Below are 72089 nucleotides of genomic sequence, written 5' to 3'. Positions count from 1 at the left end.
CCTTGGGAACAGGTTTACCTGTCGGGGCCCCTGTTGGCTTCGGGGGTGGGGGAGGCTGAGAACCTTTCTGCTGGTTCCCTTGGGTATTACTTTGGGGGCCTTTTGGAAACCCTTTCTGTTTTCCCCTGCCCCCCCCACTCTTCTGCTGGGGACCCTGCCCACCCTTGGCGGAGTCTCCCACTTGACCCTTGTGGACCCTGGTGCTGACCCAGCGGTCCGCCTCTTCAGCAAGCTTCCTAGGGTTAGTCAGCTTGCTATCTATCAGGTGTTGGTGTAGCTCAGGAAAACAATTAAGCGACAAGTGCTCCCATGCAATTAAATGAAAGAGACCTTGGTAATCATCTACTTTGCTACCCTTCACCCAGCCATCCAGTGCTCTGCAGAAAAAGGTTACATACTCCACATACGTACTCCCCGCAATCTTGGTACACCCCCTGAACCTCTGTCTATATAGCTCAGGAGTGAGCCCATATCTATTCATTAAAGCTTCCTTCATGTGGGGGTAAGAATTGTAGACATCAGAGGGCAAATCTAAAAGTGTGTCCCGCCCCTCACTGAGGAACCGCCCCCACAACCCCGCTCCCCAATCTCTCTCAGGGACCCGGTGGGGAGACATGGCTACCTCATAGGCCTTGAACCATTGCCCTATGTCGTCATTCTTAAAGTTTTCCTTAACTACATCTTTTGGCATGTACACCCTTGACTCTACCTGCACCGGCGTTGCGCTGCCACCAGAGGGAGGGTTTTACAAACTTTTCTCCTTTATCGCCAACTCCCTCATTCTCACGTCGTGCTCCATCTGAATCTTTCTTTCTTCAAGAGCCATTTTCTTTTCTTCTAGAGCTAGCTTTTTGCTCTCTAGCTCCAATTGGCTTTTTACTTTAAGCTCTGCCAATGTTATCTCATGATCCCTGGTGACCTGTCTGTCTGCCAGATCCTCTGGTGACAGGCCTCTGGCAAAATTGTGAACACTCTCTGCTGGTTCTGGTAGTAGGACGTCCTCAGCCGCACACCTTGATTCCATCCAGGCTAAAACCGCCTTGTAGAGATCTGGTTTGTTCTTGCATCCTGCATGTGGAACCTTTAGGTTTTTGCAGAAGTACTTGAGTTGGTCTCTCGTATAGCTATCCAGTTTTGACTCATCCCTTATCAATTCTCCTCTTTCAGAGGTTTCAGAGATTGATTTCTCAATGCTGTTTGTGCCCGGCATGACTCCAAACACAAGGGATCTTCTTTCTTGGCAAGCAAAATAAAAATGTTAAAGTTCTGTGGCTCAAGCTACTGGACTGTCCTCACTGTGCAATGGCTAGTAATCACTGGACAGACACCAAGAATGCAAATCCGTAAATCCTCACCGCTGCCACCAATGTTAGAATCCGGGGTCTCTGGTTGGCGCAGGAATGCACTTGCGACAAGCAGGGACCCTTTCCTCTAAGTCAGGGCGAAGGATTACTCTTAGAAAATAACCCCGGCTCACCCTCTAGGTAACGTGGCGCGAGCAGTCAGGCTAGATTCCAGAGGGCATTAGGTTAAGCATTCAAGATGTCCCACACAACAACCACCAACCCACAACACAGAGACACAAGACTGTATTTTTGTAAAAATAGACTCTTTATATAAAAAGGTTTCTTCAAGCAGGCTTTAAAAATACAGTTCTTCACTTCAAAGTAGGTTCCAGTTACTTGTAATACTTTTCAGCAGTCCACAGTTCTTTAAATGGCAATATTTGGCTCAAAATATACTTATTTGAGGTCTGTACGTTTCGTAGTGCCTTGCGTACGCTCCGTACGAGTTTTTAGACACGTTGTGCCGTTTCTCACGCTTCTCGCGTGAGCACGCGTACTAGGACTTAAGCCGTACGGACCGTACCCTCGTAGGTACGCATCGTACAAGTCCGGTACGCCTCTTGCCAATCCTCACGCTTCCCGCGTGAGCAACGTCTATATATTTCCAACGGTAGGGGCCGTACCTTTGCTGGGACACTTCGATCAGCTGGTGCGACGTGTACAAAAGCTCACGCTTCACGCGGGAATAGCGTAGCGCAACGCCAGTGTTGGTACGGACCGTACAAAGGCAAGTACGGTTCGTACGGGGGCGCTTTCAATGCACAGTACCTTGAATCTTGGTAGGAAGTTCGTGGCGGCCTCAGCAGACCCGCAAAGGGCGTCCCACGTCGCGTTGCAGTCCCGGCTCTTCAGTGGACGGCGATGCTTCGTGGGGCGCTCGGGGACGTCTCAGCACATCACGGAGGTCAGGAGGAGGAGGGGCAGCCCCGGGGGTGATTCTCAGCACGTGGCGCTGTTGGTTGACACCAGGATTGGCAAACAGTGCACCTTGGGTCCTTACAGTGGTCTCGGTGGCGCAGGGTCGCAGAGGCTCGGCGCTTGGACGCAGGTCGTCTCCCTTCACGTTGCGAGCTACGGCTCGAGGGGGCAGTTGCTTGCTTTGGTCAGACCAGGCGTGCTGGTTTTCACGGTGCTCACAGCAGCCCGAGCAGCCAGAAGTCGCAGTGCTCAGTGAGATGGGGGCACACAGGTTCTCTGGGGTCAGCGTTGCAGGGTCACCCACAGCAGCTTCCTCTTCTTCCAGGGGAAAGGTAGCGCCCACTGTTCCTGGGGCGCAGTTCAGGGGGCAAGTTCACAAGCAAGCCCTTGGAGATTGTTTGTAAAGCACAAGTTGAATAAAAGTCTTTTCTTCAGTCTTTTCCTCTCCTTCCAGCAGCAAGGCACCCACCACAGGCCAGTCTCTCAGGCTTAGAGACAGTACTCCTCCATGCAGCTTTTCCAGGTCCTTCTCTTCAGGCAGAGTTTCTTCTTGGCGCAAACAGGATCTGATTTCTTAGGAGCAGGGCTCCTTCTTTTATACAGCAATTCTTTTGTTCTTTGTCGCCAGGGGGCCTGGGCCTGGCTCAGTCCGGTTTTGGAGCACTTTGTTGTGGTGACTCTGCTCTTTCCTTTCAGCAGCAGGGCAGAGACATCAGCCGCTCCACAGGGGGCGGAGCCGGCATTGTGGTGGCAGAGCACAGGTCTGTTCAGAGTCCAGGTGTACCCCTCCCACCCATCCTGGTGTAATCTCTCTACCCACCACCTGGCAGCCAGCCTGTCTCCTGGAATTCCCCAGCCCTGCTCCCCACTGAAACTAGGCAGCACACACACACACACAGCAGAGGCGGACTGAAATGGCCAGGTCAGTAAATACTAACTTTCTAAAAGTAGTATTTACAAACACAGGATATTAAAATAAACTTTACTAAAAGAAGTATTTTATTATTCTGAGTTCAGGCATACTAAACTTTACTTTCTACCAAGCTCTCTGAGTCCACTGGGATTACAGCGTGTATTAATTCCAGCAGCCCATTCTGGCCTATGGAGAGCAGGTAGCCTTCAATAGTGAAAAAAGAAAATGGCTGTAATTCACTATTAAGACATGCCACACACATCTGGGCATGTCCTACCTTATGCCTACAATGCACCCTGCCCTTGGGCCTACCAGAGGGGTACCAAATATGTAGTTATGGGAAGGTTTAGGGACTGGCAAGTGGGGGCACTTGCGCAGTCAGCGCGACAGTACCAGACTGCACGCAGGTTCTGCAGTGGCAGACCTTAGACACATTTTACTAGACTGCTTCTGTGGGTGGCACAACCAGTGCTGCAAGCCCACCAGCAGCATTTGTATTTACAAGCCCTGGCACTCCTGGTGCACTTTACTAGGGGCTGATAGTAAACCAAATAAGCCAAACATGGACACCAATCAATGTATACATTTTTCATACGGGAGCACTTGCACTGTGGCACTGATTGGCAGGGGCACAGTGCTCTGCGCAGCCAACACCAACAAAACACATGAGGCACATCAGAAAAAAGTGGAAGGGAAACTCACGCCAAGGTGCCAGGTCTAACACCCCTGCACTGCCGGAAACAACACTGCACTGCCTTAAACACCCTAAAACTCCACCCTCAGCATGACCCTCTACACTGCCCGAACACCACTGCACTGCCCTAAACCCTAAAACACCACCCCCAGCACAACCACTCACACTGCCCGAACACCACTCCAGTGCCCTAAACCCAAAATCACCAGCCCCAGCACGACCACCTACACTGCCCGAAACGACTGCACTGCCCTAAACCCTGCACCAGCACGACCCCTTTCACTGCCCGAACACCACTGCACTGCCTTAAACCCTGAAACACCACCCCCAGCAAGACCCCCAGCACTACCCGAACACCACTGCCCTAAACCCTGAAACACCACCCCAGCAAGACCCCCTACACTGCTCGAACACTACTACACTGCCCTTAAGCATGAAACAACAGCCCCAGCACAACCCCTACACTGCCCGGACACCACTGCACTGCCCTAAACCCTGAAACACCAGCCCCAGCATGACCCCCTACACTCCCCGAACACCACTGCACTGCCCTAAACCCTGAAACACCAGCCCCAGCACGACCCCCTATTCTGCCCAAACACCACTACACTGCCCTAAACCATGAACCACCAGCCCTAGCATGACCTCCTACACTCCCCGAACACCACTGCACTGCCCTAAACCCCGAAACACCAGCCCCAGCAAAACCCATACACTTCCCGGAGACCACTGCACTGCCCTAAACCCTGAAACACCAGCCCCAGCATGACCCCCTACACTCCCCGAAAACCACTGCACTGCCCTAAACCCTGAAACACCAGCCCCAGCACGACTCCCTACAGTGCCTCAACACCACTGCACTGCCGTAAACTCTGAAACACCACCCCCTGAGCGAACCCCTACACTGCCCGAACACCGCTGCACTGCCCTAAACCCAGAAATACTACGGCCTGAATGATCCCCTACACTGCCGGAACACCACTGCTCTGACCTAAACCCTGAAACACCACCCCCAGCACGACTCCCTATACTGCCCGAATACCACTGCACTGCCCTAAACCCTGAGACACCAGCCCCAGCACGACCTCCTACACTCCCCGAACAACACTGCACTGCCCTAAACCCCGAAACACCAGCCCCAGCACGACCCCTACACTCCCCGAACACCACTGCACTGCCCTAAACCCTGAAACACCAGCCCCAGCACGACCCCCTATTCTGCCCGAACACCACTACACTGCCCTAAACCATGAACCACCAGCCCCAGCATGACCTCCTACACTCCCCGAACACCACTGCACTGCCCTAAACCCTGAAACACCAGCCCCAGCACAACCCCTACACTTCCCAGAGACCACTGCACTGCCCTACACCCTGAAACACCAGCCCCAGCATGACCCCCTTTACTCCCCGAACACCACTGCACTGCCCTAAACCCTGAAACACCAGCCCAGCACGACTCCCTACAGTGCCTCAACACCACTGCACTGCCGTAAACTCTGAAACACCACCCCCTGAGCGAACACCTACACTGCCCGAACACCACTGCACTGCCCTAAACCCTGAAATACTACGGCCTGAATGATCCCCTACACTGCTGGAACACCACTGCACTGCCCTAAACCCTGAAACACCAGCCCAGCACGACCCCCTACACTGCCTGAACACCACTGCACTGTCCTAAACCCTGAAACACCACCCCCAGCAAGACTCCCTACACTGCCCGAACATCACTACCCTAAACCCTGAAACACCACCCTCAGCAAGACCCCCTACACTGCCCGAAGACCTCTGCCCTAAACCCTGAAACACCACCCCCAGCAACACCCCCTACATTGCCAGACGACAGCTGCACTACCCTAAACACTGAAACACCACCACAGTACGAACCCTTACACTGCCCGAACACCACTGCACTGCCCTAAACCCTGAAACAGCACCCCCAGCATGACCCCCTACACTACCCGAACACCACTGCACTGTCCTAAACCCTAAAACACCAGCCCCTGCAAGACCCCCACACTGCCCGAACACCACTGCACTGCCTTAAACCATAAAACACCAGCCCCTGCATGACCCCCTACACTGCCCGAACACCACTGCACTGCCCTAAACCCTGAAACACCAGCCCCAGCACGACCCCCTACACTGCCAAAACACTACTGCACTGCCCTAAACCCTGAAACACTACCCCCAGCAAGACCCCCTACACTGCCGGAACAACACTGCACTGTCCTAAACCGTGAAACACCATCCCCTGCAAGAACCCCTACACTGCCTGAACACCACTGCACTGACTTAAACCCTAAACCACCAGCCGCAGCATAACCCCTACACTGGCCAAGCACCACTGCACTGCCCTAAACCCTCAAACACCAGCCTCAGTACGACCCCCTACACTTCCCAAACACCACTGCCCTAAACCCTGAAACTCAACCCCAGGATGACCCTCTACACTGTATGAACACCAATGCACTGCCCTAAACCCTGAAACACCAGCCCCAGCATGACCCCCTACACTGCCCGAACACCACTGCACTGCCCTAAACCCTGAAACACCACCACCTAACTGACCCCCTACACTGCCCGAACACCACTGCACTGCCCTAAACCCTGAAACACCATTCCCAGCACGACCCTCTAAACTTCCCGAACACCACTGCACTGCCCTAAACCCTGAAACACCAGCCCCAGCACAACCCCCTACACTCACCGCAAACCACTGCACTAATCCCTGAAAAACCACCCCCTACAAGACCCCCTACAATGCCCGAACACCACTGCACTGACCTAAACCCTCAAACACCAACCCCAGCACGAATCCCTACACTGCCCGAACACCACTGCACTGCCCTAAACCCTGAAACACCAGCCACCACACAACCCCCTACACTGCCTGAACACCTCTGCACTGCCCTAAACCCTGAAACACCAGCCCCCACACAACCCCCTACACTGCCCGAACACCACTGCACTGCCCTAAACCCTAAAACAACAGCCCCAGCATGACCATCTACACTGCCCGAACACTACTGCACTGCCCTAAACCCTAAAAATGCAGCACCAGCATGACCCTTCACACTTTCCGAACACCACTGCACTGCCCTAAACCCTGAAAAACCACCCCCAGCAAGACCCACTACACTGCCTGAACACCACTGCACTGCTGTAAAACCAGAAACACCAGCAACTCGCAAGACCCCGTACACTGCCCGAACACCACTGCACTGCCCTAAACCCTGAAACACCAGCCCCAGCACGACCACCTACACTGCCGGAACACCACTGCACTGTCCTAAACCGTTGAAACACCACCCCCTGCAAGCCCCCCTACACTGCCTGAACACCACTGCACTGCCTTAAACCCTAATCCACCAGCCCCAGCATAACCCCTACACTGCCAAAGCACCACTGCACTGCCCTAAACCCTCAAACACCAGCCTCAGTACGACCCCCTACACTGCCCAAACACCACTGCACTGCCCTAAACCCTCAATCACCATCCCCATCACGACTCCCTACACTGCCCGAACACCACTGCACTGCCCTAAACCCTAAAACACCACCCCCTGCAAGACCCCCTACACTGCCCGAACACCACTGCACTGCCTTAAACCCTAAAACACCAGCCCCAGCACGACTCCCTACACTGCCCGAACACCACTGAACTGCCCTAAACCCTGAAACACCAGGCCCCACACGACCCTTGATACTGCCCCAGCTAGACTACCAGTACTGCCCGAACACCACTGCACTGCCCTATACCCTGAAACACTAGCACCAGCACGACCCCCTACACTGTCCTAATACCACTGCACTGCCCTAAACCCGGAAACACTAGCCCCAGCATGACCCCCTACACTGCCCGAACACCACTGCACTGCCCTAAACCCTGAAACACCAGACCCAGCATGACCCCCTACACTGCCCGAACACCACTGCACTGCCCTAAACCCTGAAACAGTACCCCCAGCAAGACCCCTACACTGCCCGAACACCACTGCCCTAAACCCTGAAACACCACCCCCACCAAGACCCCCTACAATGCCCGAATACCACTGCACTGCCTTAAACCCTGAAACAACCGCCAACGCACGACCCTTTACACTGCCCGAACACCACTGCACTGCCCTAAACCCTGAAACACCAGCCCCCGCACGACCCCCTACACTGCCCAAACATGACTGCACTGCCCTAGACCCTGAAACACCAGCCCCCGCACGACAAACTACACTGCCCGAACACCACTGCACTGTCCTAAATCCTGAAGCACCACCCCCAGCAAGACCCCTTACACTGCCCGAATACCACTGCACTGCCTTAAACCCTAAAACACCAGCCCCTGCATGACCCCCTACACTGCCCAAACACCACTGCACTGCACTGCCCTTAACCCTGAAATACCAGCCCCCGCACGACCCTCTACACTGCCCGAACACCACTGCACAGCACTAAACCCTGAAACACCAGCCCCAGCATGTCCCCCTGCACTGCCCGAACACCACTGCACTGCCGTAAACCCCGAAACACCACCCCCAGCATGACCCCCTACACTGCTCGAACCACACTGCACTGCCCTAAACCCTAAAACACCACCCTCAGCATGACCCTCTACACTGCCCGAACACCACTGCACTGACCTAAACCCTAAAACACCACCCCCAGCACGACCACTCACACTGCCCGAACATCACTCCAGTGCCCTAAACAAAAAATCACCAGCCCCAGCACGACCAACTACACTGCCCGAAACGACTGCATTGCCCTAAACCCTGCACCAGCAGGACCCTTCACACTGCCCGAACACCACTGCACTGCCTTAAACCCTGAAACACCACCCCCAGCAAGACCCCCAACACTGCCCGAACACCACTGCCCTAAACCCTGAAACACCAGCCCCTACACGACCCCCTACACTGCCCAAACATGACTGCACTGCCCTAGACCCTGAAACACCAGCCCCCGCACGACAAACTACACTGCCCGAACACCACTGCACTGTCCTAAACCCTGAAGCACCATCCCCAGCACGACCCCCTACACTCCCCGAAAACCACTGCACTGCCCTAAACCCTGAAACACCAGCCCCAGCACGACCCCCTACCCTGCCCGAAAACCACAGTACTGCCCTATACTTTGAAACACCACCCCCCAGCATGAACCCATACACTGCCCAAACACCACTGCACTGCCATAAATCCTGAAACACCACCCCCAGCATGACCCCTACACTGCCCGAACACTACTACACTGCCCTAAACCCTGAAACACCACCCCCAACTCGACCCCCTACACTGCCCGAACACCACTGCACTGCCCTAAACCCTGAAACACCACACCCAGTAAGATCCGCTACAATGCCTGAACACCACTGCCCTAAACCCTGAAACACCACCCCATCATGACCCCCTACCTTGCCCGAACACCACTGCACTGCCCTAAACCCTGAAACACCACCCCCTGCACGACCACCTACACTGCCCCAACACCAATGCACTGCCTTAAACGCTGAAACACCAGCTCCAGCATGACCCCCTACAATCCCCAAACACCACTGCACTACGCTAAACCCTGAAACACAAGCCCCAGCACGACCCCTACACTGCCCGAACACCACTGCACTGCCCTAAACCCTGAAACACCAGCCCCAGCACGACCCCCTACACTGTCCGAACATCACTGCACTGCCCTAAACCCTGAAACACCACCCCCAGCACGACCCCCTACACTGCCCGAACACCACTGCACTGCCATAAACACTGAAACACCACCCCCCGCAAGACCCCCTACACTGCCTGAACACCACTGCACTGCCTTAAACCCTAAAACACCAGCCCCAGCACGACCCCTACATTGCCAGAACACTACTGCACTGCCCTGAACCCTGAAAAACCAACCCCAGGATGACCCTTTACACTGTCCGACACAACCGCACTGCCCTAAACCCTGAAACACCAGCCCCAGCACGACTCCCTACACTCTCCAAACACCACTGCACTGCCCTAAACCCTCAAACACCAGCCCCAGCATGACCCCCTACATTACCCGAACACCACTGCACTTCCTAAACCCTGAAACACCAACACCTACATGACCCTTCTTACTGCCCGAACACAGCTGCACTGCCCTAAACCCTGAAACAACACCCCCAGCACGACCCCCTATACTGCCCGAACACCAATGCAATGCCCTAAACCCTGAAACACCAGCCCCAGCATGACCCCCTATACTCCCCAAACACCACTGCACTGCCCTAAACCCTCAAACACCAGCCCCAGCACGACCCCTCAGACTGCCCGAACACAACTGCACTGCCCTAAACCCTGAAACATCATCCCCAACAAGACCCCCTATACTGACCGAACACCACTGCCCTAATCCCTGAAACACCGCCCCAGCAAGACCCCCTACACTGTCTGAACACCACTGCACTGCCCTAAACCCTGAAACACCACCCCCAGCAAGACCCCCTACACTGACCGAACACCACTGCCCTAAACCCTGAAACACCACCCCAGCAAGACCCCCTACACTGCCCGAACACCACTGCACTGCCCTAAACCCTAAAACACCATCTCTAGCAATACCCCCTACACTGCCTGAACACCACTGCCTTAAACCCTGAAACACCACTCCCAACAAGACCCCCAACACTGCCTGAACACTACTGCACTGCCCAACACCTTAAAAAACCACCCCCAACATGACCCCCTACATTACCCGAACACCAATGCACTGCCCTAATCCCTGAAACACCACCCCCTGCGAGACCCCATACACTGCCCGAACACCACTGCACTGCCCTAAACCCTGAAACACTAGCACCAGCTAGAACACCAATACTCCTGGAACATCACTGCACTGCCCTATACCCTGAAATACTAGCCCCAGCATGACCCCCTACACTGCCCGAACACCGCTGCACTGCCCTAAACCCTGAAATTCTAGCCCCAACATAACCCCCTACACTGCCCGAACACCACTGCACTGCCCTAAACCCTGAAACACCAGATCGAGCAGGACCCCCTACATTTCCCAAACACCACTGCACTGCCCTAAACCCTGAAACACCAGCCTTAGCACGACCTCCTACACTGCCCGAACACCACTGCACTGCCCTAAACCCTGAAACACTACCCCAGCAAGACCCCCTACACTGCCCGAACACTACTGCACTGCCCTAACCCCTGAAACATCACCTCCAGCAAGACCCCTTACACTGCCCGAACACCACTGTCCTAAACCCTGAAACACCACCCCCAGCAAGACCCCCTACACTGCCCAAATACCACTGCACTGCCTTAAACCCTACAACACCAGCCCCTGCATGACCCCTACACTGCCCAAACACCACTGCACTGCACTGCACTGCCCTTAACCCTAAAACACCAGACCCCGTACAACCCTCTGCACTGCCCAAACACCACTGCACTGTCCTAAACCCTGAAACATCAGCCCCCGCACGACAAACTACACTGCCCGAACACCACTTCCCTGCCCTAAACCCTGAAACACCAGCCCCAGCACGACGACCTACACTGCCCGAACACAACTGCACTGCCCTAATCTCGAAACACCACCCCCAGCGTGACCTCCTACACTGCTCGAACACCACTGCACTGCCCTAAACCCTAAAATACCACCCCCAGCACGACCCCCTACACTGCCCGAACACCACTGCACTATCCGTAACCCTAAAACACCAGCCGCAGCATGACCACTCACACTGCCCGAACACCACTCCAGTGCCCTAAACCCAAAAACACCAGCCCCAGCACAACCCCTACACTGCCCGAACACCACTGCACTGCCGTAAACACTAAAACACCAGCCCCAGCACGACCCCTCACACCGCCCGAACACCACTGCACTGCCCTAAACCCTGAAATCCCACCCCCAGCAAGACCCCCTACACTGCCCAAACACCACTCCCCTGAAACCTGAAAAACCACCCTAGCAAGACACCCTACACTGCCCGAACACAACTGCACTGCTCTAAACCCTTAAACACCACCCCCAGCAAGACCCCCTCAATTTCCCGAACACCACTGCCCTAAACACTGAAACACCACCCCCTACACGACCCCCTACATTGCCTGAACACCACTGCCCTAAACCCTGAAACACCACCCACAGCAAGACCCCCTACACTGCCAGAACACCGCTGCACTGCCCTAAACACTGAAACACCACCCCCACTACGGACCCCTACACTGCCCGAACACCGCTGCTCTGCCCCAAACCCTAAAACACCACCCCCAGCGCGAACCCCTACACTGCCCGAACACTGCACTGCCCTAAACCCTGAAGCACCAGCCCCAGCACGGCCCCTACACTGCCCGAACACCACTGTACTGCCCTAAACCCTGAAACACCAGCCAGAGCGCGAACCCCTACACTCCCCGAACACCACTGCACTTCCCTAAACCCTGAAACACCAGCCCCAGCATGAACCCCTACACTCCCCGAACACCACTGCACAGCCGTAAACCCTCAAACACCAGCCCCAGCACGACCCCCTACACTGCTCGAACACCACTGCACTGTCCTAAACCTTGAAGCCCCATCCCCACCACAACCCCCTACACTCCCCAAAAACCACTGCATTGCCCTAAACCATGAAACACCAGCCCCAGCACGACCCCCTACACTGCCCGAACACAACTACACTGCCTTAGACCCTGAAACACCACCCCCAGCACGAACCCCTACACTGCCCGAACACCATTGCACTACCTTAAACCCTGAAACTCCACCCCCAGCACGATCCCTTACACTGCCCGAACACCACTGCACTGCCCTAAACCCTGAAACACCAGCCCGAGCACGAAACCCTACACTCCCCGAACACCACTGCACTGCCCTAAATCCTGAAACATCAGCCCCAGCACGAACTCCTACACTCCCCGAACACCACTGCACAGCCGTAAACCCTCAAACACGAGCCCCAGCACGACCGCCTACACTGCCCGAACACCACTGCACTGTCCAAACCCTGAAGCACCATCCCCACCACAACCCCCTACACTCCCCGAAAACCACTGCACTGCCCTAAACTCTGAAACACCAGCCCCAGCACGACCCCCTACACTGCCCGAACACAACTACACTGCCCTAAACCCTAAAACACCACACCCAGCACGACCCCCTACACTGCCCGAACACCACTGCATTGCCCTAAACACTGAAACACCACCCCTACTACGGACCCCTACCCTGCCCGAACACCACTGTAATGCCCTAAACTCTGAAACACCACCCCCCTGCACAAACCCATACACTACCCGAATACCACTGCACTGCCCTAAACCCTGAAACACCACCCCAGCACGACCCCCTACACTGCCCGAACACAACTACACTGCCCTAAATCCTGAAACACCACCACCTACATAACCCCCTACATTGCCCGAACACCACTGCACTGCCCTAAACCCTGAAACACCACCCCCAGCACAACCCCCTATACTGCCCGAACACCAATGCACTGCCCTAAACCCTGAAACACCAGCCCCAGCACGACCCCCTACACTCCCCAAACACCACTGCACTGCCCTAAACCCTCAAACACCACCCCCAGCAAGACCCCCAACACTGCCTGAACACCACTGCACTGCCCTACACCTTAAAACACCACACCCTCCAAGACCCCATACACTGCCCGAACACCACTGCACTGCCTTAAACCCTAAAACACCAGCCCCAGCACAACTCCCTACACTGCCCGAACACCACTTCACTGCCCTAAACCCGGAAACACCAGCCCCCACATGACCCCCTACACTGCCCGAACCCCATGGCACTGCCCTAAATCCTGAAACACTAGCACCAGCTAGACCACCAATACTCCCCGAACACCACTGCACTGCCCTATGCCCTGAAACACTAGCCCCAGCATGACCCCCTACACTGCCTGAACACCACTGCACTGCCCTAAACCCTGAAACACTAGCCCCAGCATGACCCCCTACACTGCCCGAACACCACTGCACTGCCCTAAACCCTGAAACACCAGACCCAGCATGACCCCCTACATTGCCCAAACACCACTGCACTGTCCTAAACCCTGAAGCACCATCCCCACCACAACCCCCTACACTCCCCGAAAACCACTGCACTGCCCTAAACTGTGAAACACCAGCCCCAGCACGACCCCCTACACTGCCCGAACACAACTACACTGCCCTAAACCCTAAAACACCACACCCAGCATGACCCCTACACTGCCCGAACACCACTGCATTGCCCTAAACACTGAAACACCACCCCTACTACGGACCCCTACCCTGCCCGAACACCACTGTACTGCCTTAAACTCTGAAACACCACCCCCCTGCACAAACCCATACACTACCCGAACACCACTGCACTGCCCTAAATCCTGAAACACCACCCCCAGCACGACCCCCTACACTGCCCGAACACAACTACACTGCCCTAAATCCTGAAACACCACCACCTACATAACCCCCTACATTGCCCGAACACCACTGCACTGCCCTAAACCCTGATACACCACCCCCAGCACAACCCCCTATACTGCCCGAACACCAATGCACTGCCCTAAACCCTGAAACACCAGCCCCAGCAAGACCCCCTACACTCCCCAAACACCACTGCACTGCCCTAAACCCTCAAACACCACCCCCAGCAAGACCCCCAACACTGCCTGAACACCACTGCACTGCCCTACACCTTAAAACACCACACCCTGCAAGACCCCATACGCTGCCCGAACACCACTGCACTGCCTTAAACCCTAAAACACCAGCCCCAGCACAACTCCCTACACTGCCCGAACACCACTTCACTGCCCTAAACCCGGAAACAGCAGCCCCCAAACGACCCCCGACACTGCCCGAACCCCATGGCACTGCCCTAAACCCTGAAACACTAGCACCAGCTAGACCACCAATACTCCCCGAACACCACTGCACTGCCCTATGCCCTGAAACACTAGCCCCAGCATGACCCCCTACACTGCCTGAACACCACTGCACTGCCCTAAACCCTGAAACACTAGCCCCAGCATGACCCCCTACACTGCCCGAACACCACTGCACTGCCCTAAACCCTGAAACACCAGATCCAGCATGACCCCTTACATTGCCCGAACACCACTGCACTGCCCTAAACCCTGAAACACTCCCCCAGCAAGACCCCCTACACTGCACATACACTACTGCACTGCCCTAACCCCTGAAACATCACCTCCAGCCAGACCCCCTACACTGCCCGAAACCACTGCCCTAAACCCTGAAACACCACCCTCAGCAAGACCCCTTACACTGCCCGAATACCACTGCACTGCCTTAAACCCTAAAACACCAGCCCCTGCATGACCCCCTACACTGCCCAAACACCACTGCACTGCACTGCCCTTAACCCTGAAATACCAGCCCCCAAACGACCCCCGACACTGCCCGAACCCCATGGCACTGCCCTAAACCCTGAAACACTAGCACCAGCTAGACCACCAATACTCCCCGAACACCACTGCACTGCCCTATGCCCTGAAACACTAGCCCCAGCATGACCCCCTACACTGCCTGAACACCACTGCACTGCCCTAAATCCTGAAACACTAGCCCCAGCATGACCCCCTACACTGCCCGAACACCACTGCACTGCCCTAAACCCTGAAACACCAGACCCAGCATGACCCCTTACATTGCCCGAACACCACTGCACTGCCCTAAACCCTGAAACACTCCCCCAGCAAGACCCCCTACACTGCACATACACTACTGCACTGCCCTAACCCCTGAAACATCACCTCCAGCCAGACCCCCTACACTGCCCGAAAACACTGCCCTAAACCCTGAAACACCACCCCCAGCAAGACCCCTTACACTGCCCGAATACCACTGCACTGCCTTAAACCCTAAAACACCAGCCCCTGCATGACCCCCTACACTGCCCAAACACCACTGCACTGCACTGCCCTTAACCCTGAAATACCAGCCCCCGCACGACCCTCTACACTGCCCGAACACCACTGCACAGCACTAAACCCTGAAACACCAGCCCCAGCATGTCCCCCTGCACTGCCCGAACACCACTGCACTGCCGTAAACCCCGAAACACCACCCCCAGCATGACCCCCTACACTGCTCGAACCACACTGCACTGCCCTAAACCCTAAAACACCACCCTCAGCATGACCCTCTACACTGCCCGAACACCACTGCACTGACCTAAACCCTAAAACACCACCCCCAGCACGACCACTCACACTGCCCGAACATCACTCCAGTGCCCTAAACAAAAAATCACCAGCCCCAGCACGACCAACTACACTGCCCGAAACGACTGCACTGCCCAAACCCTGCACCAGCAGGACCCCTCACACTGCCCGAACACCACTGCACTGCCTTAAACCCTGAAACACCACCCCCAGCAAGACCCCCAACACTGCCCGAACACCACTGCCCTAAACCCTGAAACACCACCCCAGCAAGACCCCCTACACTGCCCGAACACCACTGCACTGCCCTAAACCCTGAAACACCACCCCCAGCAAGTTCCCCTACATTGCCCTAACACCTCTGCCCTAAACACTGAAATACCACCCCTTGCAAGATCCCCTACATTGCCTGAAAACCACTGCCCTAAACCCTGAAACACCACCCCAGCAAGACCCCCTACACTGCCAGAACACCGCTGCACTGCCCTAAACACTGAAACACCACCCCCACTACGGACCCCTACACTGCCCGAACACCGCTGCTCTGCCCCAAACCCTAAACCACCACCCCCAGCACGAACCCCTACACTGCCCGAACACTGCACTGCCCTAAACCCTGAAGCACCAGCCCCAGCACAGCCCCTACACTGCCCGAACACAACTGTACTGCCCTAAACCCTGAAACACCAGCCCGAGCGCGAATCCCTACACTCCCCGAACACCACTGCACTTCCCTAAACCCTGAAACACCAGCCCCAGCATGAACCCCTACACTCCTGTACACCACTGCACAGCCGTAAACCCTCAAACACCAGCCCCAGCATGACCCCCACACTGCCCGAACACCACTGCACTGTCCTAAACCTTGAAGCCCCATCCCCACCACGACCCCCTACACTCCCCAAAAACCACTGCATTGCCCTAAACCATGAAACACCAGCCCCAGCACGACCCCCTACACTGCTCGAACACAACTACACTGCCTTAAACCCTGAAACACCACCCCCAGCACGAACCCCTACACTGCCCGAACACCATTGCACTACCTTAAACCCTGAAACTCCACCCCCAGCACGATCCCTTACACTGCCCGAACACCACTGCACTGCCCTAAACCCTGAAACACCAGCCCGAGCACGAAACCCTACACTCCCCGAACACCACTGCACTGCCCTAAATCCTGAAACATCAGCCCCAGCACGAACTCCTACACTCCCGGAACACCACTGCACAGCCGTAAACCCTCAAACACGAGCCCCAGCACGACCGCCTACACTGCCCGAACACCACTGCACTGTCCTAAACCCTGAAGCACTATCCCCACCACAACCCCCTACACTCCCCGAAAACCACTGCACTGCCCTAAACTGTGAAACACCAGCCCCAGCACGACCCCCTACACTGCCCGAACACAACTACACTGCCCTAAACCCTAAAACACCACACCCAGCACGACCCCCTACACTGCCCGAACACCACTGCATTGCCCTAAACACTGAAATACCACCCCTACTACGGACCCCTACCCTGCCCGAACACCACTGTAATGCCCTAAACCCTGAAACACCACCCCCAGCACGACCCCCTACACTGCCCGAACACAACTACACTGCCCTAAATCCTGAAACACCACCACCTACATAACCCCCTACATTGCCTGAACACCACTGCACTGCCCTAAACCCTGAAACACCACCCCCAGCACAACCCCCTATACTGCCCGAACACCAATGCACTGCCCTAAACCCTGAAACACCAGCCCCAGCACGACCCCCTACACTCCCCAAACACCACTGCACTGCCCTAAACCCTCAAACACCACCCCCAGCAAGACCCCCAACACTGCCTGAACACCACTGCACTGCCCTACACCTTAAAACACCACACCCTCCAAGACCCCATACACTGCCCGAACACCACTGCACTGCCTTAAACCCTAAAACACCAGCCCCAGTACAACTCCCTACACTGCCCGAACACCACTTCACTGCCCTAAACCCGGGAACACCAGCCCCCACATGACCCCCTACACTGCCCGAACCCCATGGCACTGCCCTAAATCCTGAAACACTAGCACCAGCTAGACCACCAATACTCCCCGAACACCACTGCACTGCCCTATGCCCTGAAACACTAGCCCCAGCATAACCCCCTACACTGCCCGAACACCACTGCACTGCCCTAAACCCTGAAACACTAGCCCAAGCATGACCCCCTACACTGCCCGAACACCACTGCACTGCCCTAAACCCTGAAACACCAGACCCAGCATGACCCCCTACATTGCCCGAACACCACTGCACTGTCCTAAACCCTGAAGCACCATCCCCACCACAACCCCCTACACTCCCCGAAAACCACTGCACTGCCCTAAACTGTGAAACACCAGCCCCAGCACGACCCCCTACACTGCCCGAACACAACTACACTGCCCTAAACCCTAAAACACCACACCCAGAACGACCCCTACACTGCCCGAACACCACTGCATTGCCCTAAACACTGAAACACCACCCCTACTACGGACCCCTACCCTGCCCGAACACCACTGTACTGCCTTAAACTCTGAAACACAACCCCCCTGCACAAACCCATACACTACCCGAACACCACTGCACTGCCCTAAACCCTGAAACACCACCCCCAGCACGACCCCCTACACTGCCCGAACACAACTACACTGCCCTAAATCCTGAAACACCACCACCTTCATAACCCCCTACATTGCCCGAACACCACTGCACTGCCCTAAACCCTGAAACACCACCCCCAGCACAACCCCCTATACTGCCCGAACACCAATGCACTGCCCTAAACCCTGAAACACCAGCCCCAGCAAGACCCCCTACACTCCCCAAACACCACTGCACTGCCCTAAACCCTCAAACACCACCCCAGCAAGACCCCCAACACTGCCTGAACACCACTGCACTGCCCTACACCTTAAAACACCACACCCTGCAAGACCCCATACACTGCCCGAACACCACTGCACTGCCTTAAACCCTAAAACACCAGCCCCAGCACAACTCCCTACACTGCCCGAACACCACTTCACTGCCCTAAACCCGGAAACACCAGCCCCCACACGACCCCCTACACTGCCCGAACCCCATGGCACTGCCCTAAACCCTGAAACACTAGCACCAGCTAGACCACCAATACTCCCCGAACACCACTGCACTGCCCTATGCCCTGAAACACTAGCCCCAGCATGACCCCCTACACTACCTGAACACCACTGCACTGCCCTAAACCCTGAAACACCACCCCCTGCATGACCCCCTACCCTGCCCGAACACCACAGCACTGCCTTAAACCCTGAAACACCAGACCCAGCATGACCCCCTACATTGCCCGAACACCACTGCACTGCCCTAAACCCTGAAACACTCCCCCAGCAAGACCCCCTACACTGCACATACACTACTGCACTGCCCTAACCCCTGAAACATCACCTCCAGCCAGACCCCCTACACTGCCCGAAACCACTGCCCTAAACCCTGAAACACCACCCCCAGCAAGACCCCTTACACTGCCCGAATACCACTGCACTGCCTTAAACCCTAAAACACCAGCCCCTGCATGACCCCCTACACTGCCAAAACACCACTGCACTGCACTTCCCTTAACCCTGAAATACCAGCCCCCGCACGACCCTCTACACTGCCCGAACACCACTGCACTGCCCTAAACCCTGAAACACCAGCCCCCGCACGACCCACTACACTGCCCGAACATGACTGCAATGCCCTAAACCCTGAAACACCAGCCCCCGCACGACAATCTACACTGCCCAAACATCACTGCACAGCACTAAACCCTGAAACACCAGCCCCAGCATGTCCCCCTGCACTGCCCGAACACCACTGCACTGCCTTAAACCCCAAAACACCACCCCCAGCATGACCCCCTACACTGCTCGAACCACACTGCACTGCCCTAAATCCTAAAACACCACCCTCAGCATGACCCTCTACACTGCCCGAACACCACTGCACTGACCTAAACCCTAAAACACCACCCCCAGCACGACCACTCACACTGCCCGAACATCACTCCAGTGCCCTAAACAAAAAATCACCAGTCCCAGCACGACCACCTACACTGCCCGAAACGACTGCACTGCCCTAAACCCTGCACCAGCAGGACCCCTCACACTGCCCGAACACCACTGCACTGCCTTAAACCCTGAAACACCACCCCCAGCAAGACCCCCAACACTGCCCGAACACCACTGCCCTAAACCCTGAAACACCACCCCAGCAAGACCCCCTACACTGCCCGAACACCACTGCACTTCCCTAAACCCTGAAACACCACCCCCAGCAAGTTCCCCTACATTGCCCGAACACCTCTGCCCTAAACACTGAAATACCACCCCTTGCAAGATCCCCTACATTGCCTGAAAACCACTGCCCTAAACCCTGAAACACCACCCCAGCAAGACCCCCTACACTGCCAGAACACCGCTGCACTGCCCTAAACACTGAAACACCACCCCCAGTATGGACCCCTACACTGCCCGAACACCGCTGCTCTGCACTAAACCCTAAAACACCAACCCCAGCAGAAACCCCTACACTGCCCGAACACTGCACTGCCCTAAATCCTGAAACACCAGCCCCAGCACAGCCTCTACACTGCCCGAAAACCACTTCACTGGCCTAAATCCTGAAACACCACCCGAGCACGAAACCCTACACTCCCCGAACACCACTGCACTGCCCTAAACCCTGAAACACCAGCACGAACCCCTACACTCCCCGAAAACCACTGCACAGCCCTAAACCCTTAAACAGCAGCCCCAGCATGACCCCCTACACTGCCCGAACACCACTGCACTCTCCTAATCCTGAAGCACCAGCCCCAGCACGTCCCCCTACACTCCCCGAAAACCACTGCACTGCCCTAAACCCTGAAACACCAGCCCCAGCACGACCCCTACCCTGCCCGAACACCACTGCACTGCCCTAAACCCTGAAACACCACCCCCTGCACGACCCCCTACACTGCCCGAATACAACTGCACTGCCCTAAACCTTGAAACACCAGCCCCAGCATGACCCCCTAGAGTGCCTCAACACCACTGCACTGCCCTAAACTCAGAAACACCACCCCCTGTACGTACCCCTACACTGCCCAAACATCACTACACTGCCCTAAACCCTCAAACACCAGCCCCAGCATGACCCCCTACACTGCCCGAACACCACTGCACTGTCCTAAACCCTGAAGCACCAGCCCCAGCACGACCCCCTACACTCCCCGAACACCACTGCACTGCCCTAAACCTTGAAACACCAGCTTGAGCGCGAAACCCTACACTCCCCGAACACCACTGCACTGCCCTTAACCCTGAAATACCAGCCCCAGCACGAACCCCTACACTCCCCGAACACCACTGCACTGTCCTAAACCCTGAAACACCAGCCCCAGCAAGACCCCCTACAATGCCCGAACACCACTGCACTGCTTTAAACCCTAAAACACCAGCCCCAGCACGACTCCCTACACTGCTCACACACCACTACACTGCCCTAAACCCTGAAATACCACCCCCAGCATGACTCCCTACACTGCCCGAACACCAATGCACTGCCCTAAACCCCGAAACAGCACCACCCGCACGACCGCCTACACTGACCAAACACCACTGCACTGCCCTAAACCCTGAAACACCACCCCAGGCAAGACCCCATTCACTGCCCGAACACCACAGCACTGCCCTAAACCCTTAAACACCAACCCCTACAAGCCCCCTACACTGCCCGAACACCACTGCACTGCCCTAAACCCTGAAACACCACCCCCTTCAAGACCCCCTACTATGCCCGAACACCACTGCGCTGCCTTAAACCCTAAAACACCAGCCCCCGCATGACCCCCTACACTGCCCGAACACCACTGCACTGCCCTAAACTCTGAAGCACCAGCCCCAGCACGACGCCCCACACTGCCCAAACACTACTGCACTGCCCTAAACCCTGAAACACTACCCCCAGCACAACTCCCTACACTGCCCGAACACCAATGCACTGCCCTATACCCGGAAACACCACCACCCGCACGACCCCCTACACTGACCGAACACCACTGCACTGCCTTAAACCCTAAACCACCAGCCCCAGCATAACCCCTACACTGCCCAAACACCACTGCACTGCCCTAAACCCTTAAACACCAACCCCTACAAGACACCCTACACTGCCCGAACACCACTGCACGTCCTTAAACCCTAAAACACTAGCCCCAGCACGACCCCTACACTGCCCGAACACCACTGCCCTAAAAAATGAAAAACCACCCATAGCAAGACCCCCAACATTGCCCGAACAACACTGCACTGCCCTGTACCTTAAAACACTACACCAGCATGACCCCCTACACTACCCGCACACCACTTCACTGCCCTAAACCCTGAAACACCAACCCAAGTACGACCCCCTACACTGCCCAAACACCACTGCACTGCACTAAACCCTGAAACTCCACCCCCAGCACGACCCCCTAAACTGCCCGAACACCACTGCACTGCCCTAAACCCTGAAACACCAGCCCCTGCACAACCCCCTACACTAACTGCACACCACTGCACTGCCCTAAACCCTGAAACACCACCCCCTGAAAGACCCCCTACAATGCCCGAACACCACTGCACTGCCTTAAACCCTAAAACACCAGCCCCAGCACGACTCCCTACTCTGCTCACACACCACTACACTGCCCTAAACCCTCAAACACCACCCCCAGCATGACTCCCTACACTGCCCAAACACCACTGCACTGCCCTAAACCCTGAAACACTACCGCCAGCACAACTCCCTACACTGCCCGAACACCAATGCACTGCCCTAAACCCGGAAACACCACCACCTGCACGACCCCCTACACTGCCCGAACACCAATGCACTGCCCTAAACCCGGAAACACCACCACCTGCACGACCCCCTACACTGACCGAACACCACTGCACTGCCCTAAACCCTGAAACACCCCCCCAGCTAGACCACCAATACTCCCCGAACACCACTGCACTGCCTTTTACCCTGAAACACCAGCCCCAGCACGATGCCCTACACTGCCCAAACACTACTGCACTGCCCTTAACCCTGAAACACCAGCCCCCGTACGACCCTCTACACTGCCCGAACACCACTGCACTGCCCTAAACCCTGAATCACCAGCCCCGCACGACAAACTACACTGCCCGAACACCACTGCACTGCCCTAAACCCTGAAACACCAGCCCCAGCACGACCCTCTACACTGCCCGAACACCACTGCACTGCCCTAGACCCTGAAACACCACCCCCAGCATGACCCGCTACACTGCTCAAACCCCACTGCACTGCCCTAAACCCTAAAACACCACACTCAGCACGACCCTCTACACTGCCCGAACACCACTGCACTGCCCTAAACCCTAAAACACCACCCCAGCACGACCCCCTACACTGCCCGAACACCACTGCACTGCCATAAGCCCTAAAACACCAGCCCCAACATGACCCCTCACACAGCCCGAACACCACTGCACTGCCCAAAACCCTGAAACACCACCCCCAGCAAGACTCCCTACACTGCCCGCACACTACTGCACTGCCTTAAACCCTGAAACACCAACCCTTTTATGACCCCCTGCACTGCCCAAACACCACTGCACTGCCCTAAACCCTGAAACTCTACCCCCAGGACGACACACTATATTGCCTGAACACCACTGCACTGCCCTAAACCCTGAAACACCACCCCCAGCACAACCCCCTATACTGCCCGAACATCACTGCACTGCCCTAAACCCTGTACCACCAGCCCGCACGACCCCCTACACTCCCCGAACACTACTGCACTGCCTAAACCCTCAAACACCAGCCCCTGCATTACCCCCTAGATTGCCCGAATACCACTGCACTGCCCAAAACCCTGAAACTCCACCCCACAGCACGACCCTCTACACTGCCCAAACACCACTGCCCTGCCCTAAACCCTGAAACACCACCCCCTGCACGACACCCTACACTGCCCGATCACCACTGCACTGCCCTAAACCCTAAAACACCACCCGTAGCAATACCCTCTACACCGCCTGGACACCACTGCCCTAAAAAATGAAAAACCACCCATAGCAAGACCCCGAACAACACTGCACTGCCCTGTACCTTAAAACACTACACCAGCATGACCCCCTACACTACCCGCACACCACTTCACTGCCCTAAACCCTAAAACACCAGCCCCACATGACTCCCTACACTGCCCGAACACCACTGCATGCCCTAAACTCTGAAACACCAGCACCCGCACGACCCCCTACACTGCCCGAACACCACTGCACTTCCCTAAACCCTGAAACGCCCGCCCTCGCATGACCCCCTACACTGCCCGAACACCACTGCACTGCCCTAAACCCTGAAACACCAGCACGACCCCCTACACTGCCCAAACACTACTGCAATGCCCTAAACCCTGAAACACTACCCCCAGCAAGACCCCCTACACTGTCAGAACACCACTGCACTGTCCTAAACCGTGAAACACCACCCCCTGCAAGACCCCCTACACTGCCTGAACACCACTGCACTGCCTTAAACCCTAAACCACCAGCCCCAGCATAACCCCTACACTGCCCAAACACCAATGCACTGCCCTAAACCCTGAAACTCCACCCCAGGACGACCCTCTACACTGTATGAACACCACTGCACTGCACTAAACCCTGAAACACCAGCCCCAGCACAACCCCTACACTGCCCGAACACCACTGCACTGCCCTAAACCCTGAAACACCAGCCCCAGCATGACCCCCTACACTGCCTGAACACCACTGCACTGCCCTAAACCCTGAAACATCTCTGCCTAACTGACCCCCTACACTGCCCGAACACCACTGCACTGCCCTAAACCCTGAAACACCATTCCCAGCACGACCCCCTGAACTGCCCGAACACCACTGCACTGCCCTAAACCCTGAAACACCAGCCCCAGCACAACCCCCTACACTCACCGCACACCACTGCACTGACCTAAACCCTGAAACACCACCACCTGCAAGACCCCCCACAATGCCCGAACACCACTGCACTGCCTTAAACCCTAAAACACCAGCCCCAGCACGACTCCCTACACTTCTCAAACACCACTACACTGCCCTAAACCCTCAAACACCACCCCCAGCATGAATCCCTACACTACCCAAACACCACTGCACTGCCCTAAACCCTGAAACACTACCCCAGCACAACTCCCTACACTGCCTGAACACCAATGCACTGCCCTAAACCCAGAAACACCACCACCCGCACGACCCCCTACACTGACCGAACACCACTGCACTGCCCTAAACCCTGAAACACCACCCCCAGCAAGACGCCCAACACTGCCCGAACACCACTGCACTGCCTTAAACCCTAAAACACCAACCCCTACAAGACGCCCAACACTGCCCGAACACCACTGCACTGCCTTAAACCCTAAAACACTAGCCCCAGCATGACCCCTACACTTCCCGAACACCACTGCCCTAAACCCTCAAACACTAGCCCCAACACGACCCCCTACACTGCCCAAACACCACTGCACTGCCCTAAACCCTGAAACAACAGCCCCAGCACAACCCCTACACTGCCCGAACACTACTGCACTGTCCTAAACCCTGAAACATCAACCCAAGTATGACCCCCTACACTGCCCAACCACCACTGCACTGCCCTAAACCCTGAAACTCCACCCCCAGGACGACCCTCTACACTGTCCGAACACCACTGCACTGCCCTAAACCCTGAAACACCAGCCCCAGCACGACCCTTACACTGCGCGAACACTAGTGCACTGTCCTAAACCCTGAAACACCAGCCGCAGCACGACCCCCCTACCTTGCCCGAACACCACTGCACTTCCCTAAACCCCTAAAAACCACCCCCAGCACGACCCCCTATACTGCTCGAACCCCACTGCACTGCCCTAAACCCTAAAGACCACCAGCAGCTCAACCCAATACACTGCCTGAACACCACTGCATTGCCCTAAACCCTAAAACACCACCCCCAGCAAGACCCCCTACACTGCCCGAACACCACTGCCCTAAACCCTGAAACACCACCCCCAGCAAGATCCCCAACACTGCCTGAACAGCACTGCCCTGCCCTAAACCGTGAAATACCAGCCCTCACACGACCCCCTACACTGCCCAAACACCACTGCACTGCCCTAAACCCTGAAACACTAGCACCAGCTAGACCACCAATACTCCCCGAACACCACTGTACTGCCCTATACCCTGAAACACTAGCCCCAGCTTGACCCCCTACACTACCTTAACACCACTGCACTGCCCTAAATCCTGAAACACTAGCCCCAGCATGACCCCCTACACTGCCCGAACACCACTGCACAGCCCTAAACCCTGAAACACCAGACCCAGCATGACCCCCTACATTGCACGAACACCACTGCACTGCCCTAAACGCTGAAACACCAGCCTTAGCATGACCCTCCACACTGCCCGAACACTACTGCACTGCCCTAACCCCTGAAACATCACCTCCAGCAAGACCCCCTACACTGCCCGAACACCACTACCCTAAACCCTGAAACACCACCCCCAGCAAGACCCCCTACACTGCCCGAATACCACTGCACTGCCTTAAACCCTAAAACATTAGCCCCTGCATGACCCCCTACACTGCCCAAACACCACTGCACTGCAATGCCCTTAACCCTGAAACACCAGCCCCCGTACCACCCTCTACACTGCCCGAACACCACTCCACTGCCCTAAACCCTGAATCAAGAGCCCCGCATGACAAACTACACTGCCCGAACACCACTGCACTGCCCTAAACCCTGAAACACCACCCCCATCATGACCCGCTACACTGCACGAATCCCACTGCACTGGTGTAAACCCTAAAACACCACCCTCAGCACGACCCCTTACACTGCCCGAACACCACTGCACTGTCCTAAACCCTAAAACACCACCCCAGCACGACCCCCTACACTGCCCGAACACCAATGCACTGCCCTACGCCCTAAAACACCAGCCCCAACATGACCCCTCACACTGCCCGAACACCAATGCACTGCCCAAAACCCTGAAACACCACCCCCAGCAAGACCCCCTACACTGCCCGCACACCACTGCCCTAAACCCTAAAACACCACCCCCAGCAAGACCCCCTACACTGCCCGAGCACCACTGCACTGCCCTAATCCCTGAAACACCAGCCCCAACATGACCCCTCACACTGCCCGAACACCACTGCACTGCCCTAAACCCTGAAACACCAGCCCCCGCACAACAAACTACACTGCCCGGACAAAACTGCACTGCCCTAAACCACCAGCCCCAGCACGACCACCTACACTGCCCGATCACCACTGCACTGCCCTAATCCCGAAACACCACCCCCAGCAAGACCCCCTACACTGCCCGAATACCACTGCACTGCCTTAAACCCTAAAACATTAGCCCCTGCATGACCCCCTACACTGCCCAAACACCACTGCACTGCAATGCCCTTAACCCTGAAACACCAGCCCCCGTACCACCCTCTACACTGCCCGAACACCACTGCACTGCCCTAAACCCTGAATCACCAGCCCCGCATGACAAACTACACTGCCCGAACACCACTGCACTGCCCTAAACCCTGAAACACCACCCCCATCATGACCCGCTACACTGCACGAATCCCACTGCACTGGTGTAAACCCTAAAACACCACCCTCAGCACGGCCCCTTACACTGCCCGAACACCACTGCACTGCCCTAAACCCTAAAACACCACCCCAGCACGACCCCCTACACTGCCCGAACACCAATGCACTGCCCTACGCCCTAAAACACCAGCCCCAACATGACCCCTCACACTGCCCGAACACCAATGCACTGCCCAAAACCCTGAAACACCACCCCCAGCAAGACCCCCTACACTGCCCGCACACCACTGCCCTAAACCCTAAAACACCACCCCAGCAAGACCCCCTACACTGCCTGAGCACCACTGCACTGCCCTAATCCCTGAAACACCAGCCCCAACATGACCCCTCACACTGCCCGAACACCACTGCACTGCCCTAAACCCTGAAACACCAGCCCCCGCACGACAAACTACACTGCCCGGACAAAACTGCACTGCCCTAAACCACCAGCCCCAGCACGACCACCTACACTGCCCGATCACCACTGCACTGCCCTAATCCCAAAACACCACCCCCAGCATGACCACCTACAATGCTCGAACCCCACTGCACTGCCCTAAACCCTAAAATACCACCCCCAGCACGACCCCCTACACTGCCCGAACACCACTGCACTATCCTAAACCCTAAAACACCAGCCGCAGCACGACCACTCACACTGCCCGAACACCACTCCAGTGCCCTAAACCCAAAAACACCAGCCCCAGCACGACCCCCTACACTGCCCGAACACCATTGCACTGCCCTAAACACTAAAACACCAGCCCCAGCACGACCCCTCACACCTCCCTCACACCACTGCACTGCCCTAAACCCTGAAACCCCACCCCCAGCAAGACCCCCTACACTGCCCGAACACCACTCCCCTGAACCCTGAAACACCACCCCAGCAAGACACCCTACACTGCCCGAACACCACTGCACTGCTCTAAACCCCTAAATACCACCCCCAGCAAGACCCCCTAAATTTCCGTAACACCACTGCCCTAAACACTGAAACAGCACCCCTGCATGACCCCCTACATTGCCCGAACACCACTGCCCTAAATACTGAAACACCACCCCCACTACGGACCCCTACACTGCCTGAACACCGCTGCTCTGCCCCAAACCCTAAAACACCACCCCAGCACGAACCCCTACACTGCCCGAACACCACGGCACTGCCCTAAACCCTGAAACACCAGCCCGAGCGCGAACCCCTACACTCCCCGAACACAACTGCACTGCCCTAAACCCTGAAACACCAGACCCAGCAGGAACCCCTACACTCCCCGAACACCACTGCACAGCCCTAAACCCTGAAACACCAGACCCAGCATGACCCCCTACATTGCCCGAACACCACTCCACTGCCCTAAACCCTGAAACACCAGCCTTAGCACGACCCCCTACACTGCCCGAACACCACTGCACTGCCCTAAACCCTGAAACAATCCCCCCAGCAAGACCCCCTACACTGCATGAACACTACTGCACTGCCCTAACCCCTGAAACATCACCTCCAGCAAGACCCCTTACACTGCCCAAATCCCACTGCACTGCCCTAAACCCTAAAACACCAGCCCCTGCATGACCCCCTACACTGCCCAAAAACCACTGCCCTAAATCCTGAAACACCACCCCCAGCAAGACCCCTTACACTGCCCGAATCCCACTGCACTGCCCTAAACCCTAAAACACCAGCCCCTGCATGACCCCCTACACTGCCCAAACACCACTGCACTGCACTGCCCTTAACCCTGAAATTACAGCCCCGCACGACCCTCTACACGGCCTGAACACCACTGCACTGCCCTGAAACACCAGCCCCCGCACGACCCACTACACTGCCCGAACAGGAAACAGGCGCAAACAGGATCTGATTTCTTAGGAGCAGGGCTCCTTCTTTTATACAGCAATTCTTTTGTTTTTTGTCGCCAGGGGGCCTGGGCCTGGCTCAGTCCGGTTTTGGAGGACTTTGCACTGCCCTAAACCCTGAAACACCAGCCCCCGCACGACAAACTGCACTGCCCAAACACCACAGCACTGCCCTAAACCCTGAAACACCAGCCCCAGCATGTCCCCCTTGTTAGAATCCGGGGTCTCTGGTTGGCGCAGGTATGCACTTGCGACAAGCAGGGACCCTTTCCTCTAAGTCAGGGCGAAGGATTACTCTTAGAAAATAACCCCTGCTCACCCTCTAGGTAACGTGGCGCGAGCAGTCAGGCTAGATTCCAGAGGGCATTAGGTTAAGCATTCAAGATGTCCCACATAACAACCACCAACCCACCACACAGAGACACAAGACTGTATTTTTGTAAAAATAGACTCTTTATATAAAAAGGTTTCTTCAAGCAGGCTTTAAAAATACAGTTCTTCACTTCAAAGTAGGTTCCAGTTAATTGTAATACTTTTCAGCAGTCCAGAGTTCTTTAAATGGCAATGTTTGGCTCAAAGTATACTTATTTGAGGTCTGTGCGCTTCGTAGTGCCTTGCGTACGCTCCGTACGAGTTTTTAGACGTGTCGTGCCGTTTCTCACGCTTCTCGTGTGAGCACGCGTACTAGGACTTAAGCCGTACGGACCGTACCCTCGTAGGTACGCGTCGTACAAGTCCGGTACGCCTCTTGCCAATCCTCACGCTTCCCGCGTGAGCAACGTCTATATATTTCCAACGGTACGGACCGTACCTTCGCTGGGACGCTTCGATCAGCTGGTGCGACCCCGTACAAAAGCTCATGCTTCACGCGGGAATAGCGTAGCGCGACGCCAGTGTTGGTACGGACCGTACAAAGGCAAGTACGGTTCTTACGGGGGCGTTTTCAATGCACAGTACCTTGAATCTTGGTAGGAAGTTCGTGGCGGCCTCAGCAGTCCCGCAAAGGGCATCCCGCGTCGCGTTGCAGTCCCGGCTCTTCAGTGGACGGCGATGCTTCGTGGGGCGCTCGGGGACGTCTCAGCACACCACGAGGTCAGGAGGAGGAGGGACATTCTCAGCGCATCGCGCTATCGGCTGACACCAGGATCGGCGAACAGTGCACCTTGGGTCCTTACAGTGGTCTCGGTGGCACAGGGTCGCAGAGGCTCGGCGCTTGGACGCAGGTCGTCTCCCTTCACGTTGCGAGCTACGGCTCGAGGGGGCAGTTGCTTGCTTTGGTCAGACCAGGCGGGCTGGTTTTCACGGTGCTCACAGCAGCCTGGGCAGCCAGAAGTCGCGGTGCTCAGTGAGATGGGGGCACACAGGTTCTCTGGGGTCAGCGTTGCAGGGTCACCCACAGCAGCTTCCTCTTCTTCCAGGGGAAAGGTAGCGCCCACTGTTCATGGGGCGCAGTTCAGGGGGCAAGTTCACAAGCAAGCCCTTGGAGATTGTTTGTAAAGCACAAGTTGAATAAAAGTCTTTTCTTCAGTCTTTTCCTCTCCTTCCAGCAGCAAGGCACCCACCACAGGCCAGTCTCTCAGGCTTAGAGACAGTACTCCTCCATGCAGCTTTTCCAGGTCCTTCTCTTCAGGCAGAGTTTCTTCTTGGCGCAAACAGGATCTGATTTCTTAGGAGCAGGGCTCCTTCTTTTATACAGCAATTCTTTTGTTCTTTGTCGCCAGGGGGCCTGGGCCTGGCTCAGTCCGGTTTTGGAGCACTTTGTTGTGGTGACTCTGCCCTTTCCTTTCAGCAGCAGGGCAGAGACATCAGCCGCTCCACAGGGGGCGGAGCCGGCATATTGGTGGCAGAGCACAGGTCTATTCAGAGTCAAGGTGTACTCCTCCCACCCATCCTGGTGTAATCTCTCTACCCACCACCTGGCAGCCAGCCTGTCTCCTGGAATTCCCCAGTCCTACTCCCCACTGAAACTAGGCAGCACACACACACACAGCAGAGGTGGACTGAAATGGCCAGGTCAGTAAATACTAACTTTCTAAAAGTAGTATTTACAAACACAGGATATTAAAATGAACTTTACTAAAAGAAGTATTTTATTATTCTGAGTTCAGGCATACTAAACTTGACTTTCTACCATGCTCTCTGAGTCCACTGGGATTACAGCGTGTAGTAATTCCAGCAGCCCATTCTGGCCTATGGAGAGCAGGTAGCCTTCAATAGTGAAAAACGAAAATGGCTGTAATTCACTATTAAGACATGCCACACACATTAGGGCATGTCCTACCTTATGCCTACAATGCACCCTGCCCTTGGGCCTACCAGAGGGGTGACTAATATGTAGTTAAGGGAAGGTTTAGGGACTGGCAAGTGGGGGCACTTGCGCAGTCAGCGCGACAGTACCAGACTGCACGCAGGTTCTGCAGTAGCAGACCTTAGACACATTTTACTAGGCCGCTTCTGTGGGTGGCACAAAGGGTGCTGCAAGCCCACCAGCAGCATTTGTATTTACAAGCCCTGGCACTCCTGGTGCACTTTACTAGGGGCTGATAGTAAAGCAAATAAGCCAAACATGGACACCAATCAATGTATACATTTTTCATACGGGAGCACTTGCACTGTGGCACTGGTTGGCAGTGGTACAGTGCTCTGAGCAGCCAACACCAACAAAACACATGAGGCACATCAGCAAAAAGTGGAAGGGAAACTCACGCCAAGGTGCCAGGTCTAACACGTGTCCCCTCCAGCTGGAATGTGGGGGGAACTACCCTACCCCAGGGAGTTCCTCTTCACTAAGGCAGAAAAACCTGGACAGACCGTCAGCATTGGCGTGATCTGTGCCAGGGCAATGCTCCACCGTAAAGTCCATACCCTGTAGGGAGATGGACCACCTCAACAGTTTTGGGTTCTCACCCCTCATTTGCATCAACCATCTGAGAGGCCTGTGGTCGGTCTGAACCCGGAAGTGAGACCCAAACAAGTAGGGTCTTAGCTTCTTCAGCGCCCAGACCACAGCAAATGCTTCTCGCTCGATTGCACTCCACCTTTGTTCCCGTGGAAGTAACCTCCTACTAATGAAGGCTACTGGTTGGTCCCAGCCCTCCTCAGTCATCTGTGAGAGAACAGCCCCTACACCATGCTCTGATGCGTCTGTCTGCACTAGGAATTCTTTGGAGAAGTCAGGAACCAAGAGCATGGGCGCCGTGCACATGGCAGTCTTCAGGGTGTCAAAAGCCTTCTGACAGGTGTCAGTCCATATCACTTTTCTGGGCTGCTTCTTCGAAGTCAGCTCTGTCAAGGGGGCAACAATGCTGCCATACCCCTTGACAAACCTCCTGTAGTACCCTGTGAGTCCTAAAAAGGCCCTCATCTCCATCTGGGTCTTTGGGGGCTCCCAAGCCAGGATGGTTTCGATCTTGGGTTGTAGGGGCGCCACCTGGCCACTCCCCACTTGGTGTCCCAAATACACCACGGAACCCTGCCCGATCTGACACTTGCTTGCCTTGATCGTGAGGCCTGCCTTGCGCAGTGCCATCAACACTTCCCAGAGGTGTTGCAGGTGTTATTTCCATGTGCCACTGAACACTGCGATGTCATCCAGGTAGGCGGCGCTGAACTCGGTCAGCCCAGCCAACACCTGGTTGACCAACCTCTGGAAGATTAGAATTCATCAATAATTCGTTCATTCAGCTCCTACACCAACACCAATTAGTAGTTAACACAACTAACTGTTGGGTGTGTGGTCTTATGCCTCATACTACTGATAAAGGTATCCCTTATCTGGTCCTGCCTTTCAGCCATAATGGTTCTGTGTGGGCATATAGAACAGTGTTCATATACGCTCATGAAGCCAACCCCCTACGTTCTGTGAAAGATAATCCTAAGAATAGTGCTCTAGTTAAGGGTATAGTAGATATGATTAGGGAAGATATTTCCTATGAGACTATCCCGAGAGATGAGGCACTAGCATATATTGGATGGAACATAACAGGGTATGGAGTTACTCTGAGTGAGAAGCAGCGAGCAAAGAGATCCTCCCCGATTTGGATTGTACCCCATCAGGGTCACCTATGTCTACAAGGTAAGGGCAAGAATCCCAGAGCTCAGTTAGGGAAAAGTACCTGCACTGAAACATATGTTCTTGCGTCTCAGACTTCCCCTTCGTTCTTAGCAGCTAAGGGTACCTATTTCATCTGCCATAATAGAGCCTATACATGGTTGCCCCCTGACTTCTCAGGCACATGTTTTGTTTCGTTCCTGTTGCCTCCCACCTACACGGCCGCGGCAGATTACCATAAGACAAGGATAGTTAGAGGTGTCATCAGTAAAGAAGACAATACAGGACAGGAACTTGGAGATTTCGTAAAGGGTTTTCTGCCGTTTTGGGGGCCTATGGTTAACAGCAGGAACATAAGGCAATTGACAAGGGTGGCTGAATCCACGGTAGATCAAACCGCCGGTGCCCTTAGTAATTTGACAGCTGAGCTCCAGTCGGATCGCCTTATGACTCTTCAGAACAGGGTCGCATTAGACGTCATACTTGCAGACCGAGGTGGGGTGTGTAAAGTGATCCAATCAAGTTGCTGTGTTTTCATTCCAGATAACGCTCCGACAGTTTACCAGGCCATTTCCAAACTGCATAAGATCTCCGAATCTATTCACGTGGATAAAGGAGATTGGTCATTGATGGGGTGGTTCTGGGAACTGATATCCGCCTGGGGATGGAAGATTCTGATAGTCATTTGGATGATTTTAGCCATTCTTTTCCTGTTCTGTCTGTGTGTACAGTGTGCTCCTGCAATATGTGGCCTCTGTGCTACATCGTGTGTAAGTAAACCTGTATCAAGAGACGAGCTAAGTAATAGGATGATGCTACAGCAACATCTCAACGACTTTATGAACATAGACCTGGACTCAGACCTGGACTCAGATTAGCGTGAGTATAGGTTATTGCCTATGTAAGGGCAAAAGGAGGGTCTGTGGTACTGAAAATTCTGGACCCGTGTTATAAACATCGTCGTATCATGACGATTTTGGTATCAGCAGACCGAGAATAATCAGAATACTGTGCACAAGCATTTTCGTCATATTCGGGTGATGAAATCACCCTGAAATCAGAGTTTCCGTCCCGAACCCTCGGTTTCCATTGAACGGCAGCCATTTTGTGATTGCCCTCACATAGGCCGATGACTAAAGCCAAAAACGAGTCTGAAGGACACATGCACCTTTGCTGACTCCTCTGTGACCTGGGCAAGCTGACTCCACTGCCTGAAGCCAAACCTGTTCGGCCAGTTCCTTTCCCAGTGGCCGAACGAGATTAGTATCAAGGCACAACATGTCGTAAAACCTTTCATCACACACAAACCATGCCTAATCTTACACACACCTGTCCCTGTTTCTTACTTTATGACTTGCTTTACGAGGAGGAGGTGCCTGTTTTTATTGGGGGTTCGTCGATATCTGATGAAAGTACTGAGCCTTGCCGGGTAATTGATTGAGGGCTGGACAAACTGAAATATGGACTTGTCATCATGACTCTGCTTTTTCTTTGTAGTGAAAATATGTGAATAGTCAACTGTAAAATAAGGAATGTTTGCCTAAAGCATAATATTTTGTATAAAAAGAGAAGGCTGGCTTTGTAAGTTTGAGCAGTCTCTTGAGAATATACACCGTGTTGTACTTCTAGGATACCTGTTACTGGTTGCAGCCAATAAATACGATCTTTGACTTCACCAAGAAGACTCTGCGTTTCTGTAGTCTGAACCAGGAAGAACTCGAAGTCTTAGGGTGTGTTCCCTGGCACCGCTGGGTTCTGAAAAACCCAGTACTTCAGTTCAGCCAGAGTTTGGGCTGCGCTCAGGGCTGTAAGGCCGCAGTGTGAGTGAGGCATGCACGGTCGAGCGGGTGGCATTATTGTATGTGGCACAGCGTGTGATAGCGTTTTTCTAGTTGGGGGTTATTGACGTGATAGTTGTGACATAAGGTTATTAGCATGCACACATTAATAATGTGCATGCTGGTCAAGTGGAGGTTTGCACTCGCTACGGTGTGGAGCGGTGATTATTGAACCGACCACCTTAGATGGGCATATTGGGGGTATCGTAGCCGCGGGCGAGGCGGCTGCCCCAATATGCGAAGGGGGTATAGACAAGCCCTTACTACTATATGGTAGGGTGATCTACCCCTTGGTGAGCCCACGTGCATCTGCCGATGTTGGCAAAGCTTGGTCTGAGCGGGAGGCGGGCACTCTAGCTCATATTTCACTAGGGCAGTATTCCTTGCCCTTGCTTGTGCCCTGTTAATAGTACATTTTGTTTGTATATGGCTGGCATAACTAGCGGCTGTGCATAAAAATGGTAGGAAAATGTGACCAAACTGCATCTACTAACGGAGTGCCGGAGCCTCTGAACGATCACGACAACACGGGAGGCTTACGAACGAATACACCTATTGTTAGTCCAGGTATATTCCAGAGTTCAATGGGGTGTTTTCGCCACCGGGTGGCACTGTCCCGCTGGTTGAGTTATTTCTCCTTTCGCGTTAGTGTATTGTCGGCGCCGTCCGAAGGGGCCGTGGGCCTGCCTCTGTGCCTGCGGGGTGGTGGCACTGGTCGGAGTGGTGGTATGACCGTCTGTCCGAGCGGAAAACGGGCACTGGTGGCATAGAGTTACTGTAGCCTGCAGGGTTCTTGACATGCATATGCTACTTTTGTTGAGGCAGATGCGCGCATTGTTTAATGGGTATCCTCTGGAAGGGTTGGAGGCAATAAAGTTACCTTCTCCCTTCACGTGGGCCTGCATTACCCCCGGTTTTACTTCTGCCTCGTATTGAAACTTACGACTGGGGCACTTTACTGTGGCCAGCACGCTTGACTATGTGACAGCGCCCTGACGAGCGGGGCTGTCGGACGCGTTTGGAGCTGATTCCAGGTGTGTAGCGCAGATGTTCCGTGGGTTGGACAGGCTTTTGGAGTACAGTCACGGTGCTCTCTTGCAGGAGTAGTTGATCAAAAGTGGAAGTCTGCCCTGTACGTGTGCACACTCCAGTGCACACAGCACACACCCAATTCAGAGAGTTCTATTTGTCTTAGGCTCCGCCTAAGTATGCACTGTGCGTGGTGTCACTCCTCAGTGTTTTGGCGAAAAACCACTAGCAGGGTACAAAGCCCCGTCTCCGCTGCCGTCCCTCGGGTCCGCTTGAAATGCCCCGTCCAGTGCACTAAAAGGTGTCATGCTGCGAAGACGATTTTAGGGGGTTTGCCTTCTCGTGTACGGTTCGCCTAATGTGATGCCATACTTTGATGCACTTGCCGCCGTCTTGGGATCGGGGGCAGCACCTGCATCTTCGGCGGTGGCAAGGGTTGGCATAACAGCATGGGGGTTTCTGTAACCTTGTAATTTTTATAAACGTCCGTAATATCAGATGTTGTTGGTCTTACAGCTCTTTGGGGTCACCACTTGCCCATATTTCTTAGTGTTAGAGGGCAAGTCGGCGTTAGGGACCATCTCACTGTCTCCTAGTGAGACTAAGGTCAGCTGGACGGGGTCCCACCCACCTGGGAATTCTACCTCCTCCCCAAAGGCTAAAGTAGCCACTTGCTTCGGTAGAGCACCAGTGGGTGCTGGTTTCACATACTGGCGACACTTGGGATCACTGGCAAAGTGACCTAGTTCACCACATTTATAACATTGAGGGGGCCCCTTGGGAACAGGTTTACCTGTCGGGGCACCTGTTGGCTTCGGGGGTGGGGGAGGCTGAGAACCTTTCTGCTGGTTCCCTTGGGTATTACTTTGGGGGCCTTTTGGAAACCCTTTCTGTTTTCCCCTGTCCACCCCACTCTTCTGCTGGGGACCCTGCCCACCCTTGGCGGAGTCTCCCACTTGACCCTTGTGGACCCTGGTGCTGACCCAGCGGTCCGCCTCTTCAGCAAGCTTCCTAGGGTTAGTCAGCTTGCTATCTATCAGGTGTTGGTGTAGCTCAGGAAAACAATTAAGCGACAAGTGCTCCCATGCAATTAAATGAAAGAGACCTTGGTAATCATCCACTTTGCTACCCTTCACCCAGCCATCCAGTGCTCTGCAGAAAAAGGTTACATACTCCACATACGTACTCCCCGCAATCTTGGTACACCCCCTGAACCTCTGTCTATATAGTTCAGGAGTGAGCCCATATCTATTCGTTAAAGCTTCCTTCATGTGGGGGTAAGAATTGTAGACATCAGAGGGCAAATCTAAAAGTGTGTCCCGCCCCTCACTGAGGAACCGCCCCCACAACCCCGCTCCCCAATCTCTCTCAGGGACCCGGTGGGGAGACATGGCTACCTCATAGGCCTTGAACCATTGCCCTATGTCGTCATTCTTAAAGTTTTCCTTAACTACATCTTTTGGCATGTACACCCTTGACTCTACCTGCACCGGCGTTGCGCTGCCACCAGAGGGAGGGTTTTCCAAACTTTTCTCCTTTATCGCCAACTCCCTCATTCTCGCGTCGTGCTCCATCTGAATCTTTCTTTCTTCAAGAGCCATTTTCTTTTCTTCTAGAGCCAGCTTTTAGCTCTCTAGCTCCAATTGGCTTTTTACTTTAAGCTCTGCCAATGTTATCTCATGATCCCTGGTGGCCTGTCTGTCTTCCAGATCCTCTGGTGACAGGCCTCTGGCAAAATTGTGAACACTCTCTGCTGGTTCCGGTAGTAGGACGTCCTCAGCCGCACCCCTTGATTCCATCCAGGCTAAAACCGCCTTGTAGAGATCTGGTTTGTTCTTGCATCCTACATGTGGAACCTTTAGGTTTTTGCAGAAGTACTTGAGTTGGTCTCTTGTATAGCTATACAGTTTTGACTCATCCCTTATCAATTCTCCTCTTTCAGAGGTTTCAGAGATTGATTTTTCAATGCTGTTTGTGCCCGGCATGACTCCAAACACAAGGGATCTTCTTTCTTGGCAAGCAAAATTAAAATTTTAAAGTTCTGTGGCTCAAGCTACTGGACTGTCCTCACTGTGCAATGGCTAGTAATCACTGGACAGACACCAAGAATGCAAATCCGTAAATCCTCACTGCTGCCACCAATGTTAGAATCCGGTGTCTCTGGTTGGCGCAGGTATGCACTTGCGACAAGCAGGGGCCCTTTCCTCTAAGTCAGGGCGAAGGATTACTCTTAGAAAATAACCCCGGCTCACCCTCTAGGTAACGTGGCGCGAGCAGTCAGGCTAGATTCCAGAGGGCATTAGGTTAAGCATTCAAGATGTCCCACACAACAACCACCAACCTACAACACAGAGACACAAGACTGTATTTTTGTAAAAATAGACTCTTTATATAAAAAGGTTTCTTCAAGCAGGCTTTAAAAATACAGTTCTTCACTTCAAAGTAGGTTCCAGTTACTTGTAATACTTTTCAGCAGTCCATAGTTCTTTAAATGGCAATGTTTGGCTCAAAATATACTTATTTGAGGTCTGTACGCTTCGTAGTGCCTTGCGTACGCTCCGTACGAGTTTTTAGACGTGTTGTGCCGTTTCTCATGCTTCTCGCGTGAGCACGCGTACTAGGACTTAAGCCGTACGGACCGTACACTCGTAGGTACGCGTCGTACAAGTCCGGTACGCCTCTTGCCAATCCTCACGCTTCCCGCGTGAGCAACGTCTATATATTTCCAATGGTACGGGCCGTACGTTTGCTGGGACGCTTCTATCAGCTGGTGCGACGCGTACAAAAGCTCACGCTTCACGCGGGAATATCGTAGCGCAACGCCAGTGTTGGTACGGACTGTACAAAGGCAAGTATGGTTCGTACGGGGGCGCTTTCAATGCACAGTACATTGAATCTTGGTAGGAAGTTCGTGGCGGCCTCAGCAGTCCCGCAAAGGGCGTCCCGCGTCGCGTTGCAGTCCCGGCTCTTCAGTGGACGGCGATGCTTTGTGGGGCGCTCGGGGACGTCTCAGCACATCACGGAGGTCAGGAGGAGGAGGGGCAGGTGATTCTCAGCACGTCGCGCTGTCGGCTGACACCAGGATCGGCAAACAGTGCACCTTGGGTCCTTACAGTGGTCTCGGTGGCGCAGGGTCGCAGAGGCTCGGCGCTTGGACGCAGGTCGTCTCCCTTCACGTTGCGAGCTACGGCTCGAGGGGGCAGTTGCTTGCTTTGGTCAGACCAGGCGGGCTGGTTTTCACGGTGCTCACAGCAGCCCGAGCAGCCAGAAGTCGCGGTGCTCAGTGAGATGGGGGCACACAGGTTCTCTGGGGTCAGCGCTGCAGGGTCACCCAGAGCAGCTTCCTCTTCCTCCACTGTTCCTGGGGTGCAGTTCAGGGGACAAGTTCACAAGCAAGCCCTTGGAGATTGTTTGTAAAGCACAAGTTGAATAAAAGTCTTTTCTTCAGTCTTTTCCTCTCCTTCCAGCAGCAAGGCACCCACCACAGGCTAGTCTCTCAGGCTTAGAGACGGTACTCCTCCATGCAGCTTTTCCAGGTCCTTCTCTTCAGGCAGGAGTTTATTCTTGGCGCAAACAGGATCTGATTTCTTAGGAGCAGGGCTCCTTCTTTTATACAGCAATTCTTTTGTTCTTTGTCACCAGGGGGCCTGGGCCTAGCTCAGTCCGGTTTTGGAGCACTTTGTTGTGGTGACTCTGCTCTTTCCTTTCAGCAGCAAGGCAGAGACATCAGCCGCTCCACAGGGGGCGGAGCCGCCATTGTGGTGGCAGAGCACAGGTCTATTCAGAGTCCAGGTGTACCCCTCCCACCCATCCTGGTGTAATCTCTCTACCCACCACCTGGCAGCCAGCCTGTCTCCTGGAATTCCCCAGCCCTGCTCCCCACTGAAACTAGGCAGCACAAACACACACAGCAGAGGCGGACTGAAATGGCCAGGTCAGTAAATACTAACTTTCTAAAAGTAGTATTTACAAACACAGGATATTAAAATAAACTTTACTAAAAGAAGTATTTTATTATTCTGAGTTCAGGCATACTAAACTTGACTTTCTACCATGCTCTCTGAGTCCACTGGGATTACAGCGTGTATTAATTCTAGCAGCCCATTCTGGCCTATGGAGAGCAGGTAGCCTTCAATAGTGAAAAACGAAAATAGCTGTAATTCACTATTAAGACATGCCACACACATCTGGGCATGTCCTACCTTATGCCTACAATGCACCCTGCCCTTGGGCCTACCAGAGGGGTGACAAATATGTAGTTAAGGGAAGGTTTAGGGACTGGCAAGTGGGGGCACTTGCGCAGTCAGCGCGACAGTACCAGACTGCACGCAGGTTCTGCAGTGGCAGACCTTAGACACATTTTACTAGACTGCTTCTGTGGGTGGCACAACCAGTGCTGCAAGCCCACCAGCAGCATTTGTATTTACAAGCCCTGGCACTCCTGGTGCACTTTACTAGGGGCTGATAGTAAACCAAATAAGCCAAACATGGACACCAATCAATGTATACATTTTTCATACGGGAGCACTTGCACTGTGGCACTGATTGGCAGGGGCACAGTGCTCTGAGCAGAAAACACCGACAAAACACATGAGGCACATCAGAAAAAAGTGGAAGGGAAACTCGCGCCAAGGTGCCAGGTCTAACACCCCTGCACTGCCGGAAACAACACTGCACTGCCTTAAACCCCGAAACACCACCCCAGCATGACCCCCTACACTGCTCGAACCACACTGCACTGCCCTAAACCCTAAAACACCACCCTCAGCATGACCCTCTACACTGCCCGAACACCACTGCACTGCCCTAAACCCTAAAACACCACCCCCAGCACAACCACTCACACTGCCCGAACACCACTCCAGTGCCCTAAACCCAAAATCACCAGCCCCAGCACGACCACCTACACTGCCCGAAACGACTGCACTGCCCTAAACGGTGCACCAGCACGACCCCTCACACTGCCCGAACACCACTGCCCTGCCTTAAACCCTGAAACACCACCCCCAGCAAAACCCCCAGCACTACCCGAACACCACTGCCCTAAACCCTGAAACACCACCCCAGTAAGACCCCTACACTGCCCGAACACTACTACACTGCCCTTAAGCATGAAACAACAGCCCCAGCACAACCCCTACACTGCCCGGACACCACTGCACTGCCCTAAACCCTAAAACACCAGCCCCAGCATAACCCCCTACACTCCGCGAACACCACTGCACTGCCCTAAACCCTAAAACACCAGCCCCAGCATGATCCCCTATTCTGCCCGAACACCACTACACTGCCCTAAACCATGAACCACCAGCCCCAGCATGACCTCCTACACTCCCCGAACACCACTGCACTGCCCTAAACCCCGAAACACCAGCCCCAGCACAACCCCTACACTTCCCGGAGACCACTGCACTGCCCTAAACCCTGAAACACCAGCCCCAGCATGACCCCCTACACTCCCCGAACACCACTGCACTGCCCTAAACCCTGAAACACCAGCCCCAGCACGACTCCCTACAGTGCCTCAACACCACTGCACTGCTGTAAACTCTGAAACACCACCCCCTGAGCGAACCCCTACACTGCCCGAACACCACTGCACTGCCCTAAACCGAGAAATACTACGGCCTGAATGATCCCCTACACTGCCGGAACACCACTGCTCTTCCCTAAACCCTATAACACCACCCCCAGCACGACTCCCTATACTGCCCGAATACCACTGCACTGCCCTAAACCCTGAAACACCAGCACCAGCACGACCTCCTACACTCCCCGAACAACACTGCACTGCCCTAAACCCTGAAACACCAGCCCCAGCACGACCCCCTATTCTGCCCGAACACCACTACACTGCCCTAAACCATGAACCACCAGCCCCAGCATGACCTCCTACACTCCCCGAACACGACTGCACTGCCCTAAACCCTGAAACACCAGCCCCAGCACAACCCCTACACTTCCCAGAGGCCACTGCACTGCCCTAAACCCTGAAACACCAGCCCCAGCATGATCCCCTACACTCCCCGAACACCACTGCACTGCCCTAAACCCTGAAACACCAGCCCCAGCACGACCCCCTATTCTGCCCGAACACCACTACACTGCCCTAAACCATGAACCACCAGCCCCAGCATGACCTCCTACACTCCACGAACACGACTGCACTGCCCTAAACCCTGAAACACCAGCCCCAGCACAACCCCTACACTTCCCAGAGGCCACTGCACTGCCCTAAACCCTGAAACACCAGCCCCAGCATGACCCCCTACACTCCCCGAACACCACTGCACTGCCCTAAACCCTGAAATACCAGCCCAGCACGACTCCCTACAGTGCCTCAACACCACTGCACTGCCGTAAACTCTGAAACACCACCCCCTGAGCGAACACCTACACTGCCCAAACACCACTGCACTGCCCTAAACCCTGAAATACTACGGCCTGAATGATCCCCTACACTGCTGGAACACCACTGCACTGCCCTAAACCCTGAAACACCAGCCCAGCACGACCCCCTACACTGCCTGAACACCACTGCACTGTCCTAAACCCTGAAACACCAACCCCAGCAAGACTCCCTACACTGCCCGAACATCACTACCCTAAACCCTGAAACACCACCCCCAACAAGACCCCCTACACTGCCCGAAGACATCTGCCCTAAACCCTGAAACACCACCCCCAGCAACACCCCCTACATTGCCAGACAACAGCTGCACTACCCTAAACCCTGAAACACCACCCCCAGCACGACCCCCTACACTACCCGAACACCACTGCACTGCCCTAAACCCTAAAACACCAGCCCCTACAAGACCCCTACACTGCCCGAACATCACTGCACTGCCTTAAACCACAAAACACCAGCCCCCGCATGACCCCCTACACTGCCCGAACACCACTGCACTGCCCTAAACCCTGAAACACCAGCCCCAGCACGACCCCATACACTGCCAAAAAACTACTGCACTGCCCTAAACCCTGAAACACTACCCCCAGCAAGACCCCATACACTGCCGTAACACTACTGCACTGTCCTAAACCGTGAAACACCACCCCCTGCAAGACCCCCTACACTGCCTGAACACCACTGCACTGACTTAAACCCTAAACCACCAGCCCCAGCATAACCCCTACACTGCCCAAGCACCACTGCACTGCCCTAAACCCTCAAACACCAGCCTCAGTACGACCCCCTACACTTCCCTAACACCACTGCACTGCCCTAAACCCTGAAACTCAACCCCAGAACGACCCTCTACACTGTATGAACACCACTGCACTGCCCTAAACCCTGAAACACCAGCCCCAGCATGACCCCCTACACTGCCCGAACACCACTGCACTGCCCTAAACCCTGAAACACCATTCCCAGCACGACCCTCTAAACTGCCCGAACACCACTGCACTGCCCTAAACCCTGAAACACCAGCCCCAGCACAACCCCCTACACTCACCGCAAACCACTGCACTAAACCCTGAAAAACCACCCCCTACAAGACCCCCTACAATGCCCGAACACCACTGCACTGACCTAAACCCTCAAACACCAACCCCAGCACGAATCCCTACACTGCCCGAACACCACTGCACTGCCCTAAACCCTGAAACACCAGCCCCCACACAACCCCCTACACTGCCCGAACACCTCTGCACTGCCCTAAACCCTGAAACACCAGCCCCCGCACAACCCCCTACACTGCCCGAACACCACTGCACTGCCCTAATCCCTAAAACAACAGCCCCAGCATGACCATCAACACTGCCCGAACACTACTGCACTGCCCTAAACCCTAAAAATGCAGCACCAGCACGACCCTTCACACTTTCCGAACACCACTGCACTGCCCTAAACCCTGAAAAACCACCCCCAGCAAGACCCACTACACTGCCTGAACACCACTGCACTGCTGTAAAACCAGAAACACCAGCCCCTCGATAGACCCCGTACACTGCCCGAACACCACTGCACTGCCCTAAATCCTGAAACACCAGCCCCAGCACGACCACCTACACTGCCGGAACACCACTGCACTGTCCTAACCGTTGAAACACCACCCCCTGCAAGACCCCCTACACTGCCTGAACACCACTGCACTGCCTTAAACCCTAAACCACCAGCCCCAGCATAACCCCTACACTGCCCAAGCACCACTGCACTGCCCTAAACCTTCAAACACCAGCCTCAGTACGACCCCCTACACTGCCCAAACACCATTGCACTGCCCTAAACCCTCAATCATCATCCCCATCACGACTCCCTACACTGCCCGAACACCACTGCACTGCCCTAAACCCTAAAACACCACCCCCTGCAAGACCCCCTACACTGCCCGAACACCACTGCACTGCCTTAAACCCTAAAACACCAGCCCCAGCACGACTCCCTACACTGCCCGAACACCACTGAACTGCCCTAAACCCTGAAACACCAGCCCCCACTCGACCCTTGACACTGCCCCAGCTAGACCACCAGTACTGCCCGAACACCACTGCACTGCCCTATACCCTGAAACACTAGCACCAGCACAACCCCCTACACTGTCCTAATACCACTGCACTGCCCTAAACCCGGAAACACGAGCCCCAGCATGACCCCCTACACTGCCCGAACACCACTGCAGTGCCCTAAACCCTGACACACCAGACCCAGCATGACCCCCTACACTGCCCGAACACCACTGCACTGCCCTAAACCCTGAAACACTACCCCCAGCAAGACCCCTACACTGCCCGAACACCATTGCCCTAAACCCTAAAACACCACCCCCACCAAGACCCCCTACAATGCCCGAATACCACTGCACTGCCTTAAACCCTGAAACAACCGCCAACGCACGACCCTTTACACTGCCCGAACACCACTGCACTGCCCTAAACCCTGAAACACCAGCCCCCGCACGACCCCCTACACTGCCCGAACATGACTGCACTGCCCTAGACCCTGAAACACCAGCCCCCGCACGACAAGCTACACTGCCCGAACACCACTGCACTGCCCTAAACCCTGAAACACCAGTCCCAGCATGACCCCCTACACTGCTCAAACCCCACTGCACTGCCCTAAACCCTAAACCACCACCCCCAGCACAACCCCCTACACTGCCTGAACACCACTGCACTATCCTAAACCCTAAAACCCCAGCCCCAGCACAACCACTCACACTGCCCGAACACCACTCCAGTGCCCTAAACCCTAAAATACCAGCCCCAGCATGACCCCTCACACTGCCCGAACACCACTGCACTGCCCTAAACCCTGAAACACCACCCAGCACGACCCCTAAACGACCCGAACACCACTGCACTATCCTAAACCCTAAAACACCAGCCCCAGCACGACACCCGACACTGCCCGAACACCACTGCACTGTTCTAAACCCTGAAATACCAGCGCCAGCACGACCCCTCATACTGCCCGAACACCACTGCACTGCCCTAAACCCTAAAACACCACCCCAGCAAGACCCCCTACACTGCCCAAACACCAATGCCCTAAGCCCTCAAACACCAGCCCCAGCATGACCCCCTACACTGCCCGAACACCACTGCACTGCCTTAAACCCTGAAACACCATCCCCAGCACGACCCCTACACTGCCCGAACACTACTGCACTGCTCTAAACCCTGAAACACCAACCCCAGTGCGACCCCTTCACTGTCCAAACACCACTACACAGCCCTAAACCCTGAAACTCCATCCCCAGGACGACCCTCTACACTGTCCGAACACCACTGCACTGCCCTAAACCCTGAAACACCAGCCCCAGCATGACCCCTGCACTGCCCGAACACAACTGCACTGCCCTTATCCCTGAAACACCAGCCCCAGCACGACCCCCTACACTGCCCGAACACCACAGCACTGCCCTAAACCCTGAAACACCACCCCAGCATGACCCCGTACACTACACGAACAGCACTGCACTGCCCAAAACTCTGAAACACCAGCCCCAGCACGACCCCCTACACTGCCCGAACACCACTGCACTTCCCTAAAACTTGAAACACCAGCCCCAGTACGACCCCCTACACTGCCCAAACACCACTGCACTGCCCAAAACCCTGAAACACCAGCCCCAGCACGACCATCACTGCTTGAACATCACTACCCTAATCTCTGAAACACCACCCCTCGCTATACCACCTACACTGCCAGAACACCACTACCTTAATCCCTGAAACACCACCCCCAGCTAGACCCCCTACACTGCCCGAACACCACTACCCTAATCCCTGAAACACCACCCCCGCTAGACCACCTACACTGCCCGAACACCACTGCCCTAAACCCTGAAACACCACCCCCTGCACAACCCCCTACACTCTCCAAACACCACTGCACTGCCCCAAACCCTGAAACACTACCCCCAGCACGACCCCCTACACTGCCCGAACACCACTGAACTGCCCTAAACCCTGAAACACCAGCCCCCACACGACCCTTGACACTGCCCCAGCTAAACCACCAGTACTGCCCGAACACCACTGCACTGCCCTATACCCTGAAACACTAGCACCAGCATGACCCCCTACACTGTCCTAATACCACTGCACTGCCCTAAACCCGGAAACACTAGCCCCAGCATGACCCCCTACACTGCCCGAACACCACTGCACTGCCCTAAACCCTGAAACACCAGACCCAGCATGACCCCCTACACTGCCCGAACACCACTGCACTGCCCTAAACCCTGAAACACTGCCCCCAGCAAGACCCCTACACTGCCCGAACACCATTGCCCTAAACCCTGAAACACCACCCCCACCAAGACCCCCTACAATGCCCGAATACCACTGCACTGCCTTTAACCCTGAAACAACCGCCAACGCACGACCCTTTACACTGCCCGAACACCACTGCACTGCCCTAAACCCTGAAACACCAGCCCCCGCACGACCCACTACACTGCCCGAACATGACTGCACTGCCCTAGACCCTGAAACACCAGCCCCCGCATGACAAACTACACTGCCCGAACACCACTGTACTGCCCTAAACCCTAAAACACCACCCCCAGCACAACCCCCTACACTGCCTGAACACCACTGCACTATCCTAAACCCTAAAACCCTAGCCCCAGCACGACCACTCACACTGCCCGAACACCACTCCAGTGCCCTAAACCCTAAAATACCAGCCCCAGCATGACCCCTCACACTGCCCGAACAACACTGCACTGCCCTAAACCCTGAAACACCACCCCAGCACGACCCCCAAACGGCCCGAACACCGCTGCACTATCCTAAACCCTAAAACACCAGCCCCAGCACGACACCCTACACTGCCCGAACACCACTGCACTGTTCTAAACCCTGAAATACCAGCGCCAGCACGACCCCTCACACTGCCCGAACACCACTGCACTGCCCTAAACCCTAAAACACCACCCCAGCAAGACCCCCTGCACTGCCCAAACACCAATGCCCTAAGCCCTCAAACACCAGCCCCAGCATGACCCCCTACACTGCCCGAACACCACTGCACTGCCTTAAACCCTGAAACACCATCCCCAGCACGACCCCTACACTGCCCGAACACTACTGCACTGCTCTAAACCCTGAAACACCAACCCCAGTGCGACCCCCTACACTGTCCAAACACCACTACACAGCCCTAAACCCTGAAACTCCATCCCCAGGATGACCCTCTACACTGTCCGAACACCACTGCACTGCCCTAAACCCTGAAACACCAGCCCCAGCATGACCCCTGCACTGCCCGAACACAACTGCACTGCCCATATCCCTGAAACACCAGCCCCAGCACGGCCCCCTACACTGCCCGAACACCACAGCACTGCCCTAAACCCTGAAACACCACCCCCAGCATGACCCCCTACACTACACGAACAGCACTGCTCTGCCCAAAACTCTGAAACACCAGCCCCAGCACGACCACCTACACTGCCCGAACACCACTGCACTTCACTAAAACCTGAAACACCAGCCCCAGTACGACCCCCTACACTGCCCGAACACCACTGCACTGCCCAAAACCCTGAAACACCAGCCCCAGCACGACCCCCTACACTGCTTGAACATCACTGCACTGTCCTAAACCCTGAAACACAACCCCCAGCAAGACTCCCCACACTGCCCGAACATCACTACCCTAAACCCTGAAACACCACCCCCAGCAAGACCCCCTACACTGCCCGAAGACGTCTGCCCTAAACCCTGAAACACCACCCCCAGCAACACCCCCTACATTGCCAGACAACAGCTGCACTACCCTAAACACTGAAACACCACGCCAGTACGAACCCTTACACTGCCCGAACACCACTGCTCTGCCCTAAACCCTATAACACCACCCCCAGCACGACTCCCTATACTGCCCGAATACCACTGCACTGCCCTAAACCCTGAAACACCAGCCCCAGCACGACCTCCTACACTCCCCGAAAAACACTGCACTGCCCTAAACCCTGAAACACCAGCCCCAGCACGACCCCCATTTCTGCCCGAACACCACTACACTGCCCTAAACCAGGAACCACCAGCCCCAGCATGACCTCCTACACTCCCCGAACACGACTGCACTGCCCTAAACCCTGAAACACCAGCCCCAGCACAACCCCTACACTTCCCAGAGGCCACTGCACTGCCCTAAACCCTGAAACACCAGCCCCAGCATGACCCCCTACACTCCCCGAACACCACTGCACTGCCCTAAACCCTGAAACACCAGCCCCAGCACGACCCCCTATTCTGCCCGAACACCACTACACTGCCCTAAACCATGAACCACCAGCCCCAGCATGACCTCCTACACTCCATGAACACGACTGCACTGCCCTAAACCCTGAAACACCAGCCCCAGCACAACCCCTACACTTCCCAGAGGCCACTGCACTGCCCTAAACCCTGAAACACCAGCCCCAGCATGACCCCCTACACTCCCCGAACACCACTGCACTGCCCTAAACCCTGAAACACCAGCCCAGCACGACTCCCTACAGTGCCTCAACACCACTGCACTGCCGTAAACTCTGAAACACCACCCCCTGAGCGAACACCTACACTGCCCAAACACCACTGCACTGCCCTAAACCCTGAAATACTACGGCCTGAATGATCCCCTACACTGCTGGAACACCACTGCATTGCCCTAAACCCTGAAACACGGGCCCAGCACGACCCCCTACACTGCCTGAACACCACTGCACTGTCCTAAACCCTGAAACACCACCCCCAGCAAGACTCCCTACACTGCCCGAACATCACTACCCTAAACCCTGAAACACCACCCCCAGCAAGACCCCCTACACTGCCCGAAGACGTCTGCCCTAAACCCTGAAACACCACCCCCAGCAACACCCCCTACATTGCCAGACAACAGCTGCACTACCCTAAACACTGAAACACCACGCCAGTACGAACCCTTACACTGCCCGAACACCACTGCACTGCCCTAAACCCTGAAACACCACCCCCAGCAAGACCCCCTACACTACCCGAACACCACTGCACTGCCCTAAACCCTAAAACACCAGCCCCTGCAAGACCCCTACACTGCCCGAACATCACTGCACTGCCTTAAACCACAAAACACCAGCCCCCGCATGACCCCCTACACTGCCCGAACACCACTGCACTGCCCTAAACCCTGAAACACCAGCCCCAGCACGACCCCCTACACTGCCAAAAAACTACTGCACTGCCCTAAACCCTGAAACACTACCCCCAGAAAGACCCCCTACACTGCCGTAACACCACTGCACTGTCCTAAACCGTGAAACACCACCCCCTGCAAGACCCCCTACACTGCCTGAACACCACTGCACTGACTTAAACCCTAAACCACCAGCCCCAGCATAACCCCTACACTGCCCAAGCACCACTGCACTGCCCTAAACCCTCAAACACCAGCCTCAGTACGACCCCCTACACTTCCCAAACACCACTGCACTGCCCTAAACCCTGAAACTCAACCCCAGGACGACCCTCTACACTGTATGAACACCACTGCACTGCCCTAAACCCTGAAACACCAGCCCCAGCATGACCCCCTAAACTGCCCGAACACCACTGCACTGCCCTAAACCCTGAAACACCATTCCCAGCATGACCCTCTAAACTGCCCGAACACCACTGCACTGCCCTAAACCCTGAAACACCAGCCCCAGCACAACCCCCTACACTCACCGCAAACCACTGCACTAAACCCTAAAAAACCACCCCCTACAAGACCCCCTACAATGCCCGAACACCACTGCACTGACCTAAACCCTCAAACACCAACCCCAGCACGAATCCCTACACTGCCCGAACACCACTGCACTGCCCTAAACCCTGAAACACCAGCCCCCACACAACCCCCTACACTGCCCGAACACCTCTGCACTGCCCTAAACCCTGAAACACCAGCCCCCGCACAACCCCCTACACTGCCCAAACACCACTGCACTGCCCTAATCCCTAAAACAACAGCCCCAGCATGACCATCAAAACTGCCCGAACACTACTGCACTGCCCTAAACCCTAAAAATGCAGCACCAGCACGACCCTTCACACTTTCCGAACACCACTGCACTGCCCTAAACCCTGAAAAACCACCCCCAGCAAGACCCACTACACTGCCTGAACACCACTGCACTGCTGTAAAACCAGAAACACCAGCCCCTCGCAAGACCCGTACACTGCCTGAACACCACTGCACTGCCCTAAATCCTGAAACACCAGCCCCAGCACGACCACCTACACTGCCGGAACACCACTGCACTGTCCTAACCGTTGAAACACCACCCCCTGCAAGACCCCCTACACTGCCTGAACACCACTGCACTGCCTTAAACCCTAAACCCACAGCCCCAGCATAACCCCTACACTGCCCAAGCACCACTGCACTGCCCTAAACCCTCAAACACCAGCCTCAGTATGACCCCCTACACTGCCCAAACACCATTGCACTGCCCTAAACCCTCAATCATCATCCCCATCACGACTCCCTACACTGCCCGAACACCACTGCACTGCCCTAAACCCTAAAACACCACCCCCTGCAAGACCCCATACACTGCCCGAACACCACTGCACTGCCTTAAACCCTAAAACACCAGCCCCAGCACGACTCCCTACACTGCCCGAACACCACTGAACTGCCCTAAACCCTGAAACACCAGCCCCCACTCGACCCTTGACACTGCCCCAGCTAGACCACCAGTACTGCCCGAACACCACTGCACTGCCCTATACCCTGAAACACTAGCACCAGCACGACCCCCTACACTGTCCTAATACCACTGCACTGCCCTAAACCCGGAAACACTAGCCCCAGCATGACCCCCTACACTGCCCGAACACCACTGCACTGCCCTAAACCCTGACACACCAGACCCAGCATGACCCCCTACACTGCCCGAACACCACTGCACTGCCCTAAACCCTGAAACACTACCCCCAGCAAGACCCCTACACTGCCCGAACACCATTGCCCTAAACCCTGAAACACCACCCCCAACAAGACCCCCTACAATGCCCGAATACCACTGCACTGCCTTAAACCCTGAAACAACCGCCAACGCACGACCCTTTACACTGCCCGAACACCACTGCACTGCCCTAAACCCTGAAACACCAGCCCCCGCACGACCCCCTACACTGCCCGAACATGACTGCACTGCCCTAGACCCTGAAACACCAGCCCCCGCACGACAAGCTACACTGCCCGAACACCACTGCACTGCCCTAAACCCTGAAACACCAGTCCCAGTATGACCCCCTACACTGCTCAAACCCCACTGCACTGCCCTAAACCCTAAAACACCACCCCCAGCACAACCCCCTACACTGCCTGAACACCACTGCACTATCCTAAACCCTAAAACCCCAGCCCCAGCACGACCACTCACACTGCCCGAACACCACTCCAGTGCCCTAAACCCTAAAATACCAGCCCCAGCATGACCCCTCACACTGCCCGAACACCACTGCACTGCCCTAAACCCTGAAACACCACCCCAGCACGACCCCTAAACGACCCGAACACCACTGCACTATCCTAAACCCTAAAACACCAGCCCCAGCACGACACCCGACACTGCCCAAACACCACTGCACTGTTCTAAACCCTGAAATACCAGCGCCAGCACGACCCCTCACACTGCCCGAACACCACTGCACTGCCCTAAACCCTAAAACACCACCCCAGCAAGACCCCCTACACTGCCCAAACACCAATGCCCTAAGCCCTCAAACACCAGCCCCAGCATGACCCCCTACACTGCCCGAACACCACTGCACTGCCTTAAACCCTGAAACACCATCCCCAGCACGACCCCTACACTGCCCGAACACTACTGCACTGCTCTAAACCCTGAAACACCAACCCCAGTGCGACCCCCTTCACTGTCCAAACACCACTACACAGCCCTAAACCCTGAAACTCCATCCCCAGGACGACCCTCTACACTGTCCGAACACCACTGCACTGCCCTAAACCCTGAAACACCAGCCCCAGCATGACCCCTGCACTGCCCGAACACAACTGCACTGCCCTTATCCCTGAAACACCAGCCCCAGCACGACCCCCTACACTGCCCGAACACCACAGCACTGCCCTAAACCCTGAAACACCACCCCCAGCATGACCCCGTACACTACACGAACAGCACTGCTCTGCCCAAAACTCTGAAACACCAGCCCCAGAACGACCCCTACACTGCCTGAACACCACTGCACTTCCCTAAAACCTGAAACACCAGCCCCAGTACAACCCCCTACACTGCCCAAACACCACTGCACTGCCCAAAACCCTGAAACACCAGCCCCAGCACGACCCCCTACACTGCTTGAACATCACTACCCTAATCTCTGAAACACCACCCCTCGCTATACCACCTACACTGCCAGAACACCACTACCTTAATCCCTGAAACACCACCCCCAGCTAGACCCCCTACACTGCCCGAACACCACTACCCTAATCCCTGAAACACCACCCCCGCTAGACCACCTACACTGCCCGAACACCACTGCCCTAAACCCTGAAACACCACCCCCTGCACGACCCCCTACACTCTCCAAACACCACTGCACTGCCTCAAACCCTGAAACACTACCCTCAGCACGACCCCCTACACTGCCCAAACACCACTGAACTGCCCTAAACCCTGAAACACCAGCCCCCACACGACCCTTGACACTGCCCCAGCTAAACCACCAGTACTGCCCGAAAACCACTGCACTGCCCTATACCCTGAAACACTAGCACCAGCACGACCCCCTACACTGTTCTAATACCACTGCACTGCCCTAAACCCGGAAACACTATCCCCAGCATGACCCCCTACACTGCCCGAACACCACTGCACTGCCCTAAACCCTGAAACACCAGACCCAGCATGACCCCCTACACTGCCCGAACACCACTGCACTGCCCTAAACCCTGAAACACTACTCCCAGCAAGACCCCTACACTGCCCGAACACCATTGCCCTAAACCCTGAAACACCACCCCAACCAAGACCCCCTACAATGCCCGAATACCACTGCACTGCCTTTAACCCTGAAACAACCACCAACGCACGACCCTTTACACTGCCCGAACACCACTGCACTGCCCTAAACCCTGAAACACCAGCCCCCGCATGACCCCCTACACTGCCCGAACATGACTGCACTGCCCTAGACCCTGAAACACCAGCCCCCGCATGACAAACTACACTGCCCGAACACCACTGCACTGCCCTAAACCCTAAAACACCACCCCCAGCACAACCCCCTACACTGCCTGAACACCACTGCACTATCCTAAACCCTAAAACCCCAGCCCCAGCACGACCACTCACACTGCCCGAACACCACTCCAGTGCCCTAAACCCTAAAATACCAGCCCCAGCATGACCCCTCACACTGCCCGAACACCACTGCACTGCCCTAAACCCTGAAACACCACCCCAGCACGACCCCTAAACGGCCCGAACACCGCTGCACTATCCTAAACCCTAAAACACCAGCCCCAGCACGACACCCTACACTGCCCGAACACCACTGCACTGTTCTAAACCCTGAAATACCAGCGCCAGCACGACCCCTCACACTGCCCGAACACCACTGCACTGCCCTAAACCCTAAAACACCACCCCAGCAAGACCCCCTACACTGCCCAAACACCAATGCCCTAAGCCCTCAAACACCAGCCCCAGCATGACCCCCTACACTGCCCGAACACCACTACACTGCCTTAAACCCTGAAACACCATCCCCAGCACGACCCCTACACTGCCTGAACACTACTGCACTGCTCTAAACCCTGAAACACCAACCCCAGTGCGACCCCCTACACTGTCCAAACACCACTACACAGCCCTAAACCCTGAAACTCCATCCCCAGGATGACCCTCTACACTGTCCGAACACCACTGCACTGCCCTAAACCCTGAAACACCAGCCCCAGCATGACCCCTGCACTGCCCGAACACAACTGCACTGCCCTTATCCCTGAAACACCAGCCCCAGCATGACCCCCTACACTGCCCGAACACCACAGCACTGCCCTAATTCCTGAAACACCACCCCCAGCATGACCCCCTACACTACACGAACAGCACTGCTCTGCCCAAAACTCTGAAACACCAGCCCCAGCACGACCCCCTACACTGCCCGAACACCACTACACTTCTCTAAAACCTGAAACACCAGCCCCAGTACGACCCCCTACACTGCCCAAACACCACTGCACTGCCCAAAACCCTGAAACACCAGCCCCAGCACGACCCCCTACACTGCTTGAACATCACTACCCTAATCTCTGAAACACCACCCCTCGCTATACCACCTACACTGCCAGATCACCACTACCTTAATCCCTGAAACACCACCCCAGCTAGACCCCCTACACTGCCCGAACACCACTACCCTAATCCCTGAAACACCACCCCCCGCTATACCACCTACACTGCCCGAACACCACTGCCCTAAACCCTGAAACACCACCCCCTGCACAACCCCCTACACTCTCCAAACACCACTGCACTGCCCAAAACCCTGAAACACTACCCCCAGCACGACCCCCTTCACTCCCCGAACACCACTGCACTGCACTAAACACTGAAACACTACCCCCAGCAATTCCCACTACACTGTCCGAACACTACTGCACTGCCCTAACCCCTGAAACATCACCTCCAGCAAGATCCCGTAAGCTGCCCGAACACCACTGCCCTGAACCCTGAAACACCACCCCAGCAAGACCCCCTACACTGCCCGAACACCACTGCACTGCCCTAAACCCTGAAACACCAGCCCCCACATGACCCCCGACACTGCCCGAACAGCACTGCACTGCCCTAAACCCTGAAACACTAGCCCCAGCTGGACCACCAATACTGTCTGAACACCACTGCACTGCCCTATACCCTGAAACACTAGCCACAGCACGACCCCCTTTACTGCCCGAATACCACTGCACTGCCCCAAACCCTGAAACACTAGCCCCAGCATGAGCCCCTACACTGCCCGAACACCACTGCACTGCCCTAAACCCTGAAACACCAGACCCAGCATGACCCCCTAAATTGGCCTAACACCACTGCACTGCCCAAAACACTGAAACACCAGCCTTAGCATGACCCCCTACACTGCCCGAACACCACTGTGCTGCCCTAAACCCTGAAACACTACCCCCAGCAAGACCCCCTACACTGCCCGAACACCACTGCTCTAAACCCTGAAACACCACCTCCATCAAGACCCCCTACAATGCCCGAATACCACTGCACTGCCTTAAACCCTGAAACAACCGCCAACGCACGACCCTTTACACTGCCCGAACACCACTGCCCTAAACCCTGAAATACCAGCCCCCACACGACCCCTACCATGCCCGAACATGACTGCACTGCCCTTAACCCTGAAACACCAGCCCCCGCACGACAAACTACACTGCCCGAACACCACTGCACTGCCCTAAACCCTGAAACACCAGCCCTAGCACAACCCCCTACACTGCCCGAACACCACTACACTGCCATAAACCCTAAAACACCAGCCCCAGCACGACCCTCTACACTGCCCGAACACCACTGCACTGCCCTAAACCCCGAAACACCACCCCCAGCATGACTCCCTACACTGCTTGAACCCCACTGCACTGCCCTAAACCCTAAAACACCACCCCCAGCACAACCCCTAAAATGCCCGAACACCACTGCACTATCCCAAACCCTAAAACACCAGCCCCAGCACTACCCCCTACACTGCCCGAACACCACTGAACTGCTCTAAACCCTAAAATACCAGACCCAGCATGATCCCTCACACTGCCCGAACACCACTGCACTGCCCTAAACCCCAAAACACCACCCCCAGCAAGACCCCCTACACTGCCCAAACACCACTGACCTAAGCCCTCAAACACCAGCCCCAGCACGACCCCCTACACTGCCTGAACACCACTGCACTGCCTTAAACCCTTAAACACCATCCCCAGCACGACCCCTACACTGTCCAAACACCACTACACAGCCCTAAACCCTGAAATTCCATCCCCAAGACGACCCTCTACACTGTCCGAACACCACTACACAGCCCTGAACCTTGAAATTCCATCGCCAGGACGACCCTCTACACTGTCCAAACACCACTACACAGCCCTAAACTCTGAAATTCCATCCCCAGGACGACCCTCTACACTGTCCGAACACCACTGCACTGCCCTAAACCCTGAAACACCAGCCCCGGCATGACCCCCTACACTACACAAACAGCACTGCTCTGCCCAAAACCCTGCAACACCAGCCCCAGCACGACCCCCTACACTGCCCGACCACCACTGCACTACCCTAAACCCTGAAACACCAGCCCCAGCACGACCCCCTACACTGCTTGAACACCACTACCCTAATTCCTGAAACACCACCCCCAGCTAGACCACCTACACTACCAGAACACCACTACCTTAATCCATGAAACACCACCCCCAGCTAGACCCCCTACACTGCCCAAACACCACTACCCTAATCCCTAACACCACCCCCCACTAGACCACCTACACTGCCCGAACACCACTTCCCTAAACCCTGAAACACCACCCCCCTGCATGACCCCCTACACTGTCCAAACATTACTGCACTGCCCGAAAACCATGAAACACTACCCCAGCACGACCCCCTTCACTCCCCGAACACAACTGCACTGCACTAAACCCTGAAACACTACCCCCAGCAAGACCCACTACACTGTCCGAACACTACTGCACTGCCCTAACCCCTGAAACATCCCCTCCAGCAAGATCCCCTAAGCTGCCCAAACACCACTGCCCTAAACCCTGAAACACCACCCCAGCAAGACCCCCTACACTGCCCGAACACCACTGCACTGCCCTAAACCCTGAAACACCACCCCAGCACAACCCCCTACACTACACAAACACCACTGCACTGCCCTAAACCCTGAAACACCATACCCAGCACAACCCCCTACACTACACGAACATCACTGCACTACCCTAAACCCTGAAACACCAGCCCCAGCACGACCCCCTACACTGACCGAACACCACTGCCCTAATCCCTGAAACACCACCCCCAGAAAGTCCACCTACAATGCCAGAACACCACTTCCCTAAGCCCTGAAACACCACCCCAGCATGTCCCCCTACTTTGCCCAAAAACACCACTGCATGACCCTAAACCCTGAAACACCTCCCCCTGGTTGACCCCCTACACTGTCTGAAAACCACCTCACTGCCCTAAACCGTGAAACAAAACCACCAACACAAACCCCTACACTGCCCGAACACCACTGCTCTGCCCTAAACCCAGAAACAGCACCCCCAGCACGATACCCTACTCTGCCAGAACACCACTGCTCTTCCCTAAAGCCTAAAACACCATCCTCAGCACGTCCCCTACACTGCCCGAACACCAGTGCACAGCCCTAAACCCTGAAACACTACCCCCAGCAAGACCGCTTACACTGCCCAAACACCACTGCACTGTCCTAAACCCTGAAACACCAGCCCCAGCATGACCCCCTACACTGCCTGAACACCACTGCACTGCTCTAAACCCCAAAAAAACACCCCCAACATGACCCCCTACTGTGCTCAAACCCCACTGCACTGTATTAAACCTAAAAGACCACCAGCAGCTCGACCCTCTACACTGCCCGAACACCACTGCACTGCCCTAAACCCTAAATGACCACCCCCAGCATGACCCCCTACACTGCCCTCACACCACTGCACTATCCTAAACCCTAAAAGACCAGCCCCAAAACGACCACTCACACTGCCCAAACCCCACTACAGTTCCCTAAACCCTAAAACACCAGCCCCAGCATGACCCCCTACACTGCCCGAACACCACTGCACTGCCCTAAACCCTAAAACACCAGCCCTAGCACAACCTCTCACACTGCCCGAACACCACTGCACTGCCCTAAACCCTGGAACACCACCCCCAGCAAGACCCCCTACACTGCCCACACACCACTGTGCTAAACCCTGAAACACCACCCCCAGCAAGACCCCCTACACTGCCCGAACACCACTGCAGTGCCCTAAACCCTGATACACCACCCCCAGAAACACCTACTACACTACACGAACACCACTGCCCTAAACACTAAAACACCACCCCCAGCAAGACCCCCTACACTTCCCGAACACCACTGCCCTAAACTCTGAAACACCACCCCCAGCAAGACCCCCTACACTGCCAGAACACACTGCTGCACTGCCCTAAACACTGAAACACCACCACAAGACGAACCCCTACACTGCCCGAACACCGCTGCGCTGCCCTAAACCATAAAACACCAGCCCCAGCACGAACCCCTACACTCCCCGAACACCACTGCACTGCCCTAAAACCTGAAACACCAGCCCCAGCACATCCCTACACTGCCCGAACACCACTGCACTGCCCTAAACCCTGAAACATCAGCATCAGCATGAACCCCTACACTCCCCGAACACCACTGCACTGCCCTAAACCCTGAAACAGCAGACCCAGCACGAACCCCTACATTCCCCGAACACAACTGCTCTGCCCTAAACCCTCAAACATCAGCCCCAGCACGACCCCTACACTCCCGGAACACCACTGCACTGCCCTAAACCCTCAAACACCAGCCCCAACACCTCCCCCTACACTGCCCAAACACCACTTCACTGCCCTAAACCCTGAAACACCAGCCCCAGCACAACCACCTACACTCCCCGAACACCACTGCACTGCCCTAAACCCTGAAACACCAGCCTCAGCAGGACCCCCTACACTGCCCAAACACCACTGCACTGCCCTAAACCCTGAAACACCACCCCCAGCACGACCCCCTACACTGCCCGAACACCCCTGCCCTATACCCTCACAAAACACCCCCAGCAAGACCCTCTACAATGCCCGAACACCACTGCCCTAAACCCTGAAACACTACCCCCAGCAAGACCCCTACACTGCCCGAACACCACTGCTCTAAACCCTGAAACACCACCCCACCAAGACCCCCTACAATGCCTGAATACCACTGCACTGCCTTAAACCTTGAAACAACCACCACCGCACAATCCTTTACACTGCCCCAACACCACTGCACTGCCCTAAACTCTGAAATACCAGCTCCCGCACGACCCCCTACACTGCCCGAACATGACTGCACTGCCCTAAACCCTGAAACACTACCCCCAGCACGACCCCTTCGCTGCCCGAACACCACTGCACAGCCCTAAACCCTGAAACACCACCCCCTGCACAACCCCTGCACTGCCCGAACACCACTGCACTGCCTTAAACCCTAAAACACCAGCCCCAGCACGACCCCCTACACTGCCCGAACACCACTGCTCTGCCCTAAAGCCTAAAACACTATCCCCAGCACATCCCCTAAACTGCCCGAACACCACTGCACTGCCCAAAACCCTGAAACACTAGCCCCAGCTAGACCAGCAATACTGCCCGAACACCACTGCACTGCCCTATACCCTGAAACACTAGCCCCAGCATGACCCCCTACAATGCCCGACCATCACTACACTGCCCTAAACCCTGAAACACTAGCAGCAACATGACCCACTACACTGCACGTACACCACTGTACTGCCCTAAACCCTGAAACATGAGCCACAGCATGACCCCCTACATTGCCTGAACACCACTGCACTGCCCTAAACCCTGAAACACCACCCCCAGCACGACCCCTACACTGCCCGAACACCACTGCACTGCCCTAAACCCTCACACAACACCCCCAGCAAGACCCGATACAATGCCCGAACACCACTGCCCTAAACCCTGAAACACCAAACCCAGCATGTCTCCCAACACTGCCTGAACACCACTGCACTGCCCTAAACCCTAAAAATGCAGCACCAGCACGACCCTTCACACTTTCCGAACACCACTGCACTGCCCTAAACCCTGAAACACCACCCCCTGCACGACCCCCTGCACTGCCCGAACACCACTGCACTGCCTTAAACCCTAAAACACCAGCCCCAGCACGACCCCCTACACTGCCCGAACACCACTGCTCTGCCCTTAAGCCTAAAACACCATCCCCAGCACATCCCCTACATTGCCTGAACACCACTGCACTGCCCAAAACCCTGAAACACTAGCCCCAGCTAGACCAGCAATACTGCCCGAACACCACTGCACTGCCCTATACCCTGAAACACTAGCCCAAACATGACCCCTACAATGCCCGAACACCACTGCACTGCCCTAAACCCTGAAACACTAACACCAACATGACCCACTACACTGCCCGTACACCACTGCACTGCCCTAAACCCTGAAACACTAGCCACAGCATGACCCCCTACATTGCCCGAACACCACTGCATTGCCCCAAACCCTGAAACACCAGCCTTAGCAAGACCCCCTACACTGCCCAAACATCACTGCACTGCCCTAAATCCTCAAACACTACCCCCAGCAGGACCCCCTACACTGCCCTAACACTACTGCACTGCCCTGACCCCTGAAACATCACCTCCAGCAAGACCCCCTATATTGCCCGAACACCACTGCCCTAAACCCTGAAACACCACCCCCACCAAGACCCCCTACACTGCCTGAACACCATTGCATTACCCCAAACCCTAAAACACCAGCCCCCGTATGATCCCCTACACTGCCCAAACACCACTGCACTGCCCTAAATCCTGAAGCACCAGCCCCTGCACGAACCTCTACACTGCCCGAACACCACTGCACTGCCCTAAACCCTGAAACACCAGCCCCCGCACTATCCCCTACACTGCCCTTTCACGACTCCACTGCACTGCTCTAAACCCTGAAACACCAGCCCCCGCACGACTCGCTACAATGCCCAAACACCACTGCCCTAAACCCTGAAACACCAAACCCAGCAAGACCCCCAACACTGCCCGGACACAACTGTACTACCCTAAACCCTGAAACACAACCCCCTGCACGACCCCCTACACTGCCCGAACATCACTGCACTGCCCTAAACACTGAAACGCCAGCCCCCGCATGACCCCCTAGACTGCCCGAACACCACTGCACTGCCCTAAACCCTGAAACACCAGCCCCTGCACAACCCCCTATGCTGCCCGAACACCACTGCACTGCCCTAAACCATGAAGCACCAGCCCCCGAAAGACCCTCTACACTGCTCGAACACCACTGCACTGCCATAAACCCTGAAACACCAGCCCCTGTACAACCCCCTACACTAACCGAACATGACTGCACTGCCCAAAACCCTGAAACACCACCCCCAACATGACCCCCTACACTGCCCGAACACCACTGCGCTGCCCTAAACCCTGAAACAACACCCCCAGCAAAACCCACTAGAATGCCCGAACACCACTGCCCTAAACTCTAAAACACCAAATCCAGCAAGACCCCCAACACTGCCGAAACACCACTGCACTGCCCTAAACCCTGAAACACCACCCAAAGCACGAACCCCTACACTGTCCGAACACAACTGCACTGCCTTAAACCCTAAAACACCAGCCCCAGCACGACACCCTACACTGCCCGAACACCACTGCACTGCCCTAAACCCTGAAACACCAGCCCCCGCACAACCCCCTACACTGCCCGAACACCACTGCACTGCCCTAAACCCTGAAACACCTGCCCCAGTACGACCCCCCTCACTTCCCAAACACCACTGCATTGCCCTAAAAACCAAAACACCACCCCCAGCATGAACCCCTACACTCCTCGAACCCCACTGCACATAACCCTAACACACCACCCTCAGCACTACCCTCTACACTGCCCGAACACCACTGCACTGCCCTAAACCCTAAAACACTACCCCCAGCATGACCCCCTACACTGTCCAAACATCACTGCACTATCCTAAACACTAAAACACCAGCCCCAGCACGACCACTCACACTGCCCGAACACCACTCCAGTGCCCTAATGCCTAAAACACCAGCCCTAGCACGACCCCCTACACTGCCCGAACACCACTGCACTGCCCTAAACCCTAAAACACCATCCCCAGCACGACCCCTCACACTGCCCGAACACCACTGACCTGCCCTAAACCCTGAAACACCACCCCCAGCAAGACCCTCTACACTGCCCGAACACCACTGCACTGCCTTAAACCATAAAACACCAGCCCCGCATGACTCCCTACACTGCCCGAACACCACTGCATGCCCTAAACTCTAAAACACCAGCCCCGCACGACCCCCTACACTGCCCGAACACCACTGCACTGCCCTAAACCATGAAACGCCAGCCCCTGCATGACCCCCTACACTGCCCAAACACCACTGCACTGCCCTAAACCCTGAAACACCAGCCCCAGCACGACCCCCTACACTGCCCACACACTACTGCACTGCCCTAAACCCTAAAACACCACCCCCTGCAAGACCCCCTACACTGCCCAAACACCACTGCCCTAAGCCCTCAAACACCAGCCCCAGCATGACCCCCTACACTGCCCGAACACCACTGCACTGCCTTAAACCCTCAAACACCAGCCTCAGTACGACCCCATACACTGCCCAAACACCACTGCACTGCCCTAAACCCTGAAATTCCACATCAGGACTACCCTCCTCACTTTATGAACACCACTGCACTGCACTAAACCCTGAAACACCAGCCTCAGTATGACCCCCTACACTGCCCAAACACCACTGCACTGCCCTAAACCCTCAAACACCAGCCTCAGTACAACCCCCTACACTGCCCAAACACCACTGCACTGCCCTAAACCCTGAAACTCCACCCCAGGACGACCCTCCTCACTTTATGAACACCACTGCACTGCACTAAACCCTGAAACACCAGCCCCAGCACAACCCCTACACTGCCCGAACACCACTACACTGCCCTAAACTAGGGGTGGGCGGAATTTGCGAAAGTGACTTTCGCAAATTATCTCAAAAATGTTACAAATCTCCGCAAACACGCAGAAATATCGCGAAGATGCGGAAGTTTTTTTCCCGCCCGTTCGCGGTATTTTCTGCATGGTCACGGCTCGCCAAATTACCCATGCGGTTGCTTGCGGGCACGGCCATCTTGTTTTCACTCTTCTCGCGGTGCATGATCGCGAGAAGAAAGACGTGATCACGCGACCAATGACATTACTGCGGGCGCGAACTGTCGCGAGACAGCGCAAATGGCTACCAACAATCCAACATCTTGTGGAGAACGCGACCGGATCGGGAAAACTTGTCGGCGAACTCGGGGATTCAGGTAAGGCGATCGCGCGCGCGTGCGAGAATGTATTATTTTACAGCATGAGCAAGAAACAAATTATCGGTAAGCTGCGGAATGCGGAAATTTTAACATTTTCGCGCTCTCCGCGGAACGCAAAAAATGTCAAATTATCGCAATTTCTGCAAGCGGAACGGTAATTTAGCCCAGGCCTACCCTAAACCCTGAAACACCAGCCCCAGCATGACCCCCTACACTGCCCGAACACCACTGCACTGCCTTAAATCCTGAAACACCATTCCCAGCACGACCCCCTAAACTGCCCGAACACCACTGCACTGCCCTAAACCCTGAAACACCAACCCCAGCATGACTCCCTACACTTCCCAAACACCACTGCTCTGCCCTAAAACCTGAAACACTACCACCAGCATGACCCCCTACACTGTCCGAACATCACAGCACTGCCCTAAAACCCTGAAAAACTACCCCCAGCAAGACCCACTACACTGCCTGAACACCACTGCACTGCCCTAAAACCAGAAACACCAGCCCCCGCACGACCCCCTACACTGCCCGAACACCACTGCACTGCCCTAAACCCTGAAACACCAGCCCCAGCACGACCACCTACACTGCCCGAACACCACTGCACTGCCCTAAAACCTAAAACACCAGCCCCAGCACGACCACCTACATTGCCCGAACACTACTGCACTGCCCTAAACCTTAAAAAATCAGCCCCAGCATGACACCTCACACTACCCAAACACCACTGCACTGCCCTAAACCCTGAAACACCACCCCCAGCAAGACCCCCTACACTGACCAAACACCACTGCCCTAAACCCTGAAAAACCACCCCCAATAAGATCCCAGCAAGACCCCCTACACTGCCCGAATACAACTGCACTGCCCTAAACCCTGAAACACCACCCACAGCAAGACCCCCTACACCTGCCAGACCACCGCTGCACTGCCCTAAACACAGAAACACCCCCCAGTAGGAACCCCTACACTGCCCGAACACCGCTGCTCTGCCCTAAACCCTAAAACACCAACCCCAGCACGAACCCCTTCACTGCCCGAAAACCACTGCACTGCATTAAACCCTGAAACACCACCCACAGCAAGACCCCCTACACCTGCCAGACCACTGCTGCACTGCCCTAAACACTGAAACACCCCCCGTACGAACCTCTGCACTGCCCGAACACCACTGCTCTGTCCTAAACCTTAAAACACTAACCCCGACACGAACCCCTTCACTGCCCGAACACCACTGCACTGCATTAAACCCTGAAACACCAGCCCCAGCACGACCCCTATACTGCCCAAACACAATTGCTCTGCCCTAAACCCTCAAACACCAGCCCCAGCACGACCCCTATGCTGCCCGAACACCACTGTACAGCCCTAAACCCTCAAACACCAGCCCCAGCACGAACCCCTACACTGCCAGAACACCACTGCACTGCCCTAAACCCTGAAACACCATCTCCACCATGACCCCTACACTGCCCGAACACCACTGCACTGCCCTAAACCCTGAAACACCAGCCCCAGCACGACCCCTACACTGCCCAAACACCACTGCACTGCCCTAAATCCTGAAACTCCAGCCCCAGCACGACCGCCTACACTGCCCGAACTTCATTGCACTGCCCTAAACCCTGAAACACTACCACCTAACTGACCCCCTACACTGCCCGAACACCACTGCACTACCCTAAACCCTGAAACACCATCCCCAGCACGACCTCCTAAACTGCCCGAACACCACTGCACTGCCCTAAACCCTGAAACGCCAGCCCCCGCACGACCCCCTACACTGCCCGAACACCACTGCACTGCCCTAAACCCTGAAAGACGAGCCCCAGCATGACCCCTTACACTGCTCAAACACCACTACACTGCCCTAAACCCTCAAACACCAACCCCAGCATGAATCCCTACACTGCCTAAACACCACTGCTCTGCCCTAAAACGTGAAACACTTCCACCAGCATGACCCCCTACACTGCCCGAACATCACAGCACTGCCCTAAACCCTGAAAAACCACCCCCAGCAAGACCCCCTACACTGCCCGAATATCACTGCGCTGCCCTAAACCCTGAAACACCATCCCCAGCATGACCACTACACTGCCCGAACACTACTGCACTGCCCTAAACCCTGAAACACCAACCCCAGTACGACCCCCTACACTGCCCAAACACCACTGCACTGCCCTAAACCCTGAAACTCCACCCCCAGGATGACCCTCTACTCTGTCCGAACACCACTGCACTGCCCTAAACCCTGAAACACCAGCCCCAGCGCGACCCCTACACTGCCCAAACACCACTGCACTGCCCTAAACCCTGAAACTCCAGCCCCAGCACGACCCCCTACACTGCCCGAACTTCATTGCACTGCCCTAAACCCTGAAACACTACCACCTAACTGACCACCTACACTGCCCGAACACCACTGCACTACCCTAAACCCTAAAACACCATCCCCAGCACGACCTCCTAAACTGCCCGAACACCACTGCACTTCTCTAAACCCTGAAACACCAGCCCCCGCACGACCCCCTACACTGCCCGAACACCACTGCACTGCCCTAATCCCTGAAACACGAGCCCCAGCATGACCCCCTACACTGCTCAAACACCACTACACTGCCCTAAACCGTCAAACACCAACCCCAGCATGACTCCCTACACTGCCCAAACACCACTGCTCTACCCTAAAGCCTGAAACACCACCACCAGCATGACCCCCTACACTGCCCGAACATCACAGCACTGCCCTAAACCCTGAAAAACTACCCCCAGCAAGACCCCCTACACTGCCCGAATACCACTGCACTGCCCTAAACCCTGAAACACCATCCCCAGCATGACCCCTACACTGCCCGAACACTACTGCACTGCCCTAAACCCTCAAACACCAACCCCAGTGCGACCACCTACACTGCCCAAACACCACTGCACTGCCCTAAACCCTGAAACTCCACCCCCAGGATGACCCTCTACTCTGTCCGAACACCACTGCACTGCCCTAAACCCTTAAACACCAGCCCCAGCACAACCCCTACACTGCCCAAACACCACTTCACTGCCCTAAACCCTGAAACTCCAGCCCCAGCATGACCCCCTACACTGCCCAAACTTCATTGCACTGCCCTAAACCCTGAAACACTACCACCTAACTGACCCCCTACACTGCCCGAACACCACTGCACAGCCCCAAACCCGGAAACACCATCCCCAGCACGACCTCCTAAACTGCCCGAACACCACTGCACTGCCCTAAACCCTGAAACACCAGCCCCAGCACGACCCCCTACACTGCCCGAACACCACTGCACTGCCCTAAACCCTGAAACACGAGCCCCAGCATGACCCCCTACACTGCTCAAACACCAATACACTGCCCTAAACCCTCAAACACCAACCCCAGCATGACTCCCTACACTGCCCAAACACCACTGCTCTGCCCTAAAACCTGAAACACTACCACCAGCATGACCCCCTACACTGCCCGAACATCACAGCACCGCCCTAAACCGTGAAAAACCACCCCCAGCAAGACGCACTACACTGCCCGAACACCACTGCACTGCCCTAAAACCAGAAACACCAGCCCCCGCATGATCCCCTACACTGCACGAACACCACTGCATTAAACCCTGAAACACCAGCCCCAGCACGACCCCCTACACCTCCCGAACACCACTGCACTGCCCTAAACCTCGAAACACCAGCCCCAGCACGACCAATCACACTGCCCGAACAACACTCCAGGGCCCTAAACCCTATAACACCAGCCCCAGCACGACCACCTACACTGCCCGAACACCACTGCACTGCCCTAATCCCTAAAACACCTGCCCCAACATGACCACCTACACTGCCCAACACTACTGCACTGCCCTAAACCCTAAAAAAGCAGCCCCAGCATGACTCCTCACACTGCCCGAACACCACTGCACTGCCTTAAACCCTGAAACACCACCCCCACCAAGACCCCCTACACTGACCGAACACCACTGCCCTAAACCCTGAAACACCACCCCCAGCAAGACCCCAGCAAGACCCCCTACACTGCCCGAATACCACTGCACTGCCCCATACCCTGAAACACCACCCGCAGCAAGACCACCTACACCTTCCAGACCACCGCTGCACTGCCCTAAACACTGAAACACCCCCCAGTACGAACCCCTACACTGCCCAAACACCGCTGGTCTGCCCTAAACCCTAAAACACCAACCCCAGCACGAACCCCTTCACTGCCCGAACACCACAGCACTGCATTAAATCCTGAAACACCACCCACAGAAAGACCCCCTACACCTGCCAGACCACTGCTGCACTGCCCTAAACACTGAAACACCCCCCAGTACTAACCCCCACACTGCCCGAACACCGCTGCTCTGCCCTAAACCCTAAAACACCAACCCCAGCACGAACTCCTTCACTGCCTGAACACCACTGCACTGCATTAAACCCCGAAACACCAGCCCCAGCACGACCCCTATACTACCCGTACACAACTGCTCTGCCCTAAACCCTCAAACACCAACCCCAGCTCAAACCCCTACACTGCCCGAACACCACTGCACTGCCTTAAACCCTGAAACACCATCCCCAGCACGACCCCTACACTGTCCAAACACCACTACACAGCCCTAAACCCTGAAATTCCATCCCCAAGACGACCCTCTACACTGTCCGAACACCACTACACAGCCCTAAACCTTGAAATTCCATCCCCAGGACGACCCTCTACACTGTCCAAACACCACTACACAGCCCTAAACTCTGAAATTCCATCCCCAGGACGACCCTCTACACTGTCCGAACACCACTGCACTGCCCTAAACCCTAAAACACCAGCCCCGGCACGACCCCCTACACTACACAAACAGCACTGCTCTGCCCAAAACCCTGAAACACCAGCCCCTGCACGACACCCTACACTGCCCGAACACCACTGCACTACCCTAGACCCTGAAACACCAGCCGCAGCATGACCCCCTATACTGCCCGAACACCACTGCACTGCCCAAAACCCTGAAACACCAGCCCCAGCACGACCCCCTACACTGCCCGAACACCACTGCTCTGCCCTAAAGCCTAAAACACTATCCCCAGCACATCCCCTAAACTGCCCGAACACCACTGCACTGCCCAAAACCCTGAAACACTAGCCCCAGCTAGACCAGCAATACTGCCCGAACACCACTGCACTGCCCTATACCCTGAAACACTAGCCCCAGCATGACCCCCTACAATGCCCGACCATCACTACACTGCCCTAAACCCTGAAACACTAGCAGCAACATGACCCACTACACTGCCCGTACACCACTGTACTGCCCTAAACCCTGAAACATGAGCCACAGCATGACCCCCTATATTGCCTGAACACCACTGCACTGCCCTAAACCCTGAAACACCACCCCCAGCACGACCCCTACACTGCCCGAACACCACTGCACTGCCCTAAACCCTCACACAACACCCCCAGCAAGACCCGATACAATGCCCGAACACCACTGCCCTAAACCCTGAAACACCAAACCCAGCATGTCTCCCAACACTGCCTGAACACCACTGCACTGCCCTAAACCCTAAAAATGCAGCACCAGCACGACCCTTCACACTTTCCGAACACCACTGCACTGCCCTAAACCCTGAAACACCACCCCCTGCACGACCCCCTGCACTGCCTGAACACCACTGCACTGCCTTAAACCCTAAAACACCAGCCCCAGCACGACCCCCTACACTGCCCGAACACCACTGCTCTGCCCTTAAGCCTAAAACACCATCCCCAGCACATCCCCTACATTGTCTGAACACCACTGCACTGCCCAAAACCCTGAAACACTAGCCCCAGCTAGACCAGCAATACTGCCCGAACACCACTGCACTGCCCTATACCCTGAAACACTAGCCCAAACATGACCCCTACAATGCCCGAACACCACTGCACTGCCCTAAACCCTGAAACACTAACACCAACATGACCCACTACACTGCCCGTACACCACTGCACTGCCCTAAACCCTGAAACACCAGCCACAGCATGACCCCCTACATTGCCCGAACACCACTGCATTGCCCCAAACCCTGAAACACCAGCCTTAGCAAGACCCCCTACACTGCCCAAACATCAGTGCACTGCCCTAAATCCTCAAACACTAAACCCAGCAGGACCCCCTACACTGCCCTAACACTACTGCACTGCCCTGACCCCTGAAACATCACCTCCAGCAAGACCCCCTATATTGCCCGAACACCACTGCCCTAAACCCTGAAACACCACCCCCACCAAGACCCCCTACACTGCCTGAACACCATTGCATTACCCCAAACCCTAAAACACCAGCCCCCGTATGATCCCCTACACTGCCCAAACACCACTGCACTGCCCTAAATCCTGAAGCACCAGCCCCTGCACGAACCTCTACACTGCCCGAACACCACTGCACTGCCCTAAACCCTGAAACACCAGCCCCCGCACTATCCCCTACACTGCCCTTTCACGACTCCACTGCACTGCTCTAAACCCTGAAACACCAGCCCCCGCACGACTCGCTACAATGCCCGAACACCACTGCCCTAAACCCTGAAACACCAAACCCAGCAAGACCCCCAACACTGCCCGGACACCACTGTACTACCCTAAACCCTGAAACACAACCCCCTGCATGACCCCCTACACTGCCCGAACATCACTGCACTGCCCTAAACACTGAAACGCCAGCCCCCGCATGACCCCCTAGACTGCCCGAACACCACTGCACTGCCCTAAACCCTGAAACACCAGCCCATGCACAACCCCCTATGCTGCCCGAACACCACTGCACTGCCCTAAACCATGAAGCACCAGCCCCCGAAAGACCCTCTACACTGCTCGAACACCACTGCACTGCCATAAACCCTGAAACACCAGCCCCTGTACGACCCCCTACACTAACCGAACATGACTGCACTGCCCAAAACCCTGAAACACCACCCCCAACATGACCCCCTACACTGCCCGAACACCACTGCGCTGCCCTAAACCCTGAAACAACACCCCCAGCAAAACCCACTAGAATGCCCGAACACCACTGCCCTAAACTCTAAAACACCAAATCCAGCAAGACCCCCAACACTGCCGAAACACCACTGCACTGCCCTAAACCCTGAAACACCACCCAAAGCACGAACCCCTACACTGTCCGAACACAACTGCACTGCCTTAAACCCTAAAACACCAGCCCCAGCACGACACCCTACACTGCCCGAACACCACTGCACTGCCCTAAACCCTGAAACACCAGCCCCCGCACAACCCCCTACACTGCCCGAACACCACTGCACTGCCCTAAACCCTGAAACACCTGCCCCAGTACGACCCCCCTCACTTCCCAAACACCACTGCATTGCCCTAAAAACCAAAACACCACCCCCAGCATGAACCCCTACACTCCTCGAACCCCACTGCACATAACCCTAACACACCACCCTCAGCACTACCCTCTACACTGCCCGAACACCACTGCACTGCCCTAAACCCTAAAACACTACCCCCAGCATGACCCCCTACACTGTGCAAACATCACTGCACTATCCTAAACACTAAAACACCAGCCCCAGCACGACCACTCACACTGCCCGAACACCACTCCAGTGCCCTAATGCCTAAAACACCAGCCCCAGCACGACCCCCTACACTGCCCGAACACCACTGCACTGCCCTAAACCCTAAAACACCATCCCCAGCACGACCCCTCACACTGCCCGAACACCACTGACCTGCCCTAAACCCTGAAACACCACCCCCAGCAAGACCCTCTACACTGCCCGAACACCACTGCACTGCCTTAAACCATAAAACACCAGCCCCGCATGACTCCCTACACTGCCCGAACACCAC

Source organism: Triturus cristatus, chromosome 1_1 (genome assembly GCF_964204655.1).
Source record: "Triturus cristatus chromosome 1_1, aTriCri1.1, whole genome shotgun sequence".
In the NCBI taxonomy this organism is placed as follows: domain Eukaryota; kingdom Metazoa; phylum Chordata; class Amphibia; order Caudata; family Salamandridae; genus Triturus; species Triturus cristatus.
This window is presented reverse-complemented; position numbering follows the sequence as displayed.